This window comes from Saccostrea cucullata, unplaced genomic scaffold (assembly GCF_032062105.1).
Source record: "Saccostrea cucullata isolate Sc308-1 unplaced genomic scaffold, CSIRO_AGI_Scuc_v1 ctg5343, whole genome shotgun sequence".
NCBI classification, from domain to species: domain Eukaryota; kingdom Metazoa; phylum Mollusca; class Bivalvia; order Ostreida; family Ostreidae; genus Saccostrea; species Saccostrea cuccullata.
Genome location: NW_026923279.1, coordinates 19,472 through 91,560, shown reverse-complemented (window position 1 = coordinate 91,560; position 72,089 = coordinate 19,472). Strand labels below are relative to the sequence as shown.

At 32.4% G+C, this 72,089-nt stretch overlaps 2 long non-coding RNA genes across 3 annotated transcripts; both read right to left on the bottom strand.

Annotated features, from left to right (window-relative positions):
- Nucleotides 1-46,976: 46,976 nt before the first annotated feature.
- Nucleotides 46,977-59,900, bottom strand: LOC134263650 (uncharacterized). Its single transcript, XR_009991328.1, has 3 exons — nucleotides 59,840-59,900; nucleotides 48,818-48,982; nucleotides 46,977-47,036 (listed from the first exon to the last, which is right to left on the bottom strand). It is a non-coding gene; the product is annotated as an uncharacterized LOC134263650 (long non-coding RNA).
- LOC134263649 (uncharacterized) lies at nucleotides 52,411-57,735 on the bottom strand. 2 transcript variants are annotated; one of them, XR_009991327.1, is made up of 4 exons: nucleotides 57,663-57,735; nucleotides 54,686-54,807; nucleotides 53,967-54,025; nucleotides 52,411-53,788 (listed from the first exon to the last, which is right to left on the bottom strand). It is a non-coding gene; the product is annotated as an uncharacterized LOC134263649 (long non-coding RNA). The 2 variants fall into 2 exon arrangements; XR_009991326.1 differs by lacking the exon at nucleotides 57,663-57,735 and having other exon boundaries at nucleotides 54,686-54,925.
- Nucleotides 59,901-72,089: the final 12,189 nt, after the last annotated feature.

Sequence of the window (72,089 nt, the reverse complement as noted above, 5' to 3'; positions counted from 1 at the left end):
GCAAATACGCCGTTCTATTTACATTAATTTTGGAATTACAACAAATGTAATGTTCCATTCATTTATTCTCAATTAAAAGGTCATTTTCCTAAATAACCAAAAGATTTCTTATCATACGTACTGTTCTATTTATATCCCCAATACAGGTCCAGTTTTTGCTTCTAGTTACGGCCCATTTTGAGTGGTCCCTTGTTGCTGGAAATCTATAGCCATCTCTGAAACTAACCTCTTCTATGTTAAGAACCTATAACAAGACTGAATATCCTAAATTAATTACGAAATGCATTAAAAGCTTAATTTTTATTTTCTATTGCAAATTCAAACAAAACAAAGGAGGTGTCAAAAGTGAAAAAATAGAGAAAAGATCACAAAATTAATTGTAATGTGCCTACGTTATTTGTGGAGGCTAGATTTGCTTGATATGTTAGGACACACATAGAATCTCCCAGTCCATAAAAAACATGACTCTCGTACAAATCTAAAAAATGAAATAGAGTCTATACCAGTCGAATATCATTAATCATATTTTTTCTTTGTATTTTGAAGGGCAAATAAGCAACCAAATGCTTTCATCGATTGCTATTATTTTACCTGCATTAAATGAAGAAGATTTGAACAATATATTCAGCTCTTGTCCTCCGCTGGTAGATATTTGTTCTATGCCAAATAAATATTTTTCTTTGTTCGGTATGTTGGGACTTTCTCCGTCGTAAAAATACGGTCTTGTTAGCGAAAATATTTCTTCTACATATACAACATATTTTTTTCTTTATTTGCATTAGCATTAATGAAAAAGACTGGCATTGAAAAATACACTATCAGAACACAAATAATTAAATTTAAGCTATAAAGTTAAAGTTTTAGAAAAAATGATAATTTTTCTTATCATTATATTTGAATTTTTACAATTCTTTTAAAAATGCTATAAATATTAATCAACATACTCATATCTTGTAAAAAATCGTAAGAAACCGTCACACATAAAACAATCTGTCCGAATTTTAGTTGGCTTTCACCATACCAATACCCATTTGATTTAGACTTGGGAAACTTTGGTATGCTTGAAATTATCCAGAATCCAGATTCTTCATCAAATGCATATGCACCTGAATGGTAAAATAAAATCAATTTCGTTTGAAGGATATTAATTAAAACTGCTATCGAAAAACTAACATTATTTTCCATAACAGATATGTACATTTGCATACGCAATTTTGCACACTTAATCACATTTAAAATATATTTTAATATTAGAAATAAGAAAGCAGGCCTTTTGTGTGTCCATACGTTCTCCCTCCGCCATGTCCAGGAGGTTGATCATTATACATACTGTAATTCAAGGGATTCTAAAAAAAAAACAATGGTTTATCAAACTTAAAGAACAAGGTTCACTTTTGCCTCATTTGGCCCTGTGAATTTCTGAAAAACTGAAACTACATAGTTTTTGTTAACAATGCATTGAATATCACTTAAATATTTGATGATTGCGTATCTATCAAAAATGACGTCATTTTCTGGCTAGTCAATGCATTATGACGTCACGAAGTGCGTCAATTTCCTCATATTCTGAAAAAGTCTACAAAATCGGCTAATTTTTAAAGCTATTTTTCAATATTTAATATAGAGCGCATCCTCTGATCTAAAATATGCAACTAGTCAATGAAAGAAATGTTTCTGAGGATTAAAAGACATGTTTTATTTTTTAGATCAGAGAGTGCGCTCATATTATTTTTCTTCACTGAAAAGTGCTCAATTATACCTGTTTACCTAAAACTTCAAGAACTTTGCAATTTCATAAAGCCAGTTCTCCGAGACCTGGACGTTTAGGAGAAAATTTTTAATAGGATAAGAAAACATGAAGTCTCTATTTTATTTTAATGCTTCAAATAAACAATCAAGTGTTAATCAATCAATTGGTATATCTACAGGGCCATTTTATGCATAAAGTGAACCGCTTCTTTGTAAAAGAAATGTGTTTAAGATGACCGACTGTAGTTTCCATTGCGCGATATTTCTCGCATCATAGTAAAATGAAGCGTATTTACTGTTTTAATGCAATTTTCTTCGCTTAATTATTAAAATTAAAGAAAATTAAGAAGTTATAGGTATAGAAATGTAATAAAAACATGATATTACTGATTTTTTTTTTTTTTACCGATTCTGCAATTGTTAGGTAGCTTGACGTTGCTACAGTGTGTTTTTGACGTAAAGTGTATGATAAATTGAAGTTCTTAAAGAAAGGGGTAATAAAATGTTATTCAAAAAAGTTATAAACATACGCTCTTAAAATCTAAAACAGAAATTTGAGGATATCTGCATTTTTATGCCCCCGTAAAGGAAGTTTCGGGGATATATAGTTTTTGTCGTGTCCGTCTGTCTCTCTGTCTGTCTCTCTGTTTCTCTGTTTGTCCGCAAAAACTTTAACCTTGCCCATAACTTTTGATTTAGTGGAGCTTTGATTTTCATATTTCATATGTGTATTCCTTGTGACATGACCTTTCTTTGGGTTTCACTAAATTTGACCTTTTGACCTTGACCTTGGAGTTTGACCCACTTTTACATGAAAATTTTAAAATTTTACTTTGGCGATATCTTTTGAACAGTAGATACCAGGATATTTATACTTCACATATGTAATGTTTGTTAAAAGTCCTCACACTGGATATCAACTACCTTGACCCTTTAACCTTGACCTTGTAGATTTCCGTACTTGTGAGAAAAACTTTAATCTTGGCAATTACTTCTGAAGGGTATGGGATAGGGCTTTCATACTTCAGATATTTAATCCTTGTGAGGAGACCCTTCATTGGATACCAAGAACTTAGACTCTTTGACCTTGACCTTTGAGACTGACCTACTTAATTAAAGAAAACCTCGACCATAACTTTTAAAGAGTCAGAACTAGTGCTTTCATAATTTACGCATTTGATCCTTATGACAAAACCTTTCATTTGATAACAATACCTTACACTTTCACCTTGACCTTGGAGTTTGACCTACTTTTTACGAAATTGAACGTTTACCATAACTTCTGAACGGTTAGGGCTAGGGTTTCCATGCTCTACATAATTATTTTATATTGCAAGACCTTTCATTTGATACTAATTACATTGACCTTTTGACCTTGACCTCGGAGAGTTTTGTACTTATTAAAAAAACTTTAACATTAGCTTACTTTCAAATTTCACAATTGTTTTCCAGTGAGAATACCTTACTTTTGGACCAATTAATTAAATTTGCATTTATGGAAAGCTAAATCCTTGCTATGTTGCCATACAGGGGATCAGGGTTTTATTGATTGATTGATTGATTGATTGTATATTGTTTAACGTCCCTCTTGAGAATTTTTCACTCATATGGAGACGTCACCGTATGCCGGTGAAGGACTTCAAATTTAGACCTATACTCGGCACTCAAGGCCATTGAGCAGTGAGGGTTCCTTATCGTGCCAGCGCCTACCGTGACACTGGACCTACGTTTTTAAGGTCATATCCGAAAGACCCGTGACTTTCACTTCTGATGCCGAGCGCTTGGCGAAGGAACAGTCACTACCTATTTTTACGTCTTAGGTTTGACGCGGCGCCGGGAACGAGAATCGAACCCGGACCTCCCGATCACGAAGCGAACGCTCTACCACTAGGCTACCGTGAACGGTGATCAGGGTTTTACAAACACATCTTGTTTTTATTATGTTTTTATGTGAATCCATTGTGCCCGTTATATTTTGTAGTACCCTATAAAAACAGTAAATTTCTTTCAATTTTTTGCATTTTTAATATGCCCCCTCTGGTAAAAAGACGGTAGAATTTTGTGTTTCTTAAATATATTTTATAATATAGTATAATTAATCAAAAATTATAGTCTGAACAAAGATTCTATCATAGTATTTGTAAAATTTGCTTTAAAGTTCTAAATTGGCATTTTCCCATATAATCCCATAGTACATGTACCTGTATTTTGAGACAGTTCCTTAAAAATTGCTATTGCATTAACTGAAATTACTCAAAAGGCTTTTTATGCCCCCGTAAACGAAGTTTCGGGGGTATATAGTTTTTGTCGTGTCCGTCTGTCTGTCTGTTTGTCTCTCTGTTTGTCTGTTTGTCTGTTTGTCCGCAAAAACTTTAACCTTGCCAATAACTTTTGATTCAGTGGAGGCATGACTTTCGTATGTCACATGTGTATTCCTTGTGTTAAGAGCTTTCTTTGGGTACCACCAAACATAACCTATTGACCTTGACCTTGGAGTTTGACCCACTTTTACATAACAATTTTAAACGTTTACATTAGCTATATCTTTTGAACAGTGGATACCAGGACATTTATACTTCACACAATCATTCTTTGTTAAATGACCTTTCATTGGATACCAACAACCTTGATCATTTGACCTTGACCTTGTAGATATTCGTACCTGTGAAAAAAACTTTAACCTTGGCCATAACTTTTGAAGGGTAAGGGACAGGGCTTTCGTACCTCATATATGCAATCCTTGTTGGATGACCCTTCATTTGGTACCAAGCATTTTTACTCTTTGACCTTTGAATTTGACCTACTTTAAAAAGGCAAACCTTGACCATAACTTTTAAAAGGTTGGGGCTACTGCTTTCATACGTCACATACGTAATCCTTGTAACAAGACTTTTAATTTGATAACAAGAACTTTCACCCTTTGACCTTGACCTTTGAGTTTGACCTACTTTTTAAAATTTTAACCTTGGCCATAAATAATGAACGGGGTTAGGGCTAGGGCATCCATACTCTATATAAGTATTCTATATGGCAAGACCTTACATTGGATAACAATTACCTTGACCTTTTTACCTTGCCCTTGGAGATTTCTGTACTTATTGAAAAACTTAAACATTGGCCCACTTTCAAAATTCACAATGGTTTTCCAGTGAAAAACCCTACCTTTGGTACCAATTAATTAGATTTGAATTTAAGAAAAGATTAATCTTTTCTATGTTGTCATACGGGGGCAACAGTGTTTCACAAACACATCTTGTTAAAAGTTAAATATTGACATTATTTGGGTCCTTACATTTATCAGCATTTTTATTAGCTGCAGATCTGTAGCGTTATGGTTTTATATATTTGTCTTTGACCATAACGCTACAGATCCCGTATTGCAAAAAAAGTGCAATTTACGGCGCAATATTTTTTGCGCTCTTTGGGGGAGAATTTTTCCACTTTCTAGCATTGGTCAATCAACTACCTTTCAACTCCTAATTCTAGACACATTTTGTGGCTAATATATATAGTTTATCTACCTGCCAACCATTTATAGTTGTCTCTACAGGTAATAAACTCGCTGGAAGTGAATTTTCAGTTATCTATCAAATAATTTTAATCAAGCGAGTTTATCATTTGCATAGACGACTTCAAAGGGTTGGGAGATAAATAAAATACATAAATTAGTTAAATAATGTGTTTAGAATTAGGAGTTGAAAAGTAGTTGATTGACCGATGCTGGAAAGTGGAGAAAAGAGCGAAAAAATTTTGCGCCGTAAATTGCACTTTTTTGCACTACGGGATCTGTAGCGTTATGGTCAAAGACAAATATATAAAACCATAACGCTACAGATCTGCAGCTACATTTTTATTAAATAATATTTACCATGTATCTTATAGTAAATGAAAAAAAGATGAGTACTATTGTCTGTTTGTCTCCATTAATTTAACAAATAATTAGGCCCAAATAAAAAAATATCTTTAAGAAATTGCTTTGTCTTTGCAGCAATAAAAAGCTTTGTTAAATCTAAATTTTTATTAATCCGCTATTTCTTTTAAGATAAATATTTAGCATTTTACTTAAATGTGGGTAATAATGATCGATATTGACAAACGATATGTATTCATCGTTACATTTCAATCTAAACAAATTCACGTCCTTTGTTACATGTATAACAACTGAATGAAAAAATCAAGTAAAAAATGTTTCGTACGTTCTAGTTGAGAGAGAGAGAGAGAGAGAGAGAGAGAGAGAGAGAGAGAGAGAGAGAGAGAGGGCAATTTTAATATAGTTTACATACTTGTGCATATATTTGCTGCAGTGTATAAAATAATGGATTTCCTTCCTGATGTTTTACACTGTAGTTTCTGTACACAAACACTGGATTGGTGTTGTCTAGATAATAAAATGTCTGGTTGTTTTTCACACTGCCCAATTTGGTCATTTCTTTGGTAGCATTCGGAACTTTGTACAAAATGTACCTTTTGGATAAACCAAATAAATAAATACAACACATGTTAATCTTAAAAATTATTACAACACAGAATATATATCTGTAAATGAAAGAATTGATATTCAGAAATATAAAATTACACAAAAAATAATAAAATTCTTGATAATTAGATTGTACATGTTATAAGAAAAAAAAATATGCACGCGTACGAGAGTTTATTAAAATCGTAGACTCATCGACATAAGACAAGTCGAAAGCTTGGGGTGATAACAAAGAATTTTTACATTTAAGGTAGGACACAATAGGTCTGCAAATTTTTGTCCTCAAATTCAAAAATTCTGAAGCTTTGATATTTTTTTCTAAGATACAAAATCTCTCATTATGTATGATATGAAAGAAATTGCACCACTATTTCTTTTTTGGCCCACATAGTCTGAAATATAACCTCTTAGACCCCGGTAAGAAGATTGTAAAATCAGACATTCGACTTGACAATCTGCCTCATTTGAGAATTATCAACTGATCTTTTGCAAATTTGAGTAATACTTTTAATAAAGATAGCCAATTTGTTGCTTTAAAGCAGTAAGTCATATTCATACTGGGAAATTTGGGTAAGATATTAAATGAAAATAGAATATACATGGTGTCAGAATTAAAAATTCAAATGTAAATATAAGGGATGGCAATCAATTGCAGAATTGCTAATCGGTTAACCGCAAAACGTTCCGACCGATTAACCGGTTAGTCACATCATTTTGACATTTTCTTTTCATACACACAAGATGGCTTAAAAGACGTTAGAAGTAACATTCTGTGTATTATTTTGATCGGGGAATATTATGTACATCAGAGTATATTTCATTTTGATTTTAATAGACAAGAAAAAATTAAGAAAATCATGAATCTTGCTTGAGAAATGAGACAAGGATAATTTTCCAACGCAGATGTTGAAGATGTTAATTCTGCATTGTCACCATAATAAGAACTATGTCTGAACTCTAACTTTATTTAAAATTTACAACATTCTTACACTGTAACAGTAATATAATTAAATAGATAACGGCGAAATATAGACATACTTTAATTAAAAGTGCTTAACGGTGATGTTTTTTATATCATGAAAAAACCACATGACTATCTGGGTAACGACTAGACGTTTTAAAAACAGTAATTAAAACTATAAGATGTGTAAAAACACTTAAATAAACTTCTATGCAGCGCTTTCCTTTCTAACAAACAGAAGGAATTTTAAGGAAAGTGCGCTCAAATTTACATACATCTTATTTTTTTTTCCAAATAAACCGATTACGGATTTTCTAACCGATTAGCAACAGTCCGACCGATTAATCGATTAACCGGTTACAAATTGCCAACCCTAGTTAATATCCGACAGGTTAAGTTTTCTTTAGAGGTTGATTGATTGATTGTATATTGTTTAACGTCTCTCTCGAGTTTTTTTTTCACTCGTATGGGAACGTCAACGTATGCCGGTGAAGGACTCCAAATTTTGACCTTTACAAGGCACTCAGGGCCATTGAGCAGTGAGGGATCTTTATCGTGCCAACGCCTGCCGCTGACACGGGGCCTCGGTGTTTAAGGTCTCATCCGAAGGACCTGCAACTTTCACTTCAAAGTGCCGAGCGCATGGTGAAGGAACAGTTGCTACCCATTTTATCGAATGGGTCAGTCGCGACCTCGATACAAACTCACGACCTCCCGATCACGGAGCGAGCGCTCTACCGACTGAGCTACCGTGAACGGTTTTCTTTAGAGAAAATGTGTAATTCAATTTTTGAAATAGTTAATAAAATGATTTTAATGGGTTCTTGAATAAAATGTGTTTAAATATATAAATTGAACCGGTGGCTTAAGATATTTTTGCGATGAAAAAAATTCAATGGGAAAAAAATCAAGATTCAGTGGGTGATTCACAATATTTGACCTTTGACCTCTTGATATGACCTTGACCTTTGTAATACATGAAGAATGAAATCTCTTTATATATATGTGTGTCCAAATATCAGCCCTCTACTATGCATGGAACAGAAGTTACACTGCACATTATAATAGAATGTTGTATCTTGTTTATAACGCTAACGCGCGTAACTCAATTTGTTTGCACACATCATTGCAGTTATGAGATTGCATCTTAAAAAAAAAAAAATTGATAAATCAATGCTAAAATATTTATAACTTTTCAGAATAGACGGGCTTCACCAAATATTCGATTCAAAAGAAAATAGGTATATATTTCGAACAAAATTCCTATGATGCAAAATTTCAAAAATGCATATTTTCTTTTTATATAGCATCAATTATTTGGGTAACCGTTATCAAAAAAAAAAAAAAAAAAAAAAAAACAAAAACAAAAAACAAAAAAAAAAAACAAAACAAAACAAAACCAAAAAACAAAAAACAAACAAACAAACAAACATACAATTAGCATAATAAAGAAAAGGAATTATTTATTCATCATAATTTTCAGAGAGATTGAAAGAAAAAGAAAACTAAAACCATTCTCGTATTATAACACATTAACACATGTTGGTTTGTCTGTCTTTTTTATATATAATGTTATAATGTTTTTTTTTTATATAATGAGAACCTTATTTGAAATATTTACCTCACCATTTAAAATTAAGGGAACACTATCAAGGTTCTTTTTAATATATTTGTAATGGATACTGGCGAATACTGTTCTAGATGTAAAATTATCAGACTGTTTGAGCCGAAAACGGTCTGATAATTTTACATATAGAATAGTATGAAGCATATATCTTACTTAAAACATTGCATTTAAATGTCCAAAAGTTACCAGGAGGAGTCCGATAATAACACAAAGGGAGTTTTAGCATCCATTGTTTTCTACCCGTCTGATAAGTAGATAAAAGAAATGAGACAGTATAAAAAAGTGAGTGAACTCTTGCTTCATTTCATTCATTCAATGGCAGCCGTTAGAAGGAGAGAGGTCCGGTACTGAAAGTTTTTTTTTGGGGGGGGGTGGCATTTTTATTTAATGATGTGCATAAATTGACATTCACACTGACATAATTTTGGGGGATGTTATAACCATCACCATGGAAAGTAAAAATACAGATTTTTACCCTGAAGTTTTAGCTTAGATAATGGAAATATTCTCAGGTTTTAAAAGTGTGGCCATCGGGGAACAAATATAAAATAAGGATATTTGCAGACTCTTTTTCAGAAATGGATTTAAAAATTATTCAAAGTGCTTATCACAAATTCTTTTAAAGAGTGGAAAGTATTAACGTTGTGGAAGGTTTAAACTCGGATTTTTTTTTATGCGCCCGGATCGATAGATCAGAGGCGTATATTGTTTTTGTCCTGTCTGTTTGTCTGTTTATCTGTTTGTCTGTTTGTCTGTTTATCTGTCTGTCTGTTGTCAACTTTAACCTTCGCCATACCTTTGACACCATGAGAGATAGAGACTTCATATTTGGTATGCGTACTCGAACAATGAAGTTCTTTCAAATGGCACCAAGGTCAATGACCTTGTGACCTTGACTGTGACCTATATGCTAAAAATAGCTGTTGCGAACTTTCGCCATAACTTTTGAACCATGAGAGATAGAGAGTTCATATTTGGTATGCATACTACACTAATAAAGCTCTTTCAAATGACACCAAGGTCATGACCTTGTGACTTTGACTGTGACCTATTTGCTAGAAATAGCTTTTTAGACTTTTCGCCATAACTTTTGAACCATGAGAGATAGATACTTCATATTTGGTATACCTACTCCTCTCATGAAGTTCTTTCAAATGACACCAAGATCGATGACCTTGTGACCTTGACTGTGACTTATCTAAAAAAAGGGTTTTTTTTAACTTTGTTACCGCCGGGCGCATAGTGCTTCACAAACACATCTAGTTTTTCATGGATTTGCTATATTGTAGCAACTTAATTTCCTTGCGTTTGCTTTCCCTGAATTTGTTTTCTTTTTGGGGGGCTTCTGGACATATTTAAACTTAATTTTACTCTTCTTTTTGTTTTTTAAATACCGTCTGATTTTGTTATCATTGACGTCCGATAATATATTATCAGACTGGTAATTATTATTATCGGACGGCTACAGGTAAATTTTTAGACTACAAGAACAAAGGCATGACGTCACAGCAATGTTTTAATTCTTGTTATATTGGGATCAAGCGGTTGACTTGCATTGTTATTTGCATCAACGCTGTAGGTGTTATTAAAATTATTACGCAAGCAAATGAATTGAACATAAAATTAACACGTGTTATTTCAAAGATTCAACAAAAATTGTTTTTTAAATTAGCATTTAAATTAGGAATAACCAACTTTTCTCAATTTTTTCTTTCAAAGAACCCCCATATTTTTTTAAATCAAGTACTGTACAGGCATCTCTATTTTTTTAAACAGTATGCTAGCCTAGTATAGAGTCCTCCTCATATTTGAAAAGCATTCTTAGATAACAAAATTTGATAAAACTCTTCCTTACCAATCCACAGCATTGCCGTTTCCATTGAGACATGACAAACTTGAAATACGAATGACGAATGTAAAAAATAAAGAATAAAAGATCAACATATTTTATGTTTTCACTTTGAAAACTAAAGCGCTTTTGAAAAAAAAAATATGTGGTACCTGCACAGTTATTAATATCACGCAATATCTTCCGCTTTCCGGGAAAACTTGTTTACTCTGTATTTATCAATTTAGAAAAGAGGTGACCATTTCTATATTTCTCATATTTTCTAGAAGAAAACCTTTTTATAATTTAAATGTGTTTTGATAATTTCAAATTTACAATTTAGAACTGCTTTATAAAAATGTAATACTATGTTTGAATCATAAAAAATAATTTTTTGTTTAAATAGTTTCATATTGAGTTTTTTTTTTAATCTAAAAATAGCTCAAAGGAAAATTAAAAAATAAGCTCAACAAACTTATAGGAGTGTACAGAGACCTCTGGAAAGTTTCTTTTTTTTTTAAAGATTCTCAATGTAAATTCGAATTTTATGCACATACGTCTTGATACTACAAAGATATGACAAGTTAATGTATTTTCGCCTCGAATATTAATTATTTAATAAAATGCATTTAAAACTGATATATTTTTTGGTAGGTGTAGCTTTAATATTTTGTTCAGTTATATTATTGATTACTTAAAACAATGGTTTTATTTATGACTCTTGACAGGAATTCAGCGTATTTAATACTAAAACATGAATTTAATTTTTAATTTTTTCTTTGTATCTTGTTCCAGGTTAGAGAAATATTTTAGGTGGGATTGGAAAAAGCGAATAAGAACGATTATTATATAGTCTATTTATAGTCCCTTTATAATCTATACATGAGTACAAACGTAAACAGTTCATAACATTACGACGTCGCGCACAAAATTGGGGCTGATTTTGTAACGTCAAAATATACTTTTCTGACGTTATTGCATACGTCGTTGCTCTGGAAATAATTATGTTCCCCAAACGGAGTTTGGGAACATATTGTTTTTACTCGGTTTCTTATTATGTTCCCCAAACGAAGTTGGGGAACATATTGTTTTTACTCTGTTTCTTATTATTATTTTTCTTCTTCTTCCTGGGTACTTTTTTGTCCGCGAGTGATCTTGTAAACTGTTCACCCGAAGTAGGTAAAACCTTTTTAGGGTTAGTAGACATGTTATGTAGATTTGCGGAATCAAGGTCATTTTCCGCGCACGTGCTTGCAAGAGCGTGCACGTGCAACACGTGAAATGACCAATATAATAGATATCGCCGTAACTTTTCTCTTTTTTAACTATATGATTTGAAAATCATAATTTAAGTATATATAAGTTGTATAGGCATGATGACATGTTCCTCGCGCACGTGCTTGCAAGAGCGCGCACGTGCAATACGTGAAATTACTTATATAATAGATATAGGCGTTACTTCTCTATTTCTTGATGAAATGCTTTGAAACTCATAATTTGAGGATATATTAGTAGTATTGACATGATGACATGGTCAAAATAGCAAGATCTCACGCGCATGCGCGTGCACTTTGCTCTGATTGGCTGAAACAAAAATCTCAATATCTCTTTTGTTTTTTGACGAAATGCTTTGAAATTTTAAACATAGTCATGAACTAGGATATTCTACAATATGATATCAAAAAAATTTCAAGAAATCACGCGCATGCACGTGTGCTGCAATCTGATTGGCTGAAACTTTAAAAGGCTATATCTCCTTTGTTTTTTGATGAAATGCTTTGAAATTTAAAACATAGTCATACTTTAGAATACCCTGCAATATGATGTACAGAAAAATTAAAGAAATCACGCTCATGCACGTGTGCTGCATTCTGATTGGCTGAAACTTAAAATGGCTACATCCCCTTTGTTTTTTGACGAAATGCTTTGAAATTGAAAACATAGTCGCGCATTAGGATATCCTGCAATATGATATACAAAAAAATTCATGAAATCACGAGCATGCACGTGTGCTGCAATCTGATTGGCTGAAACTTGAAATGGCTATAACTCTCTTGTTTTTCAACCAAACAGGATGGGATTCAGAACATAGATAAATATAAGGAACTCCTACAAGAAGGTATGGTCATCATGCACGTACACGCACGTGCGTGCATTTGGAACGAGTGAAATTAAAAATACACTTAAATGAGTGATTTTTAATACTTTTGGACTGAATGCTTTGATATATAGTATATTTAAATACATGTATATAGATAGTGTAGACAAGATGCTATGGTCATAACGCACATGCATTCACATGCGCACGGGTGCAATGCTAAAATTTGAATATAATTGGTATCCTTCTGGGTAAATTTTGTTAAAGTCTAAATTACCAGAATTTGTTTTATTTAATGAAGCTTACAGGGAATATGCCACCAAAAGGGAGTTGGGGAGCGTTTGGGGAACATCTGTAACGGTTCCCGTTACAATTAGCACTAGTTATTATTATTAAGGTCTTCCGTCTCCAACGGAAGACCTTCTTGTTATTCTTCGGTTTCTTTTTCCCTATTCTTACCGATTTTGTGCACGCGATTTCTCGTAAACTACTGGGCGTATTCTCATGAAACTTTCACATCTAATAGGTACTGATCTGAACCTTATTGGAAATTTTTGTTGTTGATGACGTCACTTCCGTTCGTGAGAAATCGACAATTTCCTGATTTTAAAATGCAATTTTGTCTGAACTTGGTAGCGTAAACTGCTTAAGATATGAACTGGAGACTAATTTGAAATGATAGTTCATGACTTATAGCTTTGCAGAATTACCTTTACGTGTGTCATCAATACTTCCGGTCGCTACCGGAAGTGAATTTAAAAAACGCAATTTTTCAATTTTTGTTTTTTAATATTTTTGTTTTTGAATTCGATAGAGACCCTCCTGCAGAACTGAAATATGTAATTTGTTTGAAAATCGGACAAGCCAATCTCGAGATATTAGCATTTGAAATTTAGAAGCGGCGATCTCAATGGCTAAATGGTTAGCGCGTTGGATTGTCACGCGGGCGACCCGGGTTCGATCCCCCATGTGTCCAAAAAATTTTATCACTTTTTCTGCCTGATATTTTGGTATTTTTCACTTTTAGACGATTTGCAACTATATATCTAAAAGTTTTGATCATATCCTGCGTAACTAGGGGTCACAAGGGGCCAGAATATCAAATCTTTGACGCTTTATATCTAGAAAAGGGGGAATATTTTGATAAGGACTTGTAGGAGTGGCCCCTAAATATTTCCATTTAGCATATCTCAACAACGAATGGAAATCTCTGAATGAGTGGTGAACAAAAAATCTTCAAAATCTTAAGACCTTTCATTTGATATCAAGAAAAAGGGGCTAACCCCGCAAATTAGGGGCTCAGAGGGGCCACAATTCTTTCATCTATAACTCTCTAATGATCAGTATTTTGTTATACATTACTGAAGCAAAAGTATTCATCATAACGATTTGCAACAATATATGATACAGTTTTTATCAAATGTTACGTAATAAGGGGTCACGAGGGGCCAGAATGTCAAATCTTTGACGCTTTATATCTCGAAAAGGGGAAATATTTTGATAAGCAATATAGAAAAAAAAAATGGTCAAAATAATATTCTAAAAAATATGCATATTTTGAATTTTTGTAAAACGGCCACATTAAGGACTTGTAGGAGTGGCCCCTTAATATTTCCATTTACCATATCTCAACAACGATTAGAAATCCCTGAATAAGTGTTGACCAAATAATTTTCAAAATTACAAGACCTTTCATTTCATATCAAGAAAAGGGGGCTGACCCCTCAAATTAAGGGCTCGAAGGGGCCAAAAGTCTTTTATTTATAACTCTAATTATCAATATTTTGTTATACATTACTGAAGCAAAAGTATTAAGCTTAACGATTTGCAACTATATATGATACAATTTTGATCATATGTTACGTAATTAGGGGTCAGATTATCAAATCTTTGACGCTTTATATCTCAAAAAAAAAGGGGGGGGGGGAAATTATGATAAGCAATATTGAACAAAAGATGGTCAAAATAATGTTCTAAACAATATGCATACTTTGAATTTTTATAAATCGGCCCCATTAAGGACTTGTAGGAACGGCCGCTAAATTTTTCTATTAAAGCATATCTCCTAAACAAATAGAAATCTCTGAAGAAGTGTTGAACAAAAAGTCTTTGAAATCATAAGACCTTTCATTGGATATCAAGAAAAAGGGGCTGACTCCTTCAATTAGGGCCCTAGAGGGAACAAAAGTCTTTCATCTTCAACTCTTTCATGATCAATATTTTTTGATAAGTATCCATTATGAGAAGCAAAGATATTCATCTTAATGATTTGCAACAATACATTATGAAGTTTTGATCATATGTTACGTAATATGTGGTTGCAAGAGGCCAAAATGCTATATTTTTTATGCTTTACGTCTCGAAAAGAGGGAATATTTTATATGCTATATTGAACAAAAGATGTTCAGAATATCGTGATAAAAAATAGAAACTTTAAAATTAATGAAGGAAAACTTAATGTCATTCTCTTTTAACGAATATCTCTGTCAAATTCACATCTCATCTTATCGAGAAATTCAACGGATGACCTACTCGTTGCTCGCAACGAGATCTCATCTAGTTTTTTTTCTTATTTGTTCTCCGGTACTTTTTTGTCCGCGAGTGTTCTCAGAAACTGTTCACCCAACTGACCTAAAACCTTTTTAGGGTTAATAGGTGTGTAGTGTAGGTGTGCGGAACGAAGGTCATTTTGCGCGCATACGCCTGCACGTGCGGGCGCGTGAAATGAGTGAAATGACAGATATACATAAGATAGCCATAACTTTTACATTTTTTAATGAAATGCTTTGAAACTCATTATATAAGGATATATTGATAGTGTAGATACTATGACAATGTCAAATTAGCACGAACTCACACGCATGCACGTGCACTTCACTCTGATTGGCTGAAACAAAAATCTCTATATCTTTTCTGTTTTTTGAGAAAATGCTTTGAAATCTTGAACATAGTCATGCCTTAGGATATGCTACAATTCGCTTTGAACAAATTGTCATGAAAACACGCGCATGCACGTGCGCTGAAATCTGATTGGCTGAAACTTTAAATGGCTGTATCTCCTTTGTTTTTTGACGAAATGCTTTGAAATTTTAAACATAGTCATGCATTAGAATATCCTGCAATGATATACAAAGAAATTCAAGAAATCACGCGCATGCACGTGTGCTGCAATCTGATTGGCTAAAACTTTAAATGGCTATATCTCCTTTGTTTTTTGACGAAATGCTTTGAAATTTAAAACATAGTAATGCATTAAGATATCCTGCAATATGATTTAGAAAAAAATTCATGAAATCACGCGGATGCACGTGTTCTGCAATCTGATTGGCTGAAACTTGAAATGGCTATAACTCCCTTGGTTTTCAACCAAACAGGGTGGGATTTAAAACATAGATAGATATCAGAGTCTCCTACAAGAAGGTATGGTCATCATGCACGTGCACGCACGTGCGTGCATTTAGAACGAGTGAAATTAAAAAATACACTTGTATGAGTTATTTTAAATACCTTTGGACTAAATGCTTTAATATATAGTATATTTAAATATATAGAAAGTGTAGACAAGATGATATGATCATAACTCACGTGCATTCACATGCGCACGCGTGCAATTTCAAAATTTGAATATAATTAGTATCCTTCTGGGAAAACGTTGTTAAAGTCAAAAATGCACAGATGTCTTATTTAATAAGGCTTACAGGGAATATGGCACCAAAAGGGAGTTGAGGAGCGTTTGGGGAACATCTGTAACGGTTCCCGTTACAATTAGCACTAGTTATGTTCCCCAAACGGAGTTTGGGAACATATTGTTTTTACTCGGTTTCTTATTATTATTATTATTATTATTCTTTTTTTTCTTATTTGTTCTCCGGTACTTTTTTGTCCGCGAGTGTTCTCAGAAACTGTTTACCCAACTGAGCTAAAACCTTTTTAGGGTTAATAGGTGTGTAGTGTAGGTGTGCAACACGAAGGTTATTTTGCGCGCATACGCATGCACGTGCGGGCGCGTGAAAAGAGTGAAATGACGGATATACTTTATATAGCCATAACTTTAATATTTTTTTATGAAATATTTTAAAACTCATTTAATAAGGATATATTAATAGTGTAGATAACGTGACACTGTCAAATTAGCACGAACTCACGCGCATGCACGTGCGCTTCGCTCTGATTGGCTGCAACAAAAATCTCAATATCTTTTCTGTTTTTTGACGAAATGCTATGAAATTTAAAATATAGGCATACTTTAGGATGTACTACAATATGATATATAACAATTGTCATGTAAACACGCGCATGCACGTGCGCTGCAATCTGATTGGCTTAAACTTTAAATGGCTATAACTCCCTTGTTTTTCAACGAAACAGTATGGGATTTAGAACATAGACAAACATAATGGACTCCCACAAGGAGGTATGGTCGTCATGCACATGCATGCACGTGCATGCACGTGTGCTTTGCTGTGATTCGCTGAAACAAAAATCGCAATATCTTTTTTTAATTTTTGACGAAATGCTTTAAAATTTTAAACATAATCATGCATTAAGATGTCCTACAATATGATATATAACAGTTGTCGTGAAAACATGCGCATACACGTGCGCTGCAATCTGATTGGCTTAAACTTAAAATGGCTATAACTTCCTCGTTTTTCAACCAAACAGGATGGGATTTAGAACATAGACAAACATAACAGACTCCTACAAGAAGATACAGTCGACATGCACATGCATGCACGTGCGTGCACGTGAAATTAGTAAAATTACAAATACACTAGATTAAAACGTATTTTTTAATACTTTTGGATAAAACGCTGTAATTTCTAGTATATAAATAGTGTAGACAAGATGATATGGTCATTACGCACATGCATTCAAATGCGCATGCGTGCAATGCATAAATTTGAATATACTGAATATACTTCTGGGAAAACATTGTTATAGTCTAAAAGGCATAGAGTTCGTCTTATTTAATGAAGCTTACAGGGAATAAGGCACCAAAAGGGAGTTGGGGAGCGTTTGGGGAACATCTGTAACGGTTCCCGTTACAATTAGCCCTAGTTATTATTATTATTCTTTTTTTTCTTATTTGTTCTCCGGTACTTTTTTGTCCGGAAGTGTTCTCAGAAACTGTTCACCCAACTGACCTAAAACCTTTTTAGGGTTAATGGGTGTGTAGTGTAGGTGTGCGGAACGAAGGTCATTTTGCGCGCATACGCATGCACGTGCGTGCGCGTGCAACACGTGAAATGACTTATATACTTTATATAGCTATAACTTTTACATTTTTTAATGAAATTATTTGAAACTCATTATATAAAGATATATTAATAGTGTAGATAATGTGACACTGTCAAATTAGCACGAACTCACGCGCATGCACGTGCGCTTCGCTCTGATTGGCTAAAACAGAAATCTCAGTATCTTCTCTGTTTTTTGACGAAATGCTTTGAAATTTAAAACATAGTCATGAATTAGGATATCCTACAATATGATATAGAAAAAATTTCATGAAATCACGCGCATGCACGTGTGCTGCAATCTGATTGGCTGACACTTTAAATGACTATATCGCCTTTGTTTTTTGACGAAATGCTTTGAAATTTAAAATGTAATCATACATTAGGATGTCCTGCAATATGATATACAAAAAATTTCAAGAAATTACGCGCATGCACGTGTGCTGCGATCTGATTGGCTGAAACTTTAAATGACTATATCTCCTTTGTTTTTCGACGAAATGCTTTGAAATTTAAAACATAGTCATTCATTAGGATACTCTACAATGCGATATAGAAAAAAAAATCATGAAATCACGCGCATGCACATGTGCTGCAATCTGATTGGCTGAAACTTGAAATGGCTATTACTCCCTTGTTTTTTATCCAAACAGGATGGGATTAAGAACATAGATAAATATAAGGGACTCCTACAAGGAGGTATGGTCATCATGCACGTGCGTTCATTTGGAACGAATAAAATTAGAAATACACTTGAATGAGTGATTTTTAATACTTTTGGACTGAATGCTTTCATATATAGTATATTACAGGGAATATGGCACTAAAAGGGAGTTGGGGAGCGTTTGGGGAACATCTGTAACGGTTCCCGTTACAATTAGCACTAGTTAAGAATACTATTATTTATGATGTAGAATTGGAAACTCACCCAACTACAAGAATGTTAACATCTAAAACTTATAATGATTTTGTTTTATAAACAAGCAATATTAAGAATGCTTTGAATAATCATAATCACTTTTAAGTTTTACTAACAGCTAATAAGTTAAATAAATTATTTAAAAAAAAATTATTATTGTGTTAATAAATTGTAAAGACAACAAAACAAACGCAATACCAAGAAGGAGGAGATAATAATTGCTCTGAATTCATTTCGATTAAATAAAGAAAATATTATCAATATATTTTGCAATAAAAAGATTGTTGTTTGTATGATGTTAAACGTCCTCTTCAAAGAATCTGCACTTATGGCCATTGAGCAGGGATGGGTCTTTTTCATGCCAACACCCACAGTAACTTGGGACCTCGGTTAATACAATCTCATCCGAAATATTTTTCTCCACGTCTCAAAGTGAGATTTGAATCTGCGACAATTAGAAATGTCAAGTGTTGTCTGTGTTTTTATTGTGGAGTAAAAGATATTTCATCAAAGAAAAAGATAATTTGGCCATTTTCAAAATGTTTCTTTTCCTTGAATTAGATACTAAAAAGGGACAAACTCGCAGCTAATCTTAACCTCCATGACTCTATTTTCTTCTCATGTCCCGTGAGTTTTGTCAAATCATATTGACATCGTCTGTAAAAAAGTTTCTACCCCTACGCGTACACGCTGAGCTACTTTTTCTACTCAAGGTTGGAATATAGGTCAAACAATTGTAATTGTAAAGATATGACCTTACATTTACAATATATAAATCGGGCGGTGAATTTTTTCAAGAATCCATTAACAAAATGTCAAGACGAATGTTAAGCCAAAAGTACAGTTTTTGTATAAGCATTTTAATTAACAGAATAGAAAAATACGTGTTGAAAAAAAGACCAGTATTTTCTGTATACCATTTTCATCCTTTCTGTTTAACTATGATGCTTTTTTTATTTTATACCACGAATAGAATATTTCTAAAAAGGTACACGCGGAAGTTTATTTTACATATAATAATGCTTAAACGCTTAATTAGTTTATTATCTTCCTGTCATCTGCACTTCTTTTTTTTTTATTTTGAACTTTTTATTTCACATTTTCTTCCTGTCAGCTACGAATCTTTTTATAGTGTTAAACTTTTCATTACTTGGAAGAACCTTACCACTGCTCAATGTAAAAAGATGACTTAATACTTTTAAAAGTAACTAGCTTAAAAAACACAAATACTTTGATTTGAAATCGTTGCCAACATGTTTGAACTTAAACAATTACATATGCATTTTTGTAGGTTCTGTGGTAAACAATAAAAAAGTAAGTAAATATAAAACACTTATATCACCCTTTCCAATAGCTGTCGTACGTAACGTTGATGTGGAAATTCCAAATACAAAATAAATAAAGAAGTCGTATCCTTACATATCACATTCTAATATATTTCAGAGATATTTTGATTTAAAACACTAAGTAATGCAAATTATATAATTAAAAGATCTTCGCAAAATCCATCCCAGCAGTCATTTCACACGTTGATTCAACGTTGAATCAACGTTGCACTTCATCGTTTAACCAACGTTGTTTCAACGTCAATTTTCAACGATGAATAAATGTTGAAAAGAAGTTGAATTTTTGGTTGATTTTTAATTGCAAAAAAGAGCTGAAGCAACGTTGAAGTTTCAAATTTGTCTCAACGTCAAATATCATTCGTTGAGATTTAGTTGACCTTTGATTAAAATTTTTCGGGTGTACAAACGTTGATATTTGGTTAAAATCATTTTGAATTCTTATTACATTTTGCTTTATAAACAAATACAATTCAAATTCTAATAAAAGTTCTATTCAAGTTGCGAAATGTATAAGTTGCAATTAATCAAGTATCATGATTCTGAGAGAATTTATTTTAATCTTTATTTGAAAGGCAAACACAAATTCGGATCCAATCAGCGAATCTCAAAAATCACTGTTTGACAAGGAAGTGCATAATTGCTTTACCTAAATCTCAGTACTTATTCCTTGTGATTATCGTTCTTGTCAAATTTTATAGTTGATTATTCAATTCATTAAAAGCATCTGAGGGCGCTTTGATCGCAATTTCCTTTTTCAATATTCCAGCAGCATCATCTTGTGTCGGTGAAAATTTCCAGCTTTTTATTGTGTATTATGAATTTGAAATACCCACCCAATTCACCCATTTAGAATAGATACTGCTTCTCTGGTTTTTCATGCTTTCAGACGAAGACTTGTGAATATCAATCTCAACATGACAGGACTTACGAGATTAAACCAGATCCTGAGGAAACAGCCAAGGGGATTCAACCACAAGTATCTCTGTGGACTACAACATTCTGGAGTTTCAAGACATTTTATGTGAAAATGATGTAAGGAACAGCCATTTATATGAAAGTGATTCATACCAAGAGCAAGTCAGGCATAATTTCCAGGAACCTATAACTTTCCTCTAACCACAAACATTAATCAATAATGTGGATTTATAAAATTTGGTACGGCTGTCTGTTTCTTTCCAGTTGAAGTGTGCGTAAATGAGTGGCTCTAACTAACTATCCTTATATGCAGTCATGTAAATCATGAAAGCTGAAAAATAATTTTTGGATTTCGATATATATAAGGCTTTTACCACTTTCTGAGATGGTGTTTGTTGACTTTGACCTTTGAACTATAAACTTTGAACCTGAGTTTGAATATTCAATATGTAATATTTGCTTTGTTGTGTTGCCAGAGAAACCAAAAGCGTTTCATAATTTGTGTCTCTGGATAAACAGCCGTGCCCGATTTTCGCCACAATAATTAATTTAATACATACTTGATGTTTTCTGAAAAAATACATATTTATTTGATATACTGTCGTATTTTTTGTATGCAAGTACATCGGAGGGTAATTTGGGGGTCTTACTAAATCGATCTAGTGCAAGAGCATACACTCAATAGATCACAGTAAGCTTTTACAAATCAACTCTATAAGTATCAAGGTATCTGAAAATGTGCTGCAATCCTGCTAAAATCTTGCTTATAATTTAATTAAATCAATATTCCATGCCGTTGACCAGCACAAATTACAGCATCCGTCATTCAAATATATTTGTATATCCTCTGCTCTCTCCCACTATGAGAATTAAGTCATAAATTGCATTCATTGGACTATAGACGCAACTGCTTCAGCTATGAGTGCAATTGCTCTTTCACACTCGTGTACATGTAGTACAAGCTGTACTACACTTATACGAGGTTTGTCCGTAAAGTTCGTGGACAACATTGATAATTACTGACAAACATTGATAAATTGTTCGAAACTATTACTTTCAATAAATTCATGTTTCATTTTATTAATATGCAAGTTGTCAACAAAAACAAAGCACAAATAGTTATATTTTAATCAGATACAAAAAAGACACACACTCATTCCCGGAGCACTAAAACGAAAATCCTTGACGTTACCTTACGTCAAAAGCTGAATATGAGTAGATGTAAATTTTTTGAACAAAGTCAATGTTTAACTCAAATAAGGTTTACTTTCAAATAAAGCAATTTATGTTAAAAATTTCATGTATGTATTTTTGTGGATGTCAATGTGTTTATCTTTTTGTAACTTTACAAAACTTTTAATTTGTAAACCCGGTTCTTCCAGTGACCCAGTTTTACCGCGTCCATGAATTTTGTCAAGGCCTTAGCTGTTTTCAGCCAATCAGATTGCCGCACAAGGCTTTCTATTTATATACTTCTTGTTTACTCGGAGTGCTGCCGCGTAATTTTTGTGAACAAAAAAGCAACCACCACCTCCACTCCATCCACCACATTTGTTTAATTAACCACATAATTTTTATTTGTGTGTCCTGAGGCACTTTTTATGCACCACTTTTGTTTCCAATAAAGTTTGATGTTGTATTTACCGCATTATCACATCTGTATGTTGTAACAATATTGTGGCTGGGAGAACACTGTTTTGTAATCATTTATTGAATTGAATTTCTGGTCAAGCTTTCCATGATTCTGGTATGTCTCCCAGCCAAATTCTTTGGTAATTGTTTTTATAATTAGATTTCATTTTTCGTCATTTAAATAAATGACAAGATTTTTAGACTTAACATGTCTTCTATTATGTATTTTGGAAACAAACAGAGCTGCTATGTTGCCTTGGTCTGCCAGTAAACTTTTTAACATAAATACATTTATTATGTCGCTTTAACCAGTCATAAAAATGTGCACAAAATGTTCAGGTTTCATCCGTAAAATGTTATCTAACAATGCCTGTTTCATTACCTGTAATCATCTTACCTCTGTCCACTAACAACGACTATATTTAAGGAAATACGGCAAAATCACGTTAGAAATTAACTTTTTACAGCACCGCAGTTTCGGAATGATGGTCTGTTTTCACGCTTGTCATCCTGTAAACTGTTCCTTCGATCTGAAAATTTTATTTTTAACTAAATACTTATGAACGGCTTTCTATACTATATTTTCCCGACTGCATACAGCATTTACGGGTCTCTGCTGGTGTTTTTCCGATGTCTACATAGAATTCTATCACTGCTCACTGCTCCGCCTATTCTGAAAACGTCCCTTTTTCGAACAAAACCGATCCAGTCTTAATAGATTCTAACCTAGATTTCTCAGGCACTTCTGAACTCGAAACGTTCAATTTTTACAGGTTTGTAGATATAACTTTTGTCAATCTCGTAATGTAAAACCAATCCGAATTTTCGCAGTATTTTAAAAAATACAAATGAAATTTATAAAGTGATATGTAACTTTTTAAATTAAAATTTTGCGGTGCTCCGGGTCACCATCTCAAGTCTAATAATGAAGCCATTATTATAATTATTTATTTGAAATTAAATATTATTTTACATTTTGTAATTGATATTTAGTAAAGGATTATAAATATGTTAATAATAAATATCAATGACAACATCTTTCTTAAAATTTGAGCTTGTCCACGAACTTTACGGACTACCCTCGTATATATTGTGTTGAGGAGAACATATGTGAAGTGTTTCGTAAAAGGAATAAATATGTTTTTAATAATATTTTTTGAACACAAAGAAATTCAGAAGAATTTAAAATTGCTGATTTATATATTTTTTTTTAAAATTAAAATTTGGTCAATGTATTTAATTGTATAATAAAACTTTTTAAAAATTGAAGAGAATTCCATATTATAATTTTTTTCTTATCATATTTTTGCATATTTGTACAAAGAACGATAACTCTTCACACCTGGGTGATAAAACATTCAGAATAAGCAGATTTCTTTAATTAGTATGTCTATTTCAGGAACGATTTCAGCTCTTTAAAATTAATAGAAATACATAGAAAAAATTATGAAAAAAAACATTCTGGAGTAATAATCAGTATAAAAGCATTCTCTTTTTACGTCATCAGGTTATTTTTTTTGATTTTTGTCAGAGGGTATCAACAATGTTGATCGATGACGTCACAGCTGCATCAAAACAAATATTAAGAGGATGTAACAACGGCGCAGCTGGTATTCAGCTAATGTGTTTAAGAAGCTAATACTTTATAAATTGTTTGTGATTGATTAGCGAAATGGTGCAGTGATCAGGTATACTAATTTCAAAGCCGTGTGTGTGTGTGTGTGTGTGTGTGTGTGTGTGTTTTTACTGAAGACAACATGCCACATTCTTATGCAAGCCAGGATTTCCTCTGATATTCTTGACAACATCAAAGAATGCAAATAAAAGTAATAAACAACGACTTATTTATTCCAAGTATTCAGATGTATTTTCCATCTTCTTACTCTCTGACGGTAATGAAGAAAGCGGACCTTCCGCAATGAATAATTGTAATTAGCCTAAACATAATTCATAGATCCTAAAGATTTTTTTTTATAATGTGATACCTTCTGAGTACAACACAACCATAATTCAACGTGCATTATTATGTCTTAATTGACATTCTTTAATCTACATTTGTAAGTTATTTGCAAGAAAATAGACATAATTCAAGTTTGTTGATAGAGTGCAGGATAAGTTCTTAGCAGTTAACATGGTTAACATTATGTACTATTTTTTGTACCTGGCGTGTACCCATTTTTTTTTTCATTTGATGAGTATCTTGATGAATTTAAAAAAAGAAATAATCTATTAAGTGGAAAAAGGTATAATGCATAATTTTTTAATTCATTAATGAGAATTTACATTCAAGACATTTTTGATAATTTTCCTATCTTCTGTCTTGTTGCTCATGGTTTTAGCATAATAGAGCTTACAGCATTACAAAATCTGTTTATGAAATGCTTAGTCATGTGTGTTTTATTTTTAAATTATACATTTAGAATTCTTCTTGAAAAGAGAAGAAAAAATAAATAAATTACAAAGCGAGGTAATTGCTTACAATGGTTAAGTTTGGGTAGGCAATGGATATAACTCTGTGAAGAAGTACATGTTTTGTATATTAAACTCACAAGTTTAATATTACTATTCACAATGAATTACTACAGTGTACAATGTGAAAACAATACTTAAAAAATGAGACATTATTGTTCAGGTTAAAGAATTTAAATACTAAAGGGTCTTAGACTAGGTTTCCTTGATGAAATGTTTATTTATTCTCACATTATAACGTGCTTTGTCGTTTTCATACAGTGTATTTATTGTCAATCAAGTTGCAAGCGTATTAAGGTGTATAAACATCTCGATCAACATAATGATCTTTATAGTCACACCTATAATGTATTAATTTTGAAATAAAGTACTAATATTTTGAAAAATCAACACTAAACATCTCTTTTGTCTTTTCATATCAGAGTGTTGTTTTATTGTTTGGACATCAGTATTGTAGAATGTTAAATGCTAAAACATGCAACGGATCACAAAGTAATCGATTATTACATATGAAGTAAATGTAAATTAAGGATGGAATAGAGTTATTTCCTCATTATGATGAATTAAGGTAATACACCCCCTGCTCCAATTTTTACCATTTGTTTTATTCCAAACAATAATTTTCGTCGACAACAGTAGCATTAGGTTCAAATGAAAAATAAAGTTTGCAGTATGAAGCATTGCTGACCTTTATCAAAAATGAATACTTTTTCTTATCATGAAGTGAAGAATCATTGCCTTGAAACAAAATGTAAGAAATAGCTTTATCCAAACAATGTCTTCTTGATTTTTCATTGGAAGTTAATTTATAATAAAACTCACATACAATTTATACTTTATGAAAGATGTTGCCAACAATCATCTGTCATCTTTTTAAAATATAAAATATTTTTCAGAAATTTTCATAAAACCCTGATGTAGCACATAGTCGCATTCATTTATGTGTATTTTGCAATAAGAATTTGAGATATAAAACAAATTCTGAAATAAATTTAGCTTTCAACCAGATGCACTATCGGGTATGTATAGTAAAATTATTCATTTATTTTGGGATTTAATTATCGATATCGAGAAATGAATTGATCTACGAATTCATGTCCTTACCAAAATATAAAATATCAGATATTTTACTACCACATGACGAATGTGTACATATTTCCCTTAAAAGTCGAAGATTTGATTTTATGAGAATGTGCATTTACATTATGAATATAAAATGGTACAAATGAACGTTTTTTTAACTAATAAAAGTACTTTCACAGAAGTTAAAAACAAACCTCTATCTTTCAAAATAAAATTGAATATTAATATCCAAAATAAAGAACTTATTCTTACAAAAGATAGCACCTGAAAATTCACAGGTCAATGAGAATTTTTTTTGATCTTGAGAAATACAATTGCCTTTTAGGATAACTAATATACCTAATAGTTTATACTGTGAGTGCATTTGCAGCAAAAATACATGTATCTGGTTGTTTTTAATAACACTTATCCGATTCAGATATGAATGACATTTTTACCTTGTTTATGGTTATGCGTTACAAGTTCCACAATTTCCTCGCCATAGCCAATTTCGAGTGTCGTATTGCCTCTATCTAAAATATCAAAATACATTTCTTTTTCCTTTATCGTTACTATTTTAAGCTAGGCTAATATTAAAATCCCGGTAAGTTTTCTGTCTACAAGATAAATTAAGCATAAACATGTACGTATTTGTGTAGTTATTTGAAGAATTTGATATTCACAAATTTGCAAGGTATAAGAGATGCCCTTTTGACTTCCTGACTTCATTTTCTGACAGCCAAATGAAGAGTTATATGGATACATACTATTATGCCTCCTTCTAGCGATGATAAGAATAGAAACTAGAAACGAAACTCGTTGCGAGCAACGAGAGGTCTTCCGTCCGTTTCAGAAAAAAACAACCTAAAATCAAACTGAAAAAGTGATTTTAAAAATAAGACACACAGTGGATCGAACCCGGATCGTCAGCGTGAAAATCCATTGTGGTACCCATTATACCTTATGGAACCCTCTTCAAATTTAACATTCGAATATCACGAGATTGCATTTTTTTTTATTCTAATATACATTACATTTTTTATTAAAAATTCAGTTTGCAATTGTAAAATGACAGCCAGCTTGCTAAACTTTGCTCAAAATGATCACATCGGAATTTGTAACTTGAGTTTTAACGGAAATTTTTATTAGTAATCAACAGATGATACTGTTTTCTTTCCTTTTTTCGATATGTATTTAACTTTTTATTCCATGCAACTCCATATACAGGCATGCAACTATTATATATTTCTGCACTATTGTCGCCATTTGTCTACTACTTAAGTCGGGTCACGATACATTATTTCGTGCCAAATGTCACAAGTAGTTCTTAACGCTAATCCTTTTGAAATGGTTGATCTATATGATGGATTTGATAGCTTCAATAAAAATTAGAAATGTATGTTCTTATAACCGGAATTTGAGCATTAGAACATATATTTATCATTTTATACAAATATTATATCGTATATGGCCAAGTAAAACTAAAGCTGTGAATTCGGTAGGATTTTCCACGAATTTTGTATCCTGTTTACCCCCAAAGTGGAGATGAGTTACACGTATATGAAAAGACTGGAATGTTTCACTGAAATAAAAAATTGATCGCCCTCCGACGGTCAAGGAATCTGATACTATTTATGTTCAAAAACTTGCATTTATTACATGAATATTCATATAACCTTTAATAAACAATCTTAAAAAAAAAGGTTTTCTTATTTTTGTCTTTTCTATTCATTTAATATGTCACAAGCCTGCGTGGAAAAAAATAAACAGAAGTCAAGTAATGCTTCAAAAACATAGTGAATATTAAGTCAGGCAAGTTTCTTGAAAAGCTATTACTTATAACCATGGTTTAGGATAAGTTTTAAATGGTGCAAAATAAAAGATTGTTGTCATCGTATTTTCATTAATTGTCATGTTGTATTCTACTTTGAGAAGCAGACAGAAGCAATTTCAATAGACGTTTGAGGAAACCTCATATTAAAACTATACTCAATGTAACGTAATTGCGATGTAGCAATCTAAAGAATCCTTTACATTCTATAAATCGTTTTGGTAGAAGTTTCGTTCATCTTAACGCTCAGCTGACCTTCTAAAACCCGACTTGCATAATGGCGGAGTTCACGGAGACGCCCCGCCATCTTGGACACGCTTCAGATTTTTTAAATGCGAATATCTAGTGTGTGGATTGATCAGTTCTTAAATAAATTATATATTAGGCCTTCCCAGTAGGGTCTTAATTACCATTAATTATATCAAAGAAAAATATTAAAAAACGAAAAAAAGTTGAAAAAGTGCACATTTTAAATTCACTTCCTGTAGCAACTGGAAGTACTGACGACGCAAACGAAGTCAAAATTGCACATCTATAACTCATGGTCTATCATCTCTAACAAGTCTCCAGTTAATATCTTGAGCCGTTTTCGAGAACATTCGAAGACAAAATTGCATTTTATAATAAGGTAATTGCCCATAACTTGGCACTGGTAGCGAATTTTCCAACACAAGGAATTTTATATACAATTCATATAATGACCTATTATTCCTGATATTTTCATTGAAATCCACCGAATAGTTTACGAGAAATCGCCTGCACAAAATTTTGTCTAAAAAAAAGAATGATAATAATAACTAGATGTGTTCTTGTTGCTGGTGCAACAAGCAGGTCTTCCGACCGATTTTGTTAAAATTCTATACTGCGTCATCCCATGAAATAGATTTCAAAATGTGTTTTTTTTTTTTGTTTACGTTCATTGACAACAGCCTCTCAACATACCTCATAATTATTACAGGTATTACTCAAAATATCTCAAAATTAGCTTTTAAAAATCGGCAAAGTCTTCCATACGTGTTATAAAAGAGATAAAAGTCATTTGCAACTGAAAAAAGACATAAACAAAGAAAAAATTTTAGAAACGCCTCCAGCGGGATTCGAACCTCCGACAGTAGGACAAAGTTTGGTGCGGTCATATATTTTCAATAAATGCACGCATGAAGAAAATGAAAACATATTTGGAATTCTCATAAGACACTCTATAAACCATGTAAATCCTAAAGAAAAATATTGAAAAACAAAAAAGTTAAGAAATGTGACTTTTTGAATTCACTTCCGTTTGCGACCGGAAGTGCCGACGACGAAAAATAAAGGTCGTTCCCCATAATGAAGTTCGATGTTCTATCAACTCAGTGAGTTTCACTTTCATATTTTAGCCGTTCTCGAGAAAACTCCTGGACAAAATGCCTTTTAAAAAAAATCGTTGAAATCTGTCCACTCATAGCTGAGATATCGGCTGTACTATGAAAATAGAATGATTAATAATAACTAGATGAGATCTCGTTGCGAGCAACGAGTAGGTCTTCCGTTGATTTTCCCGATAAGATGAGATATGACTTGGACTGAGATATTCGTTAATAGAGAATGATATTAAGTTTACCTCAGTAAATTTAAAGTTTAATATCACGATATCTTAAACATCTTTTGTCCAATCTAGGTTCTTAAAATACCCCCCTTTTCGAGATGTAAAGCATCAAAGAAATAGAATTTTGGCCCCTTGCGACCCCTTATTATGTAACATATGATCAAAAATTTATAATATATTGTTGCACATCGTTAAGATGCATATCTTTGCTTCTGTAATGTATCACAAAATATTGATCATTGAAGAGTTAAAAATTGAAGACTTTTGGCCCCTCTCAGCCCCTAATTTGAGGAGTCAGCCCTTAATAACAAAAACAGAAGGAAACCAATAAGGTCTTCCGAAGGAAGTCGGAAGACCTTAACTAGAAACGATCTCGTTGCGAGCAACGAGTAGGTCTTCCGTTGAATTTATCGATAAGATGAGATGTGATTTTGACTGAGATATTCGTAATTAGTTAATGAAATTAAGTTTCCCATCATTAAATTTAATTTTTCTGATTTATATCACAATATTTTGATCATCTTTAGTTCAATATTGCTTATAATTAAAATATTCCTCCTTTTTGAGATGTAAAGCATCCAAAATAAAGAATTTTGGTCCCTTGCGACCCCTTATTACGCAACAGCAACATGTAATCAAAATTCTATAAAACGTTGTTGCAAAGCGTTAAGATGAATATCTTTGCTTCAGTAATGTATTACCAAATATTAATCATTCATGAGCTAAAAATGAAAGACTTTTGGCCCCTAATTTGAGGAGTAAGCACCTGTATCTTGATTTCAAATGAAAGGTCTTGTGAATTCAAAGATTTTTTGTTCAAAACCTATTCAGAGATTTATTTTCGTTGTGGAGATATGCTGAATGGAAATATTTAGGGGCTATCCTCCAAGTCCTTAATGGGGCCGTTTTACAGAAAATTGAAGCATGCATATTGTTTAAAACATTATTCTAACCATCTTTTGTTCAATATTGCTTATCAAAATATTCGCCCTATTCGAGATATAAAACCTCAAAGATTTAGCATTCTGGCCCCTTGTGACCCCTAATTACGTAATCTATGACCAAAATTTTATAATATTTTGTTGCTTATCGTAAAGATAAATACTTTTGCTTCAGTATAATTTATAACAAAATACTTATCGTTAACGAGCGAAAGATGAAAGAGTTTTGGCCCCTCTGAGCCCCTAATTTGAGGGGTCAGCCCCATTTTCTTAATATCAAATGAAAGGTCTTGTGATTTTGAAGATTTTTTGTTCAACACTTATTCAGAGATTTCTATTTGTTGTGGAGATATGCTAAATGGAAATATTTAGGGGCCACCCTACAAGTCCTTAATGGGGCTGTTTTACAAAAATTCAAAGTATGCATATTGTGTAGAACATTATTCTGACCATCTTTTGTTCAATACTGCTTTTCAAAATATTCCCCCTTTTTGAGATGTAAAGCGTCAAAAAATTGACATTCTTGCCCCTTGTGACCCCTAATTACGTAACATATGATCAAAATTTTGTAATATTTTGTTGCTAATCGTTAAGATAAATATTTTTGCTTCAGTAATGTATAACAAAATATTGATCATTAGAGAGTTATAGATAAAAGAATTTTGACCCTTCTGAGCCCCTAATTTGAGGGGTCAGCCCCATTTTCTTGAAATCAAATGAAAGGTCTTGCCATTTTGCACATTTTTTCTTCAATATGCTATAACAAATTATGAACAGGTACGAAGATATGAAACAAAATGTGTCAATTTTTGTGAGATATTTCTGACACTTTTTTTGGGGCTCTACGGAGCTCCGGCGCTTTTTGCGCTAGAAAGATTTTGAGACCCAATTACAATTTACTAAACCTTCGTTTACTTTCACTAAAAATCATAAGTCAATATCTTAAGTCGTTTTGGAGGAGTTTCCTGGACAAGTAGACCCTCCGAAAATCAGAAAATCGTCCATATCTCACGACCGGAAGTGACGTCATCAATATAAAATATTTTCAATAAGATTCAGATCAATATCTATTAGATCTGAAAGTTTCATTAAAATCGACCGCGCCGTTTCCGAGAACTCGCGTGCACAAAAATCGGTCAGAAAAAAACTAGGAGACTTATTGTTCAAAGAACAATAAGAGGTCTTTCCACCTTCTTTGAATTTCAATTTTGGTTTAAAATTTAATTCCATGAAGAAGAAACCAAAATTGTCTTAAAGGATAGCAAAAATTAAAAATCGAAAAAAGAATTGAAATGACTTTGACCTTTGACCTTGGAAAAATATTCAAGGTCAAAGGTCAAGGGTCACAATGCAGTTGACCCCATGCTTCTACAACTTATAGTTTTAAAGTTATAAGGTTAAATAGGAAGTACAAAGAAGTTAAAGGGCAATAACTCATTTAAGCGGTCATCAGATCCTTTTGCACTTATATAGTGAAGTTAGGCCTTAAGACCCTTAAGACATTAGTGAAGGTTTAGTGTCTATACGGTCTAGGGTTTCGGAGAAGTAGCGATAACAAGGGTTCTTGCACAAGGGGCAATTACTTTTTAAAGGGTTAATCTTTGGGGACAAGAATAAAATATTTGAAAGAGTTTTAAGAGTACATATAAATGATGCAAAGACATTAAGTATATATTGAAAGACAAAAGAGATATAGAAAAAGATTAATTTCTCATTTTCTGAATGACCTTGACCTTTGACGTTTGCATGAAATTTTAGATCAAAGGTCAATGAATCTTATACAGTTGGTCCAATGTCTCTACAACCTCTCGTTTAAAAAAAAAAAATATTTTTTTGTAAAATTCAAAACGTTTCAGGGGCAATTACTCATTGAAGGGGTCACCGAATGAATTCTCGATGAATAGATTGAAGAGTCCCCTTAATTAGTTGAAGACATTGGTGAAGGTTTCATACCTCTGCAGTTTGCGGTTTCGGAGGAGTAGCGATAACAAGAATTTCTTGCGTAAAGGGCAATAACTTCGAAAGGGGTCAAAGTTCAAACAATGGCTGTCGTTTTTCAGAATAACTTTGGATATCAAGCTTCGTGAACTATAAAGTTTTTCGATAAGTCTTGCGGTTTCAAAAGTCCAGGAAGAAGAAGAAGAATAACTAGGAGACTTATTGTTCACAGAACAATAAGAGGTCTTTCCACCTTCTTTGAATTTTTCAATTTTAATTTATATCTGACTCCTTAAAATTAATTTCCATGAATTTCCATGAAAAAGAAACCAGAATTGTCTTAAAGCGTAGAAAAAATGAAAATATAAAAAGATTGGAATGACCTTAATCTTTGACCTTGAAAAAATATTCAAGGTCAAAGGTCAAGGTTCATAATGCAATTGACCCCATGCTTCTATGACTTATAGTTTTCAAGTTATAAGGTCTAATAGTAAGTACAAACAAGTTAAAGGGCAATAACTCACATAAGAGTCATCAGATCCTTTTGCACTTATACAGTGAAGTAAGGCCTATAGTCCCTTAAGACATTAGTGAAGGTTTGGTGTCTCTACGGTCTACACTTTCGGAGGAGTAGCGATAACAAGGTTTTTCACACAAGGGGATATAACTTTGAAAAGAGGTAATCTTAGGGGACAAGAATGAAATCTTTGAAATAGTTTTAAATGTGCATTTTAATGATGCACAGAGAGATATTATTAGTTGAAAGAGATTAAAACAGCTTAAATTCTCATTTTTGGAATGACCATGACCTTTGACCTTTACATAAATTTTAAGATCAAAAGTCAATTAATCTGATGCAGTTGGTCCCATGTCTCTACAACTTCTCGTTTTGAAAATTTTTAATTTTTTGTAAAATTCAAAATCTTTCAGGGGCAATAACTCATATAAGGGCTCTATGGATCCTTTTGCAATGAATAGATTGAAAGATCCTCTCAAGTAGTCAAAGACGTTGGTGAAGGTTTCATACCTATACGGTTTACGGTTTCAGAGGAGAAGCGATAACAAGCATTTCTTGCGTAAAGGGCGATAAATACAAAAGGGGTCAAAGTTCAAACTTCTTGGGTCGTTTTTCGGAATAACTTTAAATATCCAATATCATGAACTATAAAATTTTCCGATAAGTCTTGCGGTTTCAAAAGTCCGGCAGAAAAAGAATAAAAAACATAAGCATTTCAATAGGTCTTTCCACAGAAAGGTGGAAAGACCTAATAACTAGTAAACTAATTGTTCAGAGAACAATGAGACGTCTTTCCACCTTTTTAAGTGTTTCAATATCATTTGGTCTAAAAAAAGTAGGACAAAAGCAAGAAAATAAATAAAACAGCAAAATTCTCATTTCTCTACTAGGATTTTAGATCGGGCTCGCAGTTGGTATAATTTCACCGTAAACAGACTTCCTAGATTGTTTGTAGTCGACTCGGGGATAAGCACGAATTCATTGATCACGCAAAGAGAGCACATAAAAAACATTGTAACACTCTCCTAGGTGTATATATGAGCTTGAATGAGATTGTTTTCGAGTTAAGATGTAAGGGGTAAGGTCTGATTAAAAGTATGATATACTATTACTATGAATAACATGCATTTGATCTGCGCATCAAGACGGAAGCGTAAGTGAAAACGTTGTGAAATGTCCCATGTGTACCTGCATCATATGTGCATTATACATGTATTAAAGAGATGTTTGAAAATATCCGATTTGAGTTGTTTTATGTTTGAAATGGATGACGATAAATTATTTAAGAGCATGTGAGAAAGATGAGCGAGAGATGCAAGGCAGTTTGTAATTATGGAAAAGGGAATCAGAGAATCGGGTTCGGATTTTAACATTCCTGGCCGAAATAGGCATGAAATTCATTGTAAGTAGCATAAATAAAATTCTAAACATGTAATTCGAGATGGGAAACACAAGGAAGAAACGTGTATTTCTTTTTACTATGCTGAAAGTCGCTATTTCTTGAGATTGTGTTATTCTAGAAAAAAAATCAAATTTCAAATGAAATCAAGATTCATTTTATTAATATTAAATCTAAATAAAATTGAAATAAATTCCATACCCTAAAGAAAGCAAGAATACTTGGCATTAAAATGTCGAAATAGAGCAGGAGAATCTAATGATATAAACAAAAATTGCAGAAATAGCCAAATCGGGCGTTAATTAATTTTTATGATCAGCAATAACAAAATTTCAGACAGAAAAAAATTGCAGACTTTGCCGATTATCACCAGAATTTCATTATATTTTAGAGACTTACCTTAAAACTCTCAGGACACTTTCTTTAAGGTCTCTTCTTGCTTTTACTCCGAATCTTATGTCGATATATCGTGTCTTTTGACTTATCGACATTTTCTCTATGCTGCTGTTGATTTTTTTTTTTTTAAGAAAAGGGGGGGGATATAAGCATTTGTTAAAGTAAGAGTTGAAAATACCTCGACGACCTTAAGCTTGATTGTGACCTTTGGGTCAATAGGCGGTCAAAGGTCAAGGTCATTTATCAAGGTCAAAGGTCAAGGTCATAAAAAAAGAAAGAAAAGAGAGAGATAAACTTGAGATTAACACTTGAAGCTGAATCTAGATAAAGGTAATGAATATTTCTTTACAACTTTTTGAGTAAGGGGTCAAGGTCAAAGGTCAAGGTCAAATATCAAGGTCAAAGGTCAAGGTCATTTTAATTTTAAGGTTAAATTGACAATTTCTCTAGTTTTTTCAATGACCTTGACCTTTGACCTTGACCAATTCTTCAAGGTCAAAGGCCAAAAGATCTCATGCAGTTGGGCCCATGTCTTTACGACTTGTCGTTAAGAAGTTTTTAGTTCTTTGTAAACATCATAAACAGGCAGTGGCAATAACTACTTAAAATAGTTTACGAATTCTTTTGCACCAATGGAATGAGAAGTGTTCTAAATTAGTCGCAGACATTGTTGAAGGTTTTGTGCCTCTACGGTTTATGGTTTCCGAGGAGTAGCGATAACAAGGGTTTACACTGAGAGGGGCACTAACTTTCAGAGGGTTCAATGTTAGGGGACAAGCATGGAATCTCTGAAATGGTTTTAAGAGTACATACTAAAGATGTAAAGGTGTTTAAAATTTGATTAAGAACAAAAGAGCTATAAAATATGCTTAATTTTACATATTTTGAATGACCTTGACCTTTGACCTTGACCTAAATTTCAAGGTCAAAGGTCAATGAATCTTTTGTAGTTGGCCCCATGTCTCTACGCCTTGTCGTTTAAGAAAAGATCTTGATAATTGTAAACTTCACAAACATTCAGGGGCAATAATTCCTCGTAGGGGTTTACGAATCCTTTCCCAATGAATAGATTCAATAGTCTCCTAAGGTAGTCATAGACATTGTTGAAGGTTTTGTTTCTCTACGGTTTCCAGTTTCCGAGGAGTAGCGTTAACAAGCTTTTCTTGTGTAAAGGTCATTAACTTTGAAAGGATTCAAAGTTCAAATACGTTGGGTCATTTTTCGGAATAACCAATATCATGAACTATAAAGTTTTTCGATAAGTCTTGCGGTTTCAAAAGTTCGGGAAGAAAAAATAATAATAATAATAATAATAATAACTAGAGCCGAGCTCGTTGCAAAGCAACGAGTAGGTCTTCCGTCCTGTTTGACCGGAAGTGACTTTCATTTTAAAACACAATGAGTAATGAAGTCCAAAAATGGTTAAATCCTCCAAATCTATGTTAATTATTGCAAAATTAAGCCATTCTTTGATACTTCAGGTTCGATCGGAAGTGACGACGGACGGACGGAAAATTTTAATATTTAAGCTTCTGGTGACACATATTACCCAAAAACCTGTCAAAAACGGCAAAAATATGCATTTTCTGACTACTTCCGGTTCGACCGGAAGTGACGTCGCCGGACGTAGTTTGACGACCCCATTAGATAAAGCTTAATATTTTGAACAACTTTGCTTCTTTGATGTATAACAAATTCTCAATACTTTTTGAGATATCTGGAAAAAAATTTTGGCCCCTCTAGATCCCTTAATTTGGGGGTCAGCCCTTTTTTCGACATATCAATTGAAAGATCTTCTAATTCTACACAAATTATGTTTTATATATTTTAACAGAATATTTTTAGTTTAGAAGATAAAAAGTAAAATATGCGTAATTTTTGGCTCTTTTAAGCGTTCTAATTTTTGACCCCTATATAGCGCCATTTTGAATAAAGAAATCGAAAAACAAAAACCGATGTGCACAACTTCAATCCTTCTATTATCTAAAATCAGTAGAATTTCTGCTCCAGCTTTAGCCGTCTCTGAGCCTTTGTCTGGAAACGAAAGCCTATAAATTTTCCTTTAAAGGGAAATAACTCAAAACCGGAAGTGGCTTTTTGAAATTTTTGACAGCTTTCTAATAGAGTTTAATAACATCTATAACCTATGAAAATTTGAGCAAAATCCGTTGAGAATTGAGCCTGATATGAGGCCTCAAAGTTGCGGTCTAGGAAGCAGAAGAAAAAAAAGAATAATAATCTTTACCAACAGAATCAGTAGAAGGTCTTCCGTTGGAAACGGAAGACCTTAATAAACATAAGCATTTCAAGAGGTCTTTCCCCCGGAAAGGTGGAAAGACCTAATAATAATAATAGGGAAAAAGAAACCGAACGAAAACAATAAGGTCTTCCTTTGAAAACGGAAGACCTTAACGAGAAACTCTTGTTGCTACAGCAACAAATAAGGTCTTCCGTTCTTCTCTATTTATCTGTAAGAAGGATATTTTTCTATTTATAAAAAAAAAAAACAACTAAAAAATAGACAAAATGAAAAAAAAAAAAAAAAAAAAAAAAAATTACCCCAGCTGGGGTGGATCCTAAAACCTTGTGTATGAAAGTCGGACACGCTAACCACTGAGCCATCGAGTTCCACAAAATTATAAGTATTTTGTAAGCTTATTATTTTAAGGTTTAAGGAAATAGTTTCATAGTGAAGGAAATAGTTTCGTAGTAAAGTCCCGGTCAAATTTCTTTAAAAAACTGAGATATACCCTGTTTGATGTGATATTTGATGTAGAAAAATGGTTAGAATAATTATGAGACACGTTTGCAGTGAATCAGTGTTCTTGCTGAATAATGATGATGTGCAACACGTAGGTATTACTATGACACTTAGCATATACAGAGCTGTAAATGCGAAACTAATACACGTGGTCAGTTGCAGAGGAAATTCAGCTGAAAAACCGTAGGCCTTAGAAGAAGATGTGATTCTCAAAGGGAAGGTGAATGACCACATATCAATTGGCGAATTTTCTTTAGGGCATAGATTGAGTTATAGAATACTGGGAGTTTTACCCTGCCCGGAAAAACAAACCAAAATCTGGGTTATCCCGGGGTGCATTTTTGGTACATGTGCACTCTAATAGGCAGATTACACGTATTGGTTGACATAATTTGTGAGTCACTCACGGGCATTTTCTCAACACTGCATCGTACAAATCGAGATAATTGCAGTCTATCTAACCTATCTAAATTGCGTGGAAATTGATTTGATAGGAAAAAATCGCTGTTTCCAAGATTCATTCAATTAATATTCAATGTAAATAAAATTGAAATAAACTCAACATACAAAGGAGATCAAGAATACTTGATATTAAAATTTCGTATTTAAGCAGGAGAATCGAATGTTATTGACAAAAATTGAAGAAATACCAAATACAAGCTTTAATTAATGTTCATGCTCATCAGCACCTAAATTTCAGACAGAAAAAAATGTAGTTGTTGCCGATACTCATTAGAATTTCATTATATACTTCAGAGACTCACTGTTACACACTCAGGACACTTTCTTTCATGTGTCTTCTACTGCAATCCTTAAATTTCATGTCGAGCTGTGGCGTCGTTTGAACTGTAGAAAACTTTTCTAGGTTCCTATTGATTTAAAGAAAAGGGGGGGGGGTATATAAGAATTTGTTAAAGTGAGAGATGTAAACACCCCACACGGACTCAAGCTTGGTTGTGACCTCTGGGTCAATGGGGGTCAAAGGTCAAGGTCATTCATCGAGGTCAAAGGTCAAGGTCATCCAAAAAACGTTCAAACTCGAATTTAACACTTGAAGGTGTATCAAGCTAAATATCATAAAGAAATAACTCTTGGGTTAGGGTCAAGGTCAAAGGTCAAGGTCATGTGGCATATATAAGCAATTTAAATATTTTTCGAATGACCTTAACCTTTTGACCTTTGGTGTTGTTTTATTTCTTACAATTTTCGTTGTTTTTATTTTTATTTATTTTTTTTTTGGTGGAGCTGACCTATTTCAAAACTACTAATTAGATGCAATAAAGTAATGAAAAAAAAAAATTGGAACGAAAAAAGTTGGAATTTTCGATTTTTCAAATCACATCCTGTGACGACCGGAAGTGACGGTGGAGACATTTATCCCTATATCTGTTGTTCACTCTTCAAGGTTTATTATTCATATAAGTTTAGTGTCTTGATGTGTTACCATATCCAAGACCTGGCTATGTTAACTATTCAATTTGAGGACAGGAAATCATGAGCCCGGAAGTCAATTTTTAACATATATTTGTAGTTACTCTAGACATTTGCAGTCTCAATAACATGTTCTAAAATCATTTCAGATACTCTTTCTATAAAAGATATTTATGGAATAGTATGATACCCAATTTATGCAGTTTTTCTCTCATAGCCAGAAGTTGCCGTTTTTGTTTCTGGTGGGACGGACATATATCAGAACAACCAATAAGATGCAATAATGTGATGCCGAGGAGTATTCCAAAAAAAGTTTAAATTTCTGATTTCTTTGATCACTCCCTGTGACGACCGGAAATGACGGCGAACGATCTTAACCCTAATAAGTTTCCTTACTTATCAAGATCTATAAATCATTCAAGTTTGGCGTCTCCATTTCTTACCGTTTCTGAGATCTCTTTTTGATAACTTCTCATATTGAGGACAGAAAATCACGCGGCCGGAAGTGAATTTTACAAAGATATTTGACGTTACTGTAGACATAATCAGTCTATATAACATATCTAAAAATCACTACAAATACTTTATGTATGAAAAATATTTATAGGAAAGAAAAATACTCAAATTATGTAGTTTTTCTCTTATAACCGGAAGTTGTCGTTTTAGTTTCCGGTGGGACTGATATATTTTAAAAATACAAATAAGATGTTATACAGTCCCTGAAACGTTCTACTTTCCCACCTGAACGGTGAGCGAACGCTGAACGAACGGTGAACGAACGCAGAGCGAACGGTGAGTGAACGATGTGTGAACGCTGAACGCAACTTGGTGAACGATGTGTGAACGGAGAACGGTGAGTGAACGCAGAACGCGAACGGAGCGCAAACGGTGAACGGTGAACGAACGGTGAACGCAAGATGAACGATTTATTCGGAATGCCTCAGATTTTTCCCTTGCATTTAAACTATTCTGTTGTATTCTATTGTTAGATGCTTAAATTTAAATAAACAATAAATAAATAAGAGAATAAATAATTAAACATTTTTTTCTGCACATACGTATGATGTTTTAATTCAATATTTTCATAACACGATTTTTATTGCCGTAAAACATGTGTAATTGTTACCGAACACGTGTAGTATAAAAGATAGAATTAATTTACTAATAAAATAAAAATGAATTCTTTTAACTAATAAAATAATGTGGTCTTCAGAAGAGAAAACTACTACTTATAGAATGAATTCTTTACATTGTATGATTGTACCACAGTTGTAAAAATTTTATACTTTATATTTCGATGCCACGGCGATTCCGTGTAAAATAACGATTTTTTTTTTTATTAATTTACAAAGGTCTGTTGACATATTGCATAAATACACCCGTATTTAACATTTTAATGCAATAAAATTATATATGTATTTGTTATTTTTATTTTTTATGATTATTTTTTTTAGCAAAGATTTACATGTATATGTATATCTGAAGACATTTCCCGACCGTGATTATACTAGGAAAAGATAATGGAGACAGGCATTCAAATTATTTGTATTAGATTAGATTTTCAGAACTAAATAAATAATATATTTGTAAAGATTTTTTTTAACAGGACAAATGTAAAAGCAAGAGAGAGAGAGAGAGAGAGAGAGAGAGAGAGAGAGAGAGAGAGAGAGAGAGAGATGTTAGACCTCTCGATTCTCAGATATCTGTTGCATCTAAAAAAAATCATGTCATTTTTTTCTAATATTCCAGACAGTCAAAGTAATCATTTTTTTTTATCAAGATCAACAAATCCATTTGACAGTAAGCTTTAAGCGTCGGCTTTTATTTTCCTTCATCAAGTTCACAAGGTTCACTCGAAGTGCATGTGCTAGTCCTGTCAATCAAAATAATTCGACACAATGGAGGTGTTGAAACCTCGCTTCACCGAACATGCCGAAGTCAAAGAGACATTTAGTATTTCAAAGAAGTTTTATCATTTTTTACATCATTTCTACGCTTCATTTTCGCTTTTCTACGGAAAAAAATAAATGGTAATAAATGTATATATAGGGAAGGATTAAGTTTGAAATTGAATTTGAAGCATAATCCCTGCCAAATCAAAATACGACTGTCGGCACATGTATGTATATATTAGGATTGTTTTGATGTTTGTTTTCAGAATGATTTTTTTGTTTTACAATACACATTGAATATTAATCAATATATACTGAAAATATTAAGAAAGAATTTGATTTCGGGAGAAAAGGCACCGGGGGGGGGGGGGGGGGGGCTCTTAATCATACTGAATGGCAAACATATTATTTCGTTACGGTGAAGGAAGGTTTTTTTTACCTTTCTAATAATACGTGAAGTAGAACAAAAATTATCATGTATAACATTTTAAACAGTTGGTCTTTTCTTTAATTTAAAATCACACTATCAATTTCATTCGCTCTACACATATTTAATTTACGGAATATCTGCAGTACTATCCATAATTCTCAGACCTATACGTAGTTCTAGCATGTTTTCGTGCATTTTTTTCTTTGAATACGTGTTAGAAATATTTTTTTTGTATATTCTTGTCTTGTAAAAGACTTGGAATATTATCCATCCATTAACGATTTCAAATGCCGTGCTTGAAGTATTTGTACATTGCCCTGGGAGCCAGTCAAAGCGTTCCCAATTAAACCCGCCCCGGTCAAAGCGTTCCCTGATTTTGGTCAAAGCGTACCATGATTTTGGTCAAAATGTCCCCAGATTTTGGTCAAAGCGCCCCCTGACATATTTTATAGAAATATGATACTACGAAACCGCCCCCTAATTTTGGTCAAAGCGCCCCCTGACATATTTTTATAGAAAAACGAAGTTTCCAAAGCGCCCCCAAATATTGGTCAAAGGGCCCCCTGATTTTGGTCAAAGCGTACCATGATTTTGGTCAAAATGTTCCCAAATTTTGGTCAAAGCGCCCCCTAATTTGGTCAAAGCGCCCCCTGACATATTTTTATAGAAAAACGAAGTTTCCAAATCTTAATGTATTACATGTATTTTCCAGGGAAATTTTTTGAATAAAGTAACAACTAAGTTAAAATAATAGAAATATTAATATCGTAGATACTTTTTGCATTGAAATAATTATTCTTCAAACACGATATCTTAGTTATTTAATTAAAAAAAACGTGTAAATCCTTACCATAAAAAAGATAAGTCCTTTCACTGCGGAGTTCCGAATGACAATAAAGACTGAACGATAAGTGAACGGTGAACGCAAGGTGAACGTAGAGTAAACAGAATGAAGAGCGAACGGTGAACGTTTTGTGAACGGTGAACGCGAGCGCACGGTAAACGGTGAACGCAAAACTGTGAACGGAGAGCGAACGGTGAACGCACGCTGAACGAATGGTGAACGAACGCTGAACGAACGGTGAGCGAACGGAAAAATAGGAAAGTAGAACGTTTCAGGGACTGTAATGTGATGCAAAAAATGTTTCAGGCAAGAAAAGTTAAAAATTTTGATTTTTGGATCACTTCCTGTGACGACCGGAAGTGACGGCGGACGATCTTTTTCCAACTGAATTTGCCTACTTATCAAGATCTACCACTTATATAAGTGTGGTGCCTTAATCTCTTATCGTTTACGATATCTAGCTATGATAACTTCTCATTTTGAGGACAGAAAATCACGCGACAAGAAGTGAATTTTACAAAGATATTTGACGTTGTTCTAGTCATTTGCAGTCTAAATAACATATCCAAAAATCATTACAAATACTTTATCTATAAAAAATATTTATGGAAAAGAAAAATACTGAAAATATGCAGTTTTTTTCTTATAACCGAAAGTTGTTGTTTTTATTTCCGGTGGGACCGAAATATTTGGAAACTACGAATAAGATGCTATAATGTGATGCAAAAAGTTCAAAAAAAGAAAAAGTTGAAATTTTCTATTTCTTTGACCACTTCCTGTGACGACCGGAAGTAACGGAGGACGGACATATAGCACAAATCTTCTTGTCATGATCTATTATTCCTGAAAGTTTTGTGTCTTAATCTGTTTCCGTTCCTGAGAAATCGTCCGGACATGATCTCTTTTGTAAAAACGGAAATGGGACATATTTGACGACCGGAAGTGAACTTTGAAAAACTGAAAACTACATTTGAAAGATATTTTGATTCTCTATCATCCCTGAAAATTTCATGAGAATCTGTCCAGTCATTTCTGAGAAATCGTCAAAAAAAAAAGAAATTTCAAAAGGGGAAAAAATCATAATATGTTTTACGGTGTGACCGTTCGGGTGAGCGCAGTTGTACCATCAAAAACACTTGAGATCGTCAAGCCGCACGAGACTTCTCGACTAGCTGGGACGTCATACAACGTCACAAAGCTCGTCGGAGCTTACGGAGACAGCCGAGCGTCTGTTTGTTCAAAACTATTGAACTAGTGCAATTATTGTCGAAAAACATTGCAGAGTTATTTCTTGTTTCTTTGAAAGATTTCTACAAACTGAAAGTCTGATATATGCTTTACGTTATTATTTATTTATTTATTCGGCAATATTCGCGCAAAGGACATTGGGTAGTGCAGGAATTCTGGGAATGTTGCACAGAGAAATTTGGTTGACGTATGTACAGATTTCAATCCGAATTTCCTCTGTTCTTACACGTTAGTCTATTGAGCTCGCTTCGCGAGCGTCGCTTCGCGACGCTCGCTGCGCTCGCTATTAACTAGAAACTCTTGTTGCCACAGCAACAAAAACGGTCTTCCGTTCTTCTCTATTTGTATGAATGATCTTTTATCTATGTCAAAAAAGGCATATAATATTTACAAAGATTACAGGAAAACAAACAGTCGGAGGTGTAACTTACCAAAATTCTCAACGTTACTTTAGACAATTTCATCTAAATAACATTTATTAAAATCATTTTCAATTTGTTTTATCACTTCCTGTGACAGCGGAAGCATTTTACCTTTTATCGCTTTCCCAATCTTTATGGTTTATTATTCATATAAGTTTAGTGTCTTGATATGTTACAGAGATCTCGGAATGTTAACTTCTAATTTTGAGGACATGACATCACGTGACCGGAAGTAAATTTAAAAAAAAAGATTTTTGATGTTTACTCTAGACAATTGCTGTCTAAATAACATGTCCTAAAATCATTCCAAATACTCTATTTATGAAAGATATCTATGGAATAGAATGATACTCAATTTTTCGCATAACTGGAAGTTGTCGTTTTTGTTTCCCGTGGAACTGATATATTTTGAAGCTACAAATAAGATGCTATAATGTAATCAATAAAAGATATTTACGGTAAAGAAAAATACTGAAAATATGGTTTTTTTCTCTTATAACCGGAAGTTATCGTTTTTGTTTCCGGTGGGACTGATACATTTCAAAACTACAAATAAGATAATATAATGTGATGCAAAAATGTTTCAAAACAGAAAAAGTTGAATTTTTTCGATTTCTTTGATCACTTCCTGTGACGACCGGAAGTGACGGCGGACAATGTTAACACAAATGGTTTTGCCTACTCATAAAGATCTAATACTCATATAAGTTTTGTGTCTTAATCTCTTACCTTTTACGAGATCTAGCTATGATAAATTTTCAATTTGTGGACAGGAAATCACGCGACCGGAAGTAAATTTTACAAAGATATTTATGGTTACTGTAGATATTTGCAGTCTGCATAACATATCCAAAAATCTGTACAGATACTAAATATGTATAAAAAATATTAAAGGGAAAGAAAAATCTGAAAATATGCAGTTTTTCTCTTAAAACCGGAAGTTGTCGTTTTTATTTCCGGAAGGACTGACATATTTCGAAACTACAAAAAAAATGCTTTTATGTGATGCAAAAATGTTTCAAAAAAGAAAAAGTTGAATTTTTCGATTTCTTTGATCACTTCTGTGACGATCGGAAGTGACGGCGGGCAATGTTAACCCAAATGGTTTTGCCTACTTATCAAGATCTGTTACTCATATAAGTTTGATGTCTTAATTTCTTACAGTTTCTGAGTTATGACTCGGACATCGGACAAATCTGACGAACGGAAGTGAATTTTGTAAAAACGAAAACTGCATTTGGAATATATTTTTACTCTTTATCATCTCTGAAAATTCCATGAGAATCTATTCAGTCATCTTTGAAAAATCGTCAAAACAAATATAAGTAGGAAGGGGAAAAAATAATAAGAAACAGTTAAATCACTATAAGGTCTTCAGTCTGAAACGGAAGACCTTTATAATAAAAAGAAACAGTAGAATCACTATAAGGTCTTCCGTCTGAAAAGGAAGACCTTAATAAGAAACAATAGAATCACTATAAGGTCTTCCGTGAAGACGGCAGACCTTAATTATACAAAGAGCAATGAGCATAAGTAGAATTCCAATTCCAAGACCAAGTATCAAGCCAATGTTTACTCCACTTTCCTCTGACCTTTAAACGAGAATTCAAAATCTAATTATAATATACTTGTATCGACAATCAGAAAAAAAAGTTCTGCCATTTAGAAAAATGCTATTTGTCTTATTTTATTTTTCTATTCTGGTTTGCCACTTTTACAGCCTATGTGTCCTTTTTTTAAGAACATGTTTTATATTTCTTTGTAAGTTGCGTATTCCCAGAGAATTTTTAAAATAAAACTTTATTTAATTAAATGTAACAAGAAAATCTCAACGTCAGATGTTTGGATTTTTATCAACAATCTTGTTTGTGCAAACTGAATGCAGAGTTATGCCTCACTTACAAAATAAACTGATAAAAAGGGTGCAAAAAACAAATTTTGCTTAGAAATTGAAAACCACCTTCGATGCTAAAGAAAATAGCAAAAGACATAATATGTATTGAAAATATTGTCTATTTATTATAAAAATCATTAAAACCTATTACAGATAACCACGACGAGAGGAAACGTTTGTAAACGATTTTGAGAATTGTTACGAGGGAATATTGATGTGGGGGCATATTGCAAAACACATCCAAGCAATGGGCAAAGAATCAATACCTTGATAATACGTAATATCGCGAATATTAATGAGCACCTCACAGTTATCTAACTTACTACGGGGAGTCGAAAAAGGTTTAAATTTATGGGATACATGGCATTGTTTACAGTAGTGACAATCGAATGATTCGAACAATTTAATGCCGAAAGCACAATGTTTTGCCAGATATTGAACTTCAAATAGTAGATTGTCAAATAAGGAAAGTTAAGAATCTCTTATCTGCTTAAAAAAGTGACGATTTTCAATGAAAATTTTACGAGAAAAGTCCGCTTAGTTAAAAATATCGTTAAATATGTAACAATTTTCGATTGGCTCCTCTCAAAACTAGATTAGGCTGGTTCAGCAATTGCTTAGCAAGGTACTCCACCAGGATTTTTTTACTTACCTATCCTTATAAATTCTGCAACGATCGATACTGGGGTTTCATTAATTTTCGTTGGCAACAATTTTCGTGGATTTTGTAAAACAGACATTTTCGAGGATACGTAATTTTGTGGACAAAAGCATTGCCTATATAAATAAATGTCAAATTTCGTTATTCAATGAACATTTGAATTCGTGGATCTGCTCAACAACGAAATCCACGAAAATTGGTGCTCAACGAATATTGATGAAACCACAGTATCAGGTATTATCATGCTGATTCTCTTTTCTTACCCCCAGGTCCATTATTATTATCTTTTATATCTCCGTAGCATATTGGATCTGCAAGTGAAAAGTGGTGTCTGTTTATTAAACTCAGTTTAAGATAGATAGAAAAAAGATGCAATTCAATAAATGTAAATTTCAAAAATACGTTTTACAGTGTTTCTTACATTTGTAAACCTCCTTACTCAGGTAGCTCTCTTTTGGACAGCCTGTCATATTACATAGTCTCCAATGTAAGAAGCCAGTTGTTGTGAATATTGGACAGTATCCTACATATATTAAATACTGTGAATATATGTGTTGTTAAGATCATGATGAAATGTTTCTTTAAAAAATAAAAGTATTGCTCAACTGACGAATTGAATTTTCAAGTCAGACAAAATCACAAGTGCTTTAGATTTACAGCAATTTATAACAGGAAATTATTTTTTTACTTCCATATGAAAAAACACACGATTGCAGAAATGCTTGTCACTGTGAGTTAAAGTACAGAATAATTTACTTTTGTTTCGTCATAGCGTATCTAGCATCAGACAAGCCGAAGAGCGTAGGTATAAGAACAATAAATCACTTTTCAAAATAACAGATTTGTAAATTTGAAAATTTTCACCGACTTGATAATTTTGTACAGTATTTGCAAAGAGGATTTAATTGATTGATTGTATATTGTTTAACGTCCCTCTTGAGAATTTTTCTCTCATATGGAGACGTCACCGTATGCCGGTGAAGGGCTTCAAATTTAGACCTATACTCGGCACTCAGGGCCATTGAGCAGTGAGGGTTCTTTATCGTGCCAGCGCCTACCGTGACACGGGACCTACGTTTTTAAGGTCATATCCGAAAGACCCGTGACTTTCACTTCTGATGCCGAGCGCTTGGCGAAGGAACAGTCACTACCTATTTTAACGTCTTAGGTTTGACGCGGCGCCGCGAACGAGAATCGAACCCGGACCTCCCGATCACGAAGCGAATGCTCTACCACTACGCTACCGTGAACGGTACAAAGAGGATTTAAAATGTTATAGAGTTGCGAAATAAGGAGTTTATCTTTGTGTCGCGGGATCGAATCCCACTGTGGAAAGTAGAGACCTGAAAGTAGATCCCTCCTTGCTGATCATGAATTGCCATGAGTGCCGAGTATAGTAAAAAATTTCCATGGAGTTGTGGAGTCTCTCTTAAGACGAACGTTAAACAATATACACTTTACCAATCAATCATCAAAGCAATTATGAGCTGCATGTTTGACATTGGACGAAAAAAAAAATGAAATTTGTAATAAAATTTTTCAATGACAGAAAAATAGAACATTTGTAAACTTCTGTTGTTAATATTTGCCATGGAAAACTTTATATAAGCTTTGATTGAAGCAAAATTGAATTATTGTCGTCCTGTACAATTATGATTTTTCATATAATGCTGTACATTAGGCTGTCCAGACATATTTCTGCTGAAATATTTTTAAACTTTATTTTGGTCTTATTGATCTTAAGAGTTTAGATTACATACAGACAAACCATAATAACACATTTTACCAGCAAAATAAAATTCTCAAAAATTCAGCTCATATTGCTTTAAAATATGCAGAGTGTTTTACCTGAAAATTGTTTATTCGAAAAATATTTCTAAATTCACTACACTTAAACTTGCCACAACCTTTTCTGTACTCATTTAAAACATATCAAAACTTTTGACTGATCAGCTCTCAAGTCATAAAAAGTTTTATACAAGAATATATTTCAGAGCAAATTTAGATTTTAAATCCCAAAATATGACATGGCTAGATCATATATAAAATATTATAAAAGTAGTGAAGACTTATTATTCAAGTACAAAGCGGTCAACTTAGCTGTTCTAGAGCTCAAAAAGATGCTCTTTGACCCCTCCTGTTTTGCGAGTTTGAGTCACATTACAACATCACATTAGTACTCCCCTAAAAATACTTCTAAAATTCCTTGATATAACTTATTTCGCGAGTGTGATACTTAAGATATACAGTGTAATTTTCATAACTTATTATTAAATGTAGTAAGCATGTAGCTCTTGTCCTAACCTTTAGCGATCTTAGTAAGTCCAATACAGCTTTCTCTTCTAGACAATGTATCTTCCATAAGAAAACAATGGTATGCTTCATTTCCTTGACAAAAGAACTTCTTTGATTTGTTTTCCCATTCTGTTTTATTTAATGGACATTGGAAAATGGAGGCTAAAAATACACCTATAATGATAAAAAATACATGAAACAAGAACATGTTTGTTCCTTGTTATCCAACCCCATTTTCCTGCAACGTCTTCATATCATTTTTTAATAATAATAATAATAATAAAAATAATAATAATAATAATAATAATAATAATTAAATTATTATTATTATTATTGTTGTTATTATTATTATTATTATTATTATTTGTTCCTTGTAATCCAGCACCCTTTTCCTACAACATCTTTTTATCATTAATTAATAAATAATAATAAAAGTTTCTAATGATTTGAGTGTCAGTTTGATTTCACAGCCGCCAACAATAAAGGGAAATATAAAAAATAAATCAATATTGAGTAGATTTTTTTAGATCACCCTTAAAAGACAACGTGATATTTTAACGAAACCTTCTAGAGGGACGTAACGTTCTTGAATGGAATACGTTTAAAAAGGCAAAATTCTAGAATGCTAATAAGAGAGCAATGTTTTAATTAAACCTTAAGTCTTTCGATCAGAACAGCAATCTAGCTCTTGCTGATGAATGAGCCATGCAAAGAAGGAAAATAGTCAAAATATACAGTTGTTTCGAAAGCTTATAGACGACATTACGCATGCATTATCTTTTAGACTAAATATTTTCTGTTACATCTTCTCAATGGTTATTTTATCATTTAAAAATTGAATGTCTAATTTTTTTTTAGTGAGTATCGGATTATAGCACCCCTAACAATATTGTTAAAGGGATGTTTAATAATTTTTTTTTTATGTAATGTCTCTGTGTTCATATTTAAAACAGCTGCAGTCTTTCGTTTTTTTTAAATCTCAAATTGTTGCAGTAAGTGTGAATTCAGTGAGACGAACTTCAAGCAAATGTTCCTTGGATGATCATTACCCTTCTTAAGGGGGATCTATGTCGTTCTACGTCAAAGCAGCGTTATGTGACGTCACAATAGCAACGTTTGTTTTTTTTCCTGCTAACTTGTGCAACTGCAATTATAGTATAGGCATAACATTGTTATTAATCAATGACGTTCACAGTTTACAAAAAGAAAATTTTCCATTATTTAAAACATTTTATTTGATTTATGGAGTTTGTTAATATTAGCATCCTCTTCCTTTGCTTGATAATTCATAGCAATTTCAGTTGTGAAGAAATACCTCCATGATATGCTAATATAAAAGTGCAAAAAATACAAGATAAAATTCAGCAAAGACAGTGGCTTAAATTAGGGAAATATGTTTAATTTCATGATCACAATAAATAATGGATTCTTCTCATATTTCTTATAATTGCAGAATCTTGATTTTCTAAATACTTAATATTCAGACTGTGTACACTTATTTAACATCCAAACAAACTGGTGTAATCAGCCTTGATTTTCAGTCAAGGTCATTTGAAAGTCAGTCTTAAAAATAGTACTTTTACACAGAGAAATTGTGAAATTTACACATATGAATGATTTTGCTAACAGAAAAAAATATCTTGTTCAATAAAATTAAAGTTGTAACTTATTTTTGATCACTAACTAACAAGAATTGAGATGGTGGGAAAAAAACATGAAAAACTCAATATTCAATAAAAACATTTAATCCGAATTTCCTCGATAATTTCTTTCAAATTTCTCAGTTTTCATATATTTACATGAAATTTCATCTCAATTTTTACAATTGATCATATAATGTCAAATATTTAGATTTTTGTCGGATGAATATTCAAATGTTGAAGATTAATTTACAAGGTAGAAAAGATATGGTATTCGTGCTAATTATAGAACAAATTTAGCCCGAATTTACTCTACAGTTTCTGAAATCTTCCATTTTACAGAGTGGTGTATAAATCTATAAGAAAGATTCGTAACCCCTCAAAATAGGCAATTTGGTGTAATTATGACACATATATACATTCAATTCTTCCAGTTATACATTTCATTTTATGATAGTTTGTACAAATAATATTTAAAATATTTATTTCGAATTTCCTCTGTCATTTTATTCTTAGGAATAAGTTAGGTTTTACAATTTTATAAAATACATTCTGGATTCTTTTCACATTTTATATATTCTGAAAATAATGAAATTATACATGGAAACAATTCAAGATATGCACAATTAGATGACAAGAACAAGAGGCCCATGGGCCACATCGCTCACCTGAGCAATTTGCTAGGAGAAAGCACATATCAGATCAGAACTCAAAGTTTATTGAGTTGGGGTGGGGGGTTTTGAATTTTAACCCCCCAGGGGGTCATGGCTGGAACAAACTAGAATCTACACTACATGAGGATGATTCCATATAAATATCACTAAGCATGAATTTGGTGTACTTGAAAAGAGGATTTTAAAAGGTTTCCCTATATATTCCAATGTAAAACTTTGATCGGCCATTTTGGCCCCACCCTAGCCCCCGGGGTCATGATTTGAACAAACTTGAATCTACTCTACCTGAGGATGATTCCATACGAGTTTTATCTTTCCAGCCCCAGTGGTTCTTGAGAAGAAGATTTTTAAAGATTCTTCCTATATACCTTATAAAACTTTGATCGGCCATTGGGACCCCACCCTACCCCGCGGGGGTCATGATTTGAACAAACTTAAATCTACACTACCTGAGGATGATTTCACATGAGTTTCATCTTTCCTGGTCTAGTGGTTATTAAAAAGAAGATTTTAAAAAGAATTTTCTTATATATTTCTATGTAAAACTTTGATCGGCCATTTTGGCCCCGCCCTACCCCCGGGGGTCATGATTTGAATCAACTTGAATCTACACTACCTGAGGATGATTCCCCATGAGTTTCATCTTTCCAGGCTCAGTGGTTATTAAGAAGAAGATTTTAAAAAGAATTTTCTTATATATTTCTATGTAAAACTTTGATCGGCCATTTTGGCCCCGCCCTACACCCGGGGGTCATGATTTGAACAAACTTGAATCTACACTACCTGAGGATGATTCCACATGAGTTTCATCTTTTCTGGCCCAGTGGTTATTAAGAAGAAAATTTTTAAAAGAATTTTCCTATATATTCCTATGTAAAACTTCGATCGGCCATTTTGGCCCCACCCTATCCCCAGGGGTCATGATTTGAATAAAATTGAATCTGCACTACCTGAGGATGATTCCACATGAGTTTGATCTTTTCTGGCCCAGTGGTTCTTGAGAAGAAGATTTTTTAAAAATGCCATTAATTTTTCTCTAATTCATTATTATCTCCCCTTGGAAAAGGGCGTGGCCCTTCATTTGAACAAACTTGAATCCCCTTCACCCAAGGATACTTTGTAGCAAGTTTGGTTGAAATTGGCCCAGTGGTTCTTGAGAAGAAGAAGAAAATGTGAAAAGTTTACAACGACGACAACGACAACAACGACGACAACGACGACAACAGACAACGGACAAATTTTGATCAGAAAAGCTCACTTGAGCCTTTGGCTCAGGTGAGCTAAAAAAGGTGTGGGTCATACTCCTTGATTTTGCTTGAAGATCATTTGAAAAGTTGATGCTAAAAATAGATTTTTTCCTCCTGTGGAATTAAGAAAATCCAATATGGTATTTTAAAATTGATGTTTTGGAAAAATGGAGATGAATAGGTATGAATAAACAATTTAAGTCTTAAGTTTTATGTTAAAGCAATGTACTAAAGTAAAAAAATAACAAACTTTTGATCACAAATCACACAAAATATTTATTCCGAATTTCCTCTGTACTCTTTATAAAATGATATTTTAGTCTTTGACAATTGTTCATTTTCATTTAACTTTTTTAATAAAATCATATATTCAGAAAAAATTATTTTTACAACCATAGGAAAGATAGATGTTGAATGAATCATTTAAAGCACAAAAATGAAGGGGTATTCATATTCATTAAATTGCCAGATTAGCTCGAATTTCCTCATTTTAAAAAATATCATTGAACAAAGAAAATGCTGTCAATATATCATATAGGCTAATAATTTAAGAGACAGGATGGGCGGTTAGATAAATACATTTTCTCTGAAATGTGATATGATGTATTTATTGTGGAAATAATTGTTGAAATTATTGCCATGTTTCAAAAAACCCAAAAAATTTGAATCCGAATTTCCTCTGTTATAAAATATACTGGTTTCATTATTTACAAATAAGTAAAGGTTCTCAATCAAAATACATGTATATTTTTGCAGAGTTACGCCAAAACTTTATGTTATATTATGGAATCTTAATTAATAGATGTATTGTACATGAACAAATATATCACATGCGTGTATATATACCAGAGAAGTATAATTATGTATATAAATATTTATCGGAGCTAACACAATTACAATAATTGTTAAAGGCGCAACATACTGGTATAAGAATCAGCAATTATTCATAAAATTTTAAACAATACACTGTTTCTAGATTTTGAGGCTATACATAAATCATACAGTAATATAATTTACACAATAATACACAATAAATATGTATAACAATGATTTCTAAATATATGATATTTCTTAATAAATAAGTGTTATTTTCAGTATTTCTGGACATGACTATTAAAGGTATATGAGACAAATTTGATACTTTTCCTTTCAAGAAAAAATACATCAACTTCCTTTCAAAATTTATCTTATAATTATTGTATTTTTGGTAGCTGAATTGAAAATAAAAACCATCTTTAATCTCTCCTGTGTTACAAATAATTTATAAAATCTTTCATTAGGGAGTGTTAATAGGCAAATCTCTCGATCTCTTTTTCTGTAGCAAGGTTATGTGCACTAAGTCTCAAGCTGTTAATGATTGGTTTCTCTGTTCTTTTTTTCTTTAGGGGGAGGGGGGTATATCAGTGTAATCTACAGCATCTGAAATCATCAAAAACAACATCAACTTGATAAATTTTAGTTTGGTGAATTATGAACCTTTTCTCTTTTGAATATTGATCTGATATTATTTGTTTGAATGCTTTCTCAGAAATGATTTTTAATGACTTTGAGGAAAAATCTTAACTTGCTGAAAATTGAGAAAATCTTTTTAGTTCACTTGATGTGAGAATTTCTTGCTGAACATCTGTTCACCTGCTGAGAGTCCAATTTTTTTGCCTACAATTAAAAAAAAAGTATTAGATGTATGTTACATAGCAGTACAAATGCTGCATTACATGTTACAGTGTATTATACTTTCATGTTAAATACTAAAATCTGATTAGTTTAGATGCATCTAACATTCCTTTTTGTACCTTTAAGAATTTGTTCCTATACAAATCTATATGAAAAAAAGTCCAACATTTCTAATGTTTTGCTGAGCGGGCATAAAACAATTGATGTTTAACCACTGATGAGATGTTGGACCGGTTGATGAGATGTTGGACCGCTTACATGTACATCACACAATTGGTGGAGCTTAATCTAATTTGCGTTTGTTGATGTTTAGCAGTGACGGACGTGAAGTTCAAGACAGTACAAGATACATGTACATCAAAATAAATATTAAAATGAAAGGTATCACAAAACATTTATTGACTGTGTTCTCGAGCAAATACATTTTGTCGATCCTCAGGCAGACAGTTTGGTTCTTGGGTCTGAGAAAAAACGCATGTTGCCCTTGAACTCAGTCAATAATATTTGAAATTGACACCCCTTGTGTCATTTGACAATGGTTTTCTGGGGTGTCAATTTCTACTGAAGACCTCAAAAACATGCACTATTTATATAATAGTTATATACAGTTGTGTTCATATTTCTTATAATTATGTACAGTACCTCAATAGTCCATCTGCAAGCAGATTTTGTTCAATCATCCTGCCTAAGTCTGGCCTTCAGTCTTTTTTCAACTACAGGTAGTGTACTCCTGGGTAAATTAAGTACTGTAAGGTTGTTTCCTCCTAAGAATTAAACATGAACAGTTCTTAGACTATTGTTTTTAAATTAACAAAAATTAATTTTAAGATTAAACAATCAATCTTATCTGTATTTCATTTATTGATTTATAAAAAAAAATGAATGAAGTTTTTTAAGGATAAATAACACAAACAAACTTTTTTTCAGAAATCAGCATTATTTCTCACAGATTTACATTTAAATTGACAACCTGAATAATGTTTACCAAGTAGAGTGGGAGAATTATATAAAATTTTTTCATAGAGTTAGAAAATTGTGCAAAATTTTGTATGGAATTACAGTCAATTCTCGAATTATCGCCATTCGATTCATCGCCATTTTCGCAATACCGCCATGATTTCTCAAGAACGTTTTTCCTGCTATATAAAATTCTCTTTATAACGCCAAATTCGCATACCGCCATCCGCCACCCTGTTTTTAAAACAAACGTCCATTTTTAAGTGTCAATTATCTCGATATACCGCCACAGGTGCGTGCGGTCAGTGAGGCGCGGCTAATTGGTTGACGCTATCCCTGTTGTAAAGCATGCAAAGCCAGACAAGGTGTACGCAATTAAATAATTAAATTAGAATTAAATGAACAAATAATTTTAATATGAACTGTTACAATGATTTTGTTCTGTTGTTTTGTTTAAAAAATCATTTAGTCACGGCTTCGCCACGAAAGCGGTAGTTGTGAAAGTACGCCGAATACGATGTTATTTTGATGATCTCTGCTTAATTTAAACAATGCAAAGTTTGCTTAGAAATAATTATACGGTATAAATTGTGAACGTTCCACGAACAATGATGCCATAAACAATAAATTTATTCAATAAACCATTTTACGTACTGTCAGCAATATATCACGACGATCGACACAGCATGTTTTTTTTTTTTTTCAATATCAGACGTGCCGATTTACATGTACATAAATGCACATGTACATGTTTTTATTTCATAACTGCACATTTTGTTTTAAAGAAATTGTACATAAAAAAATTACTTTAAGTATTTTAAAATTTAGAAATATGTTTTATATACATGTACATGTAATTATAAGAATAGAAACGCTTTATGGTATTTCTAAGAACGGTAACTCTACTTCTTGTTTCCTAAAATATGGGAAATTCAAATCATCGCCAAATTCGTTATACCGCCATGATTTCTAAATTACAAAAGGTGGCGGTTTATCGAGAATTAACTGTATATAGAAGGCAAAACAAAATCTCATATCTAAGCACCAAGGAAAACCTACGATTTCTTTATATTTCAGGGATTTATTATTTATGTCATTTCAAATCAAAATCAGTCAAAAAATATATATCAACCCGCGCATCCATTTTTTGTTTGTGGTAAGTACCCTTAATATATATATTTTATTTTTATATACCACATTGTATAACAGTGTATAATGTCTTATATTATAAAATTTGTACTATAAAAAAACATTTTAAACCTAAAAACACAGAAAAAATACAATAATATAAATAATTTCTGAACCATTGTGTTTCATTTTCCTCCATAAATTAGACAACTGTTTGTTTCAATGTTATTGATATTTCCACATGCAATATCCCTATTTTTTCACTTTGATTCACAGGCCTTTAGATCGCTTAGAAAAAAAATTGAGGTGTTGAAAAAAAAGGTATTGAACTCTTTTCATGGGGTTCCTACTTTCGCCAATAAAATTCCTTTAAATCAAATGCTTTACAATTTTACTTTCTATGCATAACTATTCATATATAAACAATCTTCATTATTACCAAAGTTCATTCCGTAATTCCTTATACTTCTCGAGATATTCTGAAATCAATTCCCAAATTGACTATAATTTTTTTACTCGACATCAGCTTGGGCCTTCACTAATTGTAAAGAGTGAACGACGGGACAAATTTTCCCCGGAATTTATTCTAAACTCGATGAATATTTGCTCATTTGCATTCAAGCACTACAAGGTTTTTCGTTAATTTGATCATATGGTGTAACTAAGTCATAAACAACATTTTAGCGGTGTAATTGTTTTGAAAATCGAAAGGTATATAATGCATTCCGGGAAAAATTCGTTCTACCATGGCTTCATTTACTTTCATAATCAACATGGCGGTAGTTGTTGATGTAGACGTTTTCAAATTAATTTTTTGCGAAAGGAATATTATTACGGACTTAACGTTACAATCTGGAGTGAGAAATCAACTTTAAATTGTTGAAAGATTTTGAAAATACTCTGCAACTCTTCGCCGCACTTCAAACACCGTCTGTTTACATGTGAATGACAAGGGGCCCAAGCTAATGTCGAGTGAAAAAAAGTAGGTCATTTTTGAAATTGATTTCAGAATATCTCAAGAAATATATGGAATTTCGGAATGAGCTTTGGTAGAATTGAAGAATGTTTATCTATGAATAGATTTAAATAGAAAGTAGAATTTTAGAGCATTAGAATAAAAAATATCTTTTTAACGAAATTAGGTACCCAATGTAAGAGTTCAGTACCTTTATTTTTTTTTTACACGCACAATTTTTTTTAAGCGATCTAAAGGCCTGTGCTTTGATTTGTACCCCAGCGGAACACCTTACTTTTCTAGCAACTTCATAATTGAATAAGGCTAGTTAGTATTATATAACTTGTTGTAATCATATACAAAAAATGCTATTTTTGTGAATAAATAGTATTCATAAAACTGACAAACAAACGGAAATGATAAATTTCAATCCTCAAATGTTGAATGTTGATCGCGAGAACAAGCATACGAAATACATCGATCTTTAATATCCTTGCGAATGCCCATTTATCAATAAAAACTATGTAATTCAATTTCAAAATTATAAATTAAATTACTAGACATACATAACTTACTTACATGTACAATCTCACTGTACAGTGACACGACATGACCACAGGAGATCTAGGCAATGTGGGTTTGCAATCTCGCAGTTTGTGACCTTCAAGTTTCTTTTGGTTGATCGGGTGTCCCGGGCATAAAGAGATGGGTGAAATTGGTTTAATCATCCCTGGGCTTCTACAATGCTTCAATAATGTTCACAGCTTGTAGATTTTACAAAACAATCCTGTCGGGGTTTTCTACGGGAAACGACCTGGACATGTTGACATTCGCTACGGAACAGCGCATTTTATGGCAATTGTCGCAAATCAAAGAAAAAATTACGAACAACTTATATTTTTTAATAGAAATAGATTCAAAAATACATAAACTGATAAATTAATCAATAATTTTTCATTCAGATTGATTAAATATGTAATTTGCATTTTACGACTTGCAAAATCTATGGAGACCCATTGACGACGTAAAATGCTGACAAGAATCCATCCTTAATTGAATTTTCTGGAAAAACTAAGAAAAAAATAAGAAATGTACATATACGTATATTTACTAATTGATTTATAGTGTACGTAGATTTTATCGTATAAAGTCATTCCTAGGTCCTATTAGGTGTTGGTTGTTGACGGGAAATGAGGGGGGGGGGGGGGGGGGCAGAATGATTAGAATGAAGAAGAAAAGAGTTTATCTGTTTAAATTATTTCTTATCAAAACAAAATACTCGTTTTTTTTGCAAAATAGTTTTATATTCAGATGTTTGTCAGTGCTAACTTACCTTATTTTAGTGCAGAAAGGTCAATATTTATGACAGAAGAGTGCGAAAATAAAAGAGAACGTCGTATTTCTCGTTTATTTTACCATAAAGGTATACTTTCTTCTTTGTTTAAATAAAGAGAGGGGTCATTTCTTTCAAAAAAAATATGAATTACAACATTTTCACACAAAAGCTTTATAAGATATTACCTGTTATGCATGTCGGAATTTTTGAAAATACACCAAGAAAAACGGGGTGATACTAACATTGTGCTCCTTAATAATTTTTCATGCGAGATGAATTACAATGAATTTGCCTTCATTTTAAAGATGCAAGTCATATAAATTAAATACATGTTGATTTCGAATGTGATTTGACATTTTTGGTTCTTTTTAGGGCATATTTGGAGTAGAGCAATAATGTCTGAGAATAATCTATTTTTAGCATTTCACACTGTTTTTGCACGTGCTCCTGTGTAAAAATAAGCATATAAAGGTATTGTTTTTAATACCTAAAAATTAAGAGCAAGTGGTCTGGAAAGAAATGTCAAAGTTTTGAAAATTTCACACAAAGACTGTTCGGACATAGGTCCCCCCTTAAAGTAGATAAATAAATGTTCAAAAGCAAAATAAATGTCTTGAGAAATGTGAAATTAATGAACAGTTTATAGAATCATTAATCTTAAAATCAATAAAAGACAAACCACAAGTAAATCAATGGAGAATGTCTATTCGTATTTAGAATGAACTTGTTCACTGAAATATTTTGCTTTGAACAAACATATACAAGTATATGAATCTATGTAAACAAGGCAATACACAGATCGTGTTTTCATAACAATGGTTTGCAGCTCTAAATCTGTGTTGTATCTCGACAAATGAAATTTAAGTTCTGAACGGTCATATTAAACTTCATTCAATTTTAAATTTCAATTTTGAAAAAAATGGCAAAATTATTTTTTGATATAGGCTTCTTGATTTTATCCATATGTCTCACACACAGCTTCAACTTGCAGGTAATAACAGAGAGAAGCCATAAAACATATATAGTTTTAGGAGATAAACGATAAGTGCGTATGAATCCATAAACATGTGCAGTTATGCAAAGAAACCGATAAATCGGGGGTGCATCAATATTGTTTTGTCTTGTCTGTTTGTTTGTCTATTAATCTGCAGTCTTTTGTCAACTCTCACCTTCGCCATAACTTTTAGAGACTTAATATTTGAAATACATACCCCACTAATTAAGCTCTTTCCAATAACACCAAGATCGATGACCTTGTTGCCTTACTAGTGACCTAAAATCTTAAAAAGAGCTTTTCCGAACTTTGTTGACGCCAAGCACATAGTGCTTTACAAAAAAAATCTTCTTTTATAAAAATTAAAGTCTCTTTATCATTCATGTCAGAAATCATTATCGAAAAAATACTATAAAATGTACAAACCTTTCATAATTAGCAGGTACAGTGTGATAACTTGAGGTGACATCTAAAATAATGTTTGGAATAGTTTATGATTAAACAAAATGAAATAAATTACAAAAGAAGTACAGCTGAGAGATTTTGTATACAAATAGAAGACATATAATTTATACAAACTGTTACAATCTCTGTTTTTCTCTCTCTATCTCTCTTTCTCATTTTTTAAAACGTCATTATCCATGAAATTTTGTAAGTAATTGTTTTTCTGATTCCGCAAGGTGTTAAATGTATATTTATTTCCTGAATGCATGCTTTAATTTACTTCTACAATAGTATCCATTTATTTTTCCCAACTCTATTACAACAAAACTATTGAGATATTGTGAAAAATTTAAAGCATAAAATTTTATATTATATATCGGATATTAATATTAAAACGAAAGTAAAATTTTATAAACAACATATGAAGAAAAATCGTATTCAAGCATATCATGTATATTACTAAAAGAAATCTGGTAAAATATATATCATTCGCATCGATTTCTCCCTTTCTTTACTATCTCCCAAATACTCACCGTTAAAACGTAGTTCATGTGCATCCAGTGACAACCAGGAAAGGGATCGGAAAACACACTCTTTGTTGTGAGCCATGTGTTTTAATGTATGAATAATGAATCTAAATTCAGATTCTATTTTTAGGAAAGGGTTTTTCTATTAGATTGAAACTCTTAAAAATGACAACTTGATATCTTAACCTTAACATTATAAATCACAAATTTGCAATATTGCAGATATTTAAGATTATGTTCCTATCATGTACATGATGAGGGTGGGGGGGGGGGGGGGCGTAAAGAAAAATATATATAAATGAGTAGCATTTAATTATAAAAAATATAAAAAATTTCTCTCAGTCATATTTTGTAAACGTCATAGATATTGCATTCTTTCACAGTTTAAGGTTAATACAATCAAACACAAAATAATTGAATATACAGAACTGTTTTTTTTTATCGTATCTCGAAAAAAAAATTAAATATATCAACAATTAAAGGAATTGATGCGGATAATATAAGTAATATTCTAAATCAAAGAAGGGTCCATTCGTATACTCCACCATATTTCAGGTTAAAGACTACACCAAGTATTTCCAAGTAAATAATATAAATCGACTATTGATTCAAATTTAAATTTTGTAAATCAAGAGTAAGTTTTTACAGAACCTAATCGAGTTCTGAAAGAGAAAATCTCCTTTCTGTTCATGTTCCTCTTCACCCTAAAACTAACTAGTGCTAATTGTAACGGGAACCGTTACAGATGTTCCCCAAACGCTCCCCAACTATCTTTTGGTGCCATATTCCCTGAAAGTCTTATTAAATAAGACAATATCTGTGCATTATTTACTTTAACAACGTTTTCCAAGAAGGATACCAATTATATTCAAATTTTAACATTGCACGCGTGCGCATGTGAATGCGTGTGTGTAATGATCATATCATCTTGTATACACTTTCTATATATTTAAATATACTATATATTCAAGCATTTAGTCCAAAAGTATTAAAAATCACTCATTCAAGTACATTTTTAAGTTCACTCGTTCCAAATGCATACACATGCGAGCACGTCCATGATGACCATACCTTCTTGTAGGAGGCCCTCATACCTATCTATGTTATAAATCCTATCCTGTTTGGTTGAAAACCAAGGGAGTTATAGCCATTTCAAGTTTCAGCCAATCAGATTGCAGCACACGTGCATGTGCGTGATTTCGTGATTTTTTTCTCTAGAGTATATTGTAGGAGATCCCAATTCATGACTATGTTTTAAATTTCAAAGCATTTCGTCAAAAAACAAAGGAGATAAAGCCATTTAAAGTTTCAGCCAATCAGATTGCAGCACACGTGCATGCGCGTGATTTCTTAAAAAAATTTGTATATCATATAGCAGGATGTCCTAATGCATGACTATGTTTTAAATTTCAAAGCATTTCGTCAAAAAATAAAGGAGATATAGCCATTTAAAGTTTCAGCCAATCAGATTGCAGCGCACGTGCATGCGCGTGATTTCATGAAATTTTTTCCATATTATATTGTAAGATATCCTACTTCATTACAATTTTTAAAATTTCACAGATTTTCATCAAAAAACAAAAGAGATATTGAGATTTTTGTTTCAGCCAATCAGATTGCAGCACACGTGCATGCGCGTGAGTTTGTGCTAATTTGACAGTGTCATACTATTAACACTATTAATATATCCTTATATAATGAGTTTCAAAACATTTCATTGAAAAATGTTAAAGTTATGGCTATTTCAAGTATATCTGTCATTTCACTCATTTCACGCGCCCGCACGTGCAGGCATATGCGCGCAAAATGACCTTCGTTCCGCACACCTACACTACACACCTATTAACCCTAAAAAGGTTTTAGCTCAGTTGGTCGAACAGTTTCTGAGAACACTTCCGGACAAAAAAGTACCGGAGAACAAATAAGAAAAAAAAGAATAATAATAATAATAACTAGTGCTAATTGTAACGGGAACCGTTACAGATGTTCCCCAAACGCTCCCCAACTTCCTTTTGGTGCCATATCCTCTGTAAGCTTCATTAAATAAGACAAACACTGTGCACTTTTGACTTTAACAACGTTTCCCCAGAAGGATACCAATTACATTCAAATTTTAGCATTGCACCCGTGCACATGTGAATGCATGTGCGTTATGACCATATCATCTTGTCTACACTATCTATATATTTTGATATACTATAATATGAAAGCATTCAGTCCAAAAGTATTAAAAATCACTCATTCAAGTGTATTATTAACTTCACTCGTTCTAATTGCACGCACGTGCGTGCAAGTGCATGTTGACCATACCTTCTTGTAGGAGTCCATTATACCTATCTGTATTCTAAATCCCATCCTGTTTGTTTGAAAAATAAGGGAGTTATAGCCATTTCAAGTTTCAGCCAATCAGATTGCAGCTCACGTACATACGCGTGATTTCATGATTTTTTTCTATATCGTATTGTAGGACATCCTAATGAAAGACTATTTTTTAAATTTCAAAACATTTTGTCAAAAAACAAAGGAGATATAGCCATTTAAAGTTTCAGCCAATCAGATTGCAGCACACGTGCATGCACGTCATTTCTTGAAATTTTTTGTATATCATATTGCAGGATATTCCAATGCGTGACTATATTTTAAATTTCAAAGCATTTCGTCAAAAACAAAGGAGCTATAGCCATTTAAAGTTTCAGCCAATCAGATTAAAGCGCATGCGCATGCACGTGTTTTCATGAAACTTTTATATATCATGTTGTAGGATATTCTAATGTATGACTATATTTTGAATTTCAAAGCATTTCGTCAAAAAACAAAAGAGATATTGAGATTTTTGTTTCAGCCAATCAGAGCGAAGCGCACGTGCATGCGCGTGAGTTCGTGCTAATTTGACAGTGTCATATTATCTACCCTATTAATATATCTTTATATAATGAGTTTCAAAACATTTGTTCAAAAAATGTAAAAGTTATAGCTATATTAAGTATATCACTCAATTCACTCATTTCACGCGCACGCACGTGCATGCGTATGCGCGCAAAATGACCTTCGTTCCGCACACCTACACTACACACCTATTAACCCTAAAAAGGTTTTAGCTCAGTTGGGTGAACAGTTTCTGAGAACACTCGCGGACAAAAAAGTACCGGAGAACAAATAAGAAAAAAAATAATAATAATAATAATAACTAGTGCTAATTGTAACGGGGACCGTTACAGATGTTCCCCAAACGCTCCCCGAGTCCCTTTTGGTGCTATATTCCCTGTAATCTCTATTAGATAAGAAATACTTTATAGAATTTAGACTTAATCAAGGTCTTCCCAGAAAAATACAAAATATATTTAAAAATAGGCATTGCACGCGTGTTCATGTGCGTAACGACCATATTATCTTGTCTACACTATCTCAAATTTTAATATACTTAAAATCAAAGCATTTAATCCAAAAGTATTAAAAAATACACTCATTTGAGTGTATTTATAATTTTACTCATTTCACGTGCACGCACGCGCAAGCACGTGCATAATGACTACACCTCCTTGTAGGAGTCCCTTATATTTATCTATGTTCTAAATCAAATCCTGTTTGGTTGAAAAACAAGGGAGTTATAGCCATTTGAAGTTTCAGCCAATCGGATTACAGCACACATGCATGCGTGTGATTTCATTAATTTTTATCTTTATGGTATTGAAGGATATCTAAATGAATGACTATATTTTAAAATTCGAAACATTTCGTCAAAAAACAAAGGAGATATTGCCATATAAAGTTTCAGCCAATCAGATTGCAGCACACGTGCATGCGCGTGATTTCCTGATTTTTTTCTATATCATATTTTAGGATATCCTAATGCATGACTATGTTTTAAATTTCAAAGCATTTCGTCAAAAAACAAAGGAGATATAGCCATTTAAAGTTCCAGCCAATCAGATTGCAGCACGCGCGCATGCGCATGCTTTCATGAATATTTTTATATATCATGCTGTAGACCTTCATAATGTAGGACTATGTTCAAAATTTCAAAAGATTATGACAAGAAACAAGAAAGATATTGAGGTTTTAGTTTCAGCCAATCAGAGCGAAGCGCACGTGCATGCGCGTGAGATCTTGCTATTTTGACCATGCCATCTTGTCTATACTACTAATGTGTCCTTACATTATGAGTTTCAAAAAAATTCATTAAGAAAAAGAAAAGTTGCAGCAATATCCATTATATTGGTCATTTTTCGTGTTGCACGTGCGCGCTCTTGCAAGCACGTGCGCGCAAAATGACCTTCGTTCGGCAAATCTACATAACATGTCTACTGACCCTAAAAACATTTTACCTTAGTCGGATGTGTAGTTTACAAGATCACTCGTGGACAAAATTTTCCCAGGAAGAAGAAAAATAATAATAATAATAATAATAATAATAATAATAAGAAACAGAGTAAAAACAATATGTTCCCCAACTTCGTTTGGGGAACATAATAAGAAACAGAGTAAAAACAATATGTTCCCAAACTCCGTTTGGGGAACATAATAATAAGAAACCGAGTAAAAACAATATGTTCCCAAACTCCGTTTGGGGAACATAACTATAGCCCTGATTGACACATTATTCATGGAGACATAAATATAGTATATGATGAAGACCTTCCATCATTCATACGTTCACGGTAGCTCAGTCGGTAGAGCGCTCAGAGCATTATTTTTCTATATCTTTACTGATAAATTCCAGATGTTCGTGCAGTCAAATATAAAAAAAATAAAAATACACCAGACCAGGAGAAAAGTCAGGAAACTGACATCTAGTTGGGATGGCTGAATTGCGGATATTGAAAAATTGCGTTATTGGGGTAAAGGCAATGTGAAAAGTACCCTTCAGTTAAAATATAAATGTACCGGTCAAAAATCATAAAGTGCCTGTTTTTTAATCCAAATTTAGTACCATAAATATATTTTTCATTATGGAACCGGCATGATACAGCACAAGCGGAAGTTTTTTTTTTCCTCAATACATCGTTTTAATTATATCTTTAATAGCTTCAATAGGGTATAAATGTCCTGTTTTCGACGAAATACCGATTAAAAGTATGGATGTTTTGATTACCCGGAAATTATTATTACCGGCAAAACTCTAGGAAAATCTAACCTAGTAAATAATGAATATATATACATATAAAGATGAAGTTTCATTCGGCCCAAGTGCAAGTTATTTTTTTAAGCTGACCAAAGATACCATTACTGACTTTTATTTCTTATAACGATAGCATTAGTAACGAACAAAAGAAATAGAATATTCTGGGAGAAGCAAATAATATCCTTGGAAATTCAATGGTCATAAAATAAACGTTTACACACCATTTACTAGTCATCCAAACAGTAATCATTGGTCAATCTAAATGTGAAAATTGCAATTCAAAGCTTAAGAATGAACATTTTTGTTTTAAAAGTATCCAATTGTTTATGCGTAGATTCATTATTCAACAGATTTGAATAATCATCTTTTGTAACAAATTATAAAAGATCTCAAAAATTGATCAACTAACTTTATTTTTATTAAGTATTTACATAAAATTCTAATGAAAATAAACCTTAGTGTCATTACATCCAATGTTTTGTAAACGTTCCTTTTCTAACACATCAGGTAGTAATACTTGAAAGAAAAAAAACGTACATATTGTTGCGAGTTCGCTTTTTAGACATTTGCTGTACGGTCATAACAAATTACGGATACAGCAAATTAAATTTACATGTTCCAAACCTTCGGTATAATAAAAATTTTAAGGTAAATACTCACTTTGGCCTTCAACTAGAAATTTGCATATATCAACAGCATATTGTTAATTTAATTTTTATTACCATGTCAATACTACGAAAGCCCAGAAGGCTCATTCGAGATTCGAACTTCATTTAGTACCTAATTTCTTTTAATACACTACTACTTTAACTTCTTTGACTATACTGCACCACTGTACCACTGGTGGGGGGTGGGGGTGGGGCTTGGCAACCGACCTTTCGATGAACATTTTCAATAGTAAAAAAAATTATGTTTGGAAAAAAGGGGGGATGCATGTACTATTAATCTAAGTTTACGATTATGTCAACAACCCTGTATCCAAAGTAGATAACACGAAATATATATATTCTTTATATAAATATGTTATGACATTTAAGAAGCTATTATAAATTAATTAAGCATGTCTTGCAGAGCAAAATCCAATATTTCTTTACATTTCTTTTTGATAATATATAACACTTTTTCTTGCGTTTTAATTTAATAGAATGACCTCCTCGGTATTAAAATACTCAACGATTTCATAATAGTAAAAAATAATAAAGGGGAGTAATTGAATCTCAAAGCGCATTTTGATTGGTTATTTTGGATCTTGAATCTCGAAACTCGAATTTCGAATCTCAAATTTCGAATCTCGTATTTCGAATCTCGAATTTCGAATCTCGTATTTCGAATCTCGAATGAGCCTTCTGGGCTTTCGTACAATACGACATATATTCAGGTGAGCCTGAAATAAAAGTTACGACAAAGTCTGATATATCCTATAAATATTTTTATATTTTACTTGAAACAAAAAGCTTTATGATAAACATATAAATTTGACTTTTCAATCGTCAATTTCTATTAATTATGCAGCAATATACCTTCATCACCTGCATACGAGATTTTTAAGTCTCATATGATTCGATTCAGGAGCGCATGCTCTAAGCATGATTAATTGCTTTTTTAAAAGTAATTCATTCAAAAGCTTGCTGAAACAAGAGAATTAGAAGTCTTGTTTATACATGAAGTAAACATTTCATAAGTACTAAGGCCGATACAATGATCTGTCATTAAATACAATTTATCATAAATTGTTTGTCCCTTATTTATATACTGAATTGTCGACAGATTATACCGTTAATTCCCGATCATAACAAGGATCACTCAGCGATGCTCACTCCTCCACGTCACCTCCATATCCCTAAAAAAAAAACAATAGTTAACTATACTTAACTATAGTTTACTTAATTAACTTTAGTTTACTTTAGTAAATCAAACTAAAAATTCCTCAACAACGATTCACATAATTGCAATCCTTTTTTTCTCAAAATTCGTAATTGTATCACCAAAAAAAATATATGATGGTAAAATAAATTGTTTCACATCTACTTAAATTTTGAAGAAATAAATATTTTAAAAAAGTAAAATTTAAACAAGTTATAGAGATTGAAATGTAACACTGTGTAAGGTATATGCATTTAAGGACAGATGATACAAAAAATTGTTTATATCATCTGTCTTTAACAGAACAAATTTTATTCAAACCATTTCGCTGAAGAGTAGGAAAACGATTGTTTTATGTTAACTGAAAAATTCCTGAAAATTTTTTGCTGTTCTTAAACTGAGAAATGAAATAAATTAAATTTGTAGGAGACTTCGGAACAAATACACGTGATCCTTTCCAGATGTACTTTTTAGCCATCCTTGATCCGCCAATTCTAAAAATTCATTATAATTGCCTGTATTTATAGATTTAAAAAAGATTTCCAGAAATCGAGAAATTTGATTGCTAGACTCCGGATTGTCAATGATTTAAAATATTTCAGAATTCTTATTTAAAATGGTTTTTCAATCCTTATTTAAGTATAGCTTGAATAAATCTTGAACTATAGGGTAGCATAATCACATTTTAAATTCAGAAGTTATTCTCCATTCCATTCAAACCTCTGTCTTACCTACATTTTAACCAAATCATAACCAAACAAGTCATGGAGATACAGTTTAACAAAAAGTTATGCAGAATTTTGTTTTGTTTTCATTTTTAACACATATTATTTTCAGTAAAAGGCCACTGCACAAAATTAAGAATATGCAAATATTTTTTTTTTTTTTTGGAAACAACGATGAGGGAAAGAAAACACGAAATGTTTCTTTAAATACTTCTTCATTTTGAGCTGTAACCTGCAAAAGAAATAGAGGAGTATTCAACTGGCAGTCACCTGCAAAGAAAATAGAGTAGTATTCAGCTAAAGGTCAACTCTAAAGGAAATAGAGGAGTATTCAACCAGCGGTCAACTGCAAAGGGAATATAGGAGTATTCAACTAGCGGTAAACCGCAAAGGAAATAGAGGAGCATTCAACTACATGTAGCGGTCAACTGTAAAGAAAATACAGGAGTATTCAACGAGCGGTCAACTGTAAAGCAAATAGAGGAGTTTCAATAGTGGTCCACTCTATTCAAATGAGTTGAACGCCCCCTCATTTGCATGACAAAAATTCAACTAACGGTCAAGTGACGGTCTGTGAACCGTCAACTAGGACAGTGGGTGAATCAGACTAAGTCGTTTAAGGTTTTAATCGTGCGTTTAGAAACTTGTAAATTTCGTTTTGTAAGTTTTTATTGGAATGTTATTTGTAAAAGAAGCATTTCGTTTATTTTCTTTTTTTTATATCCAGATGAAATGAATGTAGAGCAATTAATATAATTAAATGCAGAACGATTTAATTATAGCATGTAAACAACAATATAGTAACTCGTACAATATTAAGTTCTTGTCAAATAGCGTGCCCTATAGTGATACACCGTACTTAGTTTTTTAACGTTTTTTTTCCTCTATTGTTCATTCTTGTTAACTGGTAATTGTGTTCAGGATATTTTTAAATACATCAAATATATATATTTTTTACAAATAAATAAACATTTCTCAATTCTTATATAAATATTTAGTGAACATGCACACGACATGATTTTAGGGATTTTGTTTATCAGTGTTTATCTCTACAGCTTACTTTTTATTCAATTTTAAAATTTCTGCAAATAAAAAATGAATAAATAATTGGCAAGTTCAATTTTAGAGAATCACAAACATTGACTCAAAGGAAACACACGGATAAAACTTGTAATTTAAGTCATTCAATGCTGCCATTTTTATTAATCGTATCCTGCTTTCTGCATATTATGAAATCCAATTCAATAAAATTTTACGGTCCATCTACATGTACATCTTCTGATAGAACGAAAAAAATCCGATCTCTTAAGTCGGAGAATTACCTAAATAATTACTTATCATCTAAAATATTAAATACGTCTTATATATATTAAGTTCCAGAAATATCATTTTTTTTTATTAAGGTCTACCGTTTCAGACGGCAGAGCTTATAGTGAATCTACTGTTTCTTTTTATTATTATTATTCCCCCCCCCCCCTTTCTTGTAAGACGGATTTCTCAGAGATGGCTGGACAGATTTTCCTGAAATTTTCAGGGATGGTGGAAATAAAAATACACTCAGATGTTTTTCTTTTCATTTTTTCAAAATTCACTTCTGGTCGTCAGATATGTCCGATTTCCGCTTTTTTTCAAAATAATTTTGTCTGGGTCAGAAACGATAAGAGATTAAGATACCAAACTTATATGAGTAATAGATCTTGATAAGTAGGCGAGCCTATTTTGGTTAAGATTGTCCGTCGTAACTTCCGGTCGTCACAGGAAGTGATCAAAGAAATCGAAAATTTCAACTTTTCTTTTTGAAACATTTTTGCATCAAATTATAGCATCTTATTTGTAGTTTCGAAATATAAAATATATATATATAGAAAAATATATATAAATGAGTAGCATTTAATTATAAAAAATATAAAAAATTTCTCTCAGTCATATTTTGTAAACGTCATAGATATCGCATTCTTTCACAGTTTAAGGTTAATACAATCAAACACAAAATAATTGAATATACAGAACTGTTTTTTTTATCATATCTCGAAAAAAAAATTAAATATATCAACAATTAAAGGAATTGATGCGGATAATATAAGTAATATTCTTAATCACAGCAGGGTCCATTCGTATATTCCACCATATTTCAGGTTAAAGACTACACCAAATATTTCCTAGTAAAAAAATTATAAATCGACTATTGATTCAAATTCAAATTTTGTAAATCATGAGTAAGTATTTACAGAACCTAACTGAGTTCTGAAAGAAAATCTCCTTACTGTTCATGTTCCTCTTCACTGTAAAACTATAGCCCTGATTGACACATTATTCATGGAGACATAAATATAGTATATGATGAAGACCTTCCATCATTCATTTTTAAAAAGCTGAAATTTAACTGTTACGTCAAGGTTACCCTTGGGTATGGGATGGGTCAGACATGAAAAATAAGACATTGGACACCTTGTCAGAATAATCAAAAATGTATCAGATGTTCCAAATTGGCCAACATCTCGCATAAAGGGCAAATGATACAAACAAACTTTTGTCCAAAAAAAAGATACATGAAACTTTGGTCATGTCTTGAATAATTTAAATGAATAAGTTTCAACATGTGTAGTATTTTAATTTTTTATTCAAGTTGCACAAAAATGGAATTTGAAATGAAAAAATATTTGGAAAGAATAATCAGGATGGTTGCAGAAAGATAGAACTTTGAACGTCACAGAAAGTTTACAATTATTTATACAGTCCTTGAAATATTATACTTTCCCATTTGTCCGTTCGCTACCGTTTGATCACCATTCATGCATTGTGCGTTCACCGTTCTCTATCCGTTCACAGTATTGCGTTCACCGTTCACCGTGCGCTCGCATTCACCGTTCACAAAACCTTTACCATTCGCTCTTCATTCCGTTAACTTTGCGTTAACCTTGCGTTCTCCGTTCACTCATCGTACAGTCTGAAATATTATGCTACAAAACACAGACCTTTGAAAATTGGAGAAAAAAATCGTTATTTTACACGGAATCGCCTTGGCACGAAAAAAAAAAAAAAAACAGTGGACCTTCAGATATCCGGAAGTCAGATATCCAGATGCTTCAGTATCCGGACGACTTTTCATCAGAAAGGAATTTTTAAACGTTATTTTGTCTTATTTAATTGGTAGGTCAGGTATCCGGACGTTTCACATTTCCGGACAAATTCGCTAGAAACCAAAGTGTCTGGATAAACGAGCCTCCATTGTATATGTATTGTTTTTACAACCGTGGTAATTAATTCATTCTCTAAGTAGTAGTTTTCTCATCTAAAGTACACATTATTTTATTAGTTAAAAGAATAAGCATATTTTTTTTTTACAACTACATTGATGCTATCTTTTTATACTACATGTACACGAGTTCGGTAACAATTACATATTTTTACAGCAAAAAAATTGTGCTATTAAAAATGATTTAAAAGGTCATACGTATGTCTAGAAAATATTTATTAATTTGTTTATTCATATATTCATTGTTTATTTATATTTTAGCACCTGACATTAGAATATAATAAAATATATTCAATGCAAGGGAAATTTGGCACAGAAGTTTTCTAAAGTTGATGTTTACAAGAGCTTGAGTATCTGATTTACAATATCATTGTAGTTTTTGGAGACCAGACTCTAAAAAATCTGTTAAAATCTATTGAAAATCCAATGGTACCAATTGCATACTGTTATTACCAGACCTATTTGTGTATTCATATGAAGCAACATGGCACTTAGAAGTAAAGCTGATGCAGCAATATACCTTTTTCTAATAATGTTAAATTTAGAGATTTATAATATTTTTTAAATCTCGGATTTTAAAATCTTATCTCTTCATGATTTCAAAATCATTTTCAAGTAACATGCGAAAATACACTCTCCGTATGCAAATCACCCGAGGTTTCCAACGATCGTTGATGCCCAAAAAACCAAAAAGGAGGGATTTCTTCAATAGATCCGAACCTTAATTAAAAATATAATA